The sequence below is a fragment of the Magnolia sinica genome, chromosome 18 (assembly GCF_029962835.1).
Source record: "Magnolia sinica isolate HGM2019 chromosome 18, MsV1, whole genome shotgun sequence".
NCBI lineage: Eukaryota > Viridiplantae > Streptophyta > Magnoliopsida > Magnoliales > Magnoliaceae > Magnolia > Magnolia sinica.
Window position 1 is genome coordinate 30,592,811 of NC_080590.1, and position 72,089 is coordinate 30,664,899.

General features: G+C 40.0%; 3 protein-coding genes across 4 annotated transcripts; 2 read left to right on the plus strand and 1 right to left on the minus strand.

Moving 5' to 3' along the window:
* Positions 1-9,802: 9,802 nt before the first annotated feature.
* On the plus strand, positions 9,803-37,309 carry LOC131232851 (uncharacterized). Its single transcript, XM_058229345.1, has 8 exons — positions 9,803-10,061; positions 10,169-10,190; positions 27,488-27,544; positions 27,635-27,716; positions 36,123-36,218; positions 36,490-36,614; positions 36,700-36,718; positions 36,809-37,309. The coding sequence occupies exons 1-8, from the start codon at positions 9,962-9,964 to the stop codon at positions 37,058-37,060; spliced, it is 753 nt and encodes a 250-aa protein (XP_058085328.1). The 5' UTR covers positions 9,803-9,961; the 3' UTR covers positions 37,061-37,309.
* A 3,152-nt stretch (positions 37,310-40,461) lies between these two features.
* Positions 40,462-51,564, minus strand: LOC131233315 (homeobox protein knotted-1-like 7). Of its 2 annotated transcripts, XM_058229979.1 has the most exons (6): positions 51,024-51,564; positions 50,124-50,244; positions 44,012-44,199; positions 41,772-41,903; positions 40,743-40,885; positions 40,462-40,656 (listed from the first exon to the last, which is right to left on the minus strand). In XM_058229979.1, exons 1-5 carry the CDS (start codon positions 51,324-51,326, stop codon positions 40,748-40,750), a joined length of 882 nt encoding a protein of 293 aa, XP_058085962.1. In that variant the 5' UTR covers positions 51,327-51,564; the 3' UTR covers positions 40,462-40,656; positions 40,743-40,747. The 2 variants fall into 2 exon arrangements, with proteins under 2 accessions (XP_058085962.1, XP_058085961.1); XM_058229978.1 differs by having other exon boundaries at positions 40,462-40,885; positions 51,024-51,563.
* A 7,438-nt stretch (positions 51,565-59,002) lies between these two features.
* On the plus strand, positions 59,003-59,928 carry LOC131232334 (uncharacterized). Its single transcript, XM_058228568.1, has 2 exons — positions 59,003-59,465; positions 59,609-59,928. The coding sequence occupies exons 1-2, from the start codon at positions 59,003-59,005 to the stop codon at positions 59,926-59,928; spliced, it is 783 nt and encodes a 260-aa protein (XP_058084551.1).
* The last annotated feature ends 12,161 nt before the right edge of the window (positions 59,929-72,089 follow it).

The following is a 72,089-nucleotide window of genomic DNA, read 5'->3' on the forward strand; positions in this document are numbered from 1 at the left end:
TCTTATTTTTCATCTCAAGCCTTAATAAGAATTCGCCAAATAGATGGACGGTTTGGATATAACACAAACCTCGTAATGGGACCCACAAAAGCAATGGGATTCCATTAAAAAAAAAAAAACCGGCTAGGCATCCCTTTTTTTTAAAAAAAAAAATTATTTTACAAGGAGAACATTTTCTCCCTTACATTTTTCTCTAATACATAATTATATAAATATGTATATATAAGTATATAAAAATATTTTTCTATCTTTTAATTCATTTCTTCCTCTATTCATTTAACAAGCATATCTCCTAAACTAGAATGAGTTAATGTACCAAATATGATTTTAGGGTAGGAGAAGCTAATTTAGCCAACCAACCTAGTTATTTTTCAAGATTCCATCAGGTCGATGGTCAAAAATCCATTTCATTCACTTTGCGGTCAATATCATTCACTTTGCAGTAAATTTCATTAATTTCGCAATCAATTCCATGGATTTCACGGTGAATTCCGACGAATTCCATTCACTTCATGGTCAATTCCATGCATTTCAAGGTCAATTCCCTTCACTTCATAGTTATTTCCATGCATTTCATGGTCAATTCGCTTCACTTCACAGTCAATTCCATGCATTTCACGGTCAGTTCCCTTTACTTCATAGTCATTTCATGGTCAATTCCCTTCACTTCACAGTCAATTTCATGCATTTCACGGTTAATTCCCTTTACTTCACGATCAATTCAATGCATTTAATGGTCAATTTGCTTCACTTCATGGTCATTTCCATGCATTTCACAATCAATTCGCTTCACTTCACGGTCAATTCCATGTATTTCACGGTCAATTCCCTTTACTTCACAGTCAATTCCCTTCACTTCGTGGTCAATTCCATTCATTTCACGGTCAATTCTCTTTACTTCACGGTCAATTCAATGCATTTCATGGTCAATTCGCTTCACTTCACGTCATTTCCACGCATTTCACGGTCAATTCGCTTCACTTCACGGTCAATTCCATGCATTTCACGGTCAATTCCCTTTACTTCATAGTCATTTCAATGCATTTCACGGTCAATTCCCTTCACTTCACAGTTAATTCCCTTTACTTCACGGTCAATTCAATGCATTTTATGGTCAATTCACTTCACTTCACGGTCATTTCTATGCATTTCACGGTTAATTCGCTTCACTTCACGGTCAATTCTGAAAGTGCCCTGATTTGTCAATTAGTGTAAGCGTTGAGTCAGCAAGACAAAGGAGCCCTATAGGAAGATTGTTCAAGCGTCTGCCTCAACAGGATGTGTGCCCGAACTCGCCAAAGGTAAACCTTAGCCTCACATCCCATGTCCCAAAACACCAGGTATATAAAACCCTTAAAATAGAATAGAACATCCTAGGGTTTTTGGTAAGAAAACTAATTTACAAAATCAGGAAAATCCTTAAGTTTTCTGCCTTTGTCAATTTATCAACTCTAGGTTTGATGAGATCGAACCCTGTTATCGATGTCCTCGACACTCACTTGATATTATTGAATTGAGGACTTCAGATGTCCAGCAACTACAAAAAACTCTGGACTGAATTATCGATTCGATGTCCTCGACACTCACTCAATATTATTGAATTGAGGACTTCAGATGTCCAGCAACTACAAAGAACTCTGGACTAAATTATTAATAAATCGATAGACTGTTCGATATCATCGACTTTAAATCTCGAGTCCATCGAGCCGACTTGATAAAATCGACATCTGCTCAGTTGTGTCCAATATACTGCTAAGGCAAAACATGTGATTCTCAATATATCGAAGGGATCCTCGATATCCTTGAAATTCAAATCTCGATGATATTGGTAGGCCTTCGATGATATTGGATTGAGACACAAATCTATCCAGCAAGTTTTCAGGTTAAAATTTTCATGTATCGAGGATCACTTGATAAAATTGATATTCAAATACTGATCATATCGAGGCGTGGTCAATGTCATCAAAATAGGACATAAACTGTCCAGCAAGCTTATAGGAAAATTCCTTGAAATTATTGATGAATCGACACCAACATCGATATCATCGATCTTCAAATTTCGATGATATCGAGTGATGCTCGATCATATCTTCTACCTGTTAAGTTTCAAAGGCAAGTGCTCTCACATTTTCAAATGTCGAGGAATCGAACCCTGTGTCGATGAAATCGGAGTTCGAAATCCGATGACATCGATGTAAGTTCGATTCCCTCGACCAGTTGGCAAAAAGTTTCAAAATCGTTTGACAGGTTAAGTTCATACCATCGAGCGGACAATTGATGCAATCAAGAGTATACGCTCAATGATATCGACCCTGCTTGATGATATCGAACTCTGTCAAAAATATGACTGTTTTATATTTGTTGGAACCTTTTACCTATTTAATGAGAGCTTGCCTTTGGTTGTTGGTAGAGAAAATAAAGAGTACTTTTGAGTGTTTAAACCCAGATCATTTACCCTAAGCCTTTTCTCTCATGAGAGTTCATCCTCCAATCCACCCTCATCATTGACATTCAATAGAGTGGATTGGGAAATGAACTTCTGCATTTAAGGATCCTACAGCTACCATCTCAATGAAAAATCATTAAGCTAGGATGCCTTAAATGCATAGATGATTGAAATCGCTCTATCTCCTTTGTAGGAAAACATTTAATAGAGTAGGATTCCATCATAACCTTGACCCAACCGTAGCCTTACCTTGGTACATCATCTGAGTTGCGGTTCAAGGGAGCTGAAGAGTCATCATCATCAAAGGAAGAGATCTTCATCATCGTGCTTAATGGGGCTCATATACTTATCTGTAAGTCATTAGAGTCTAGAGAACCCTTGTGATCATTCCTTTTGTAGGATTGGGTCAAAGGACTTCTTACCCCTTTCAAGTCCCTATGGGAGGCCTCTGACGGGCGCATACGTGGGGGTGTTGTGTGTTGACCCTTGCTCTGTGGAGAGCATAAACTTAGGTCCTTGTTTAGGTCCTTAACTTGTATGGTCACTTGGGTGTTGTGTGTTGACCCTTGCTCATGAGAGCATAAACTGGTAGGTTCCTTGTGTGGATCATTAGCCTGTGTGGTTTAAAACTTGGGTGCAGTGTGTTGACCCTTGCTCCTGTGTGAGGCATAAACTTGTGTCGTGGAGACACGTTAGAGTCAGCCTAGAGTAGGTTGTACTGGTTTGAGGTGAACCTGATTTGAAACCTCCGTTAGTGAGATCTGGTACACTCAAGGTTTAAGTGCATCCACTGGAAGTAGAGTAGACACGTAGTCGAACCACTATAAAAACGATTGTGTTTGAGATTGCCATTTACTTCTTCTGCTTATGTGATTCCTCTGAATGTTCTCCTATTGGATGAACACATGACTATCTGGAACTGAGTAGAATCACACCTCACACACAGTCACATCTATCATGAACTATGTTATGCATCTTGTTTATCCTTTATATAGTTTTGTGATTGGATCCTCTATTTTGGCTTGGAAGCCATTAGAGTTATTCTGAAGAAATCCTGATACTTGCATATTTATTTAGGATAGGGTTGATAGAATTTAAATTATCATAAAATATTAAAAAGTCTTATTCACCCCATGTCTAGGACATCTTGGCAAATTCCCACTTCAACTAAAGCGGTCATTACCGCAATTTCAAATTCCATGCATTTCACGGTCAATTCCCTTTACTTCACGGTCATTTCAATGCGTTTCACGATCAATTCCCTTTACTTCATGGTCAATTCCATGCATTTCATGGTCAATTTCCTTGACTTCACAGTCAATTCGCTTCACTTCACGGTCAATTAGCTTCACTTCACGGTCATTTCCATGCATTTCATGGTTAATTCGCTTCACTTCACGGTCATTCCATGGATTTCACGGTCAATTCCCTTCACTTCACGGTCAATTCCATGCATTTCACGGTAAATTCCTTTCACTTCACGGTCAATTATATGCATTTCACGGTCAATCCCGGCGATTCCCCTTCACTTCACGGTAAATTCCCTTCACTTCACGGTCAATCTCATGCATTTCACGGTCAATCCCGACGATTCCCCTTCACTTCAGGGTCAATTTTATGCATTTCACGGTCAATTCCCTTTACTTCACGGTCAATTCCATGCATTTCACGGTAAATTCCCTTCACTTCACGGTCAATTCCATGCATTTCATGGTCAATCTCGGCGATTCCCCTTCACTTCACGGTCAATTCCATGCATTTCACGGTCAATTTCCTTCCCTTCATGCTCAATTCCTTGCATTTCACGGTCAATTCCCTTCATTTGACGGTTAATTCCATGCATTTTACGATCAATTCCAGCGATTCCCCTTCACTTCATGGTCATTTCTATTCATTTCACGGTCAATCTCCTTCATTTCATGGTCATTTCCATGCATTTCATGGTCAATTCCCTTTACTTCACGGTCATTTCCATGCGTTTCACGGTCAATTCCCTTTACTTCACAGTCAATTTCATGCCTTTCACGGTCAAATCCCTTCACTTCACGGTCAATTCCCTTCACTTCACAGTCATTTCCATGCATTTCACGATCAATTCCCTTTACTTCATGGTCATTTCCATGCATTTCACGGTCAATTCTCTTTACTTCACGGTCAATTACATGCCTTTCACGATCAAATCCCTTCACTTCACTGCCAATTCCCTTCACTTCATAGTCATTTCCATGCATTTCATGGAATTCAATATGATCTTATAAGTGAAAAAATTGTCTAGAATTTTCAGTCGATTGCATGGACCTTGAATTCGATATTATCGAATGTCAGTCGATTACATAGATCCTGAATTTCTTCAAAACAAAACCTATAATTTTGAAGGGCTCTTCGATGTCGTCGAAAACTACTTGATGTTATCATGAGTGAGTCTCTTCATTAACTAACGAATGTTATCATAACTAAATCAGTTTCGTCTAGCAATTTATGCATGGAAAATTTACTGAATTTTCTGATATATCGAATCCGCTTCGATATGCTATTCTTCGATATATTAAATGGAATTAGATATATCGAAAAAGACCCAAAATTGTCTAGAGAGTTTTTGTTCATTTAAAACGAATTTTCGATGATATCGAGTGACCTTCGATATATCGAAGGACGGTTCGATATCACTCAAAGTTTACTCGATTACAAAGACCTTGAATTTATTGATGATGTCAAAGGTAAAATTATCAAGTGCTCTTCGATGTTATCGAAGACTACTCGATAATATCGAGCTTAAGTTATCGATAACATCAAAGTCTATTCGATGTTATCATACTAAACCATTCATTGCATTTTACGATATATCGAAACCTCTTCGATATGATATTCTTCGAAGTATCGAATGCTATTCGATATATCGGAAAAAATCCAAAACTGTCCACAGACCTTATGTTCATTTAAAATAAATTTTCGATGATATCAAGTGACCTTCGAGATATCGAAGTACAGTTCGATATCACTCAAAGTTTACTCGATTGCAAATACCTCGAAAAACTAACAAACCTTTTGTCCCGACCGTTGGACTTCCTTCAATATATCGATATATCGAGTGACCTTCGATATATTGAAGAAAAGAGTGTATTTATAGCACGACGCGTCCACTTCACTTCATTTCCTACTTTCTCTGCGACACATCCACCCCCAGACAACTTTTCACAAGTCGAAAATGTTAGTGCTTTATCAATTTCACTCCATTCACTCCCTTACACTTAAATACACGTCCGAACTCTTCTCTGTCATCCCTATTCATTCTTTTCACCTATTTTTCTTCATTGAATCTCCATAGGGATGACATAGATGAGTTCAAATGTGTATATGAGTGTAAGGGAGTGAATGGAGTGAAATGCATGGAATTGACGGTGAAGTGAAGGGAATTGACTGTGAAATGCACGAAATTGACCGTGAAGTGAAGGGAATTGACCATGAAATGAATTAAATTGACCATGAAGTGAAGGGGAATCGCCGAAATTAACCGTGAAATGCATGGAATTGACCCTGAAATGAAGGGAATTGACCATGAAATGCACAGAAATGACTGTGAAGTGAAGAGAATTGACCGTGAAATGCATTGAATTGACCGTGAAGTGAAGGAAGTTGACCGTGAAATGCATGGAATTGACCGTGAAATGAATTGAGTTGATTGTGAAGTGAAGGGAAATTGTCGGAATTGATCGTAAAATGCATGGAATTGACCGTGAAGTGAAGGGGAATCGCCGGAATTGACCGTGAAATGAAGGGAATTGACCGTAAAGTGAAGGGAATTGACCATGAAATGCACAGAAATAACCGTGAAGTGAAGGGAATTCACTATGAAATGAAATGAAATGACCGTGAAGTGAAGGAGAATCGCCGGAATTGACCATGAATGCATGAAAATGACCGTGAAGTGAAGGGAATTGACCGTGAAATGCATTAAATTAACCGTGAAGTGAAGGAAATTGACCGTGAAATGCATGGAATTGACCGTGAAGCGAAGCGAATTGACCGTGAAATGAATTGAGTTGACCATGAAGTGAAAGGGAATTGCCAGAATTGACCGTGAAATGCATGGAATTGACCACAAAGTGAAGGGGAATTGCTGAAATTGACCTTGAAATGAAGGGAATTGACCGTGAAGTGCACGGAATTAACCATGAAGTGAAGGGAATTGACCGTGAAATGAATTAAATTGACCGTGAAGTGCAGGGGAATCACCGAATTTGACCGTGAAATGCACGGAATTGACCATGAAGTGAAGGGAATTGACCGTGAAATGAATTAAATTGACCGTGAAGTGCAGGAGAATCACTGAATTTGATCGTGAAATGCATGGAATTGATTGTGAAGTGAAGGGAATTGACCATGAAATGAATTGAATTGACTGTGAAGTGAAGGGAATTGACTGTGAAATGAATTGAATTGAATGTGAAGTGAAGGAAAATCGCTGGAATTGACCGTGAAATGCATGCAATTGACCATGAAATGAAGGGAATTGACCATGAAGTGAAGGGAATTGACCGTGAAATGAATTGAATTAACCGTGAAATGCATGGAATTGACCGTGAAGTGAAGGGAATTGACCGTGAAATGAATTGAATTGACCGTGAAGTAAAGGGGAATCACCGAAATTGACCGTGAAGTGAAGGGAATTGACCATGAAATGAATTGAATAGACCGTGAAGTGAAGGGAATTAATCGCGAAATGAATTGAATTGACCGTGAAGTGAAGGGGAATCGCCGGAATTGACCGTGAAATGCATGGAACTGACAGTGAAATGAAGGGAATTGACCATGAAGTGATTGAAATTGACCGCGAAGTGAATGAAATTGACCACGAAGTTGAAATTCACCATGAACTGATTGAAATTGACCATGAAGTGAATGAAATTAAACGTGAAGTGAATGAAATGAATGAAATTGACCGTGAAATGAATTAAATTGACCGGGAAGTGAAGAGAATTGACCGTGAAATGAATTGAATTAACCGTGAAGTGAAGAGAAATCGCCAGAATTGATCATGAAATGTATGGAATTGACAGTGAAATGAAGGGAATTTACCATGAAGTGAAGGGAATTGACCATGAAATAAAATGAATTGACCGTGAAGTGAAGGGAAATTGGCGGAATTGACCGTGAAATGAAGGGAATTGACCGTGAAGTGAAGGGAATTGACCGTGAAATGCATGGAATTGACTGTGAAATGAATTGAATTGACTGTAAAGTGAAGGGAAATCGCCGAAATTGACCATGAAATGAAGGGAATTGATCGTGAAGTGAAGGGAATTGATCGTTAAATGAAATAAATTGACCATGAAGTGAAGGGGAATCACCGAAATTGACCGTGAAATGTATGGAATTGACTGTGAAGTGAAGGGAATTAACCGTGAAATGAATTGAATTAACTGTGAAGTGAAGGGAATCGACCATGAAATGAATTGAATTGACCGGGAAGTGAAGAGGAATCGTCGGAATTGACTGTGAAATGCATGGAATTGATCATGAAATGAAGGGAATTGACTGTGAAGTGATTGAAATTAACCGCGAAGTGAATGAAATTGACCACGAAGTTAATGAAATTCACCACGAAGTGAAAGAAATTGACTGTGAAGTGAATGAAATGAATTGAATTGACCGTGAAGTAAAGGGAATTGAACGTGAAATGAATTGAATTGACCGTGAAGTGAAGGGGAATCACTGTAATTGACCGTGAAATACATGGAATTGACTGTGAAGTGAAGGGAATTGACCGTGAAGTGAAGGGAATTGACCGTGAAATGAATTGAATTGACCGCGAAGTGAAGGGGAATCGACAGAATTAATCGTGAACTGCATGAAATTGACTGTGAAATGAAGGAAATTGATTATGAAGTGATTGAAATTGATTGTGAAGTGAATGAAATTGACCATGAAGTTAATGAAATTCACCGCGAACTGATTGAAATTGACCGCGAAGTGAATGAAATTGACCGCGAACTGATTGAAATTGACCACGAAGTGAATGAAATGGATTTTCGACCATTGACCTGATGGAATCTATGAAAATGACCAGGTTGGTTGTCTAAAGTAGCTTCTCCTACCCCAAAATCATAAATGGTATGTCATGTAATTAATTTTGGTTTAGAAGATATTCTTTTAAATGAATAAAGAAATAAATGAAACAAAGGAGGGAAATTTTTTTTATATGCTTATATATACATATTTATATAAATATGTATTAGAGAAAAATGTAGGTAGAATAAATTTCTCCATGTATATATATAAAAAAAATCGCATAGATTGCCATGACACTATAGTTATTGCTACGGTTATAATCCGTAGCCATAGGGACCTTCGATACCCTTCGATATGTATCGAAAATTGAAAGATTTTTGAGGCAAACTTGCTAGAGAGTTCTGGATCTTTTTTGATCATATCGAAAGACTTTCTATACATATCGAAATACATATCGAAGGGCATATGGAAAAGGCAGCAGCTACGGTTATAATCCGTAGCCATCGAGAGACCAAGCTTTGAAAAAGCAGGGGCATTTTCGACATGTGAAAAACTGTCCGCACAGCTGGGGCTTATTCTTGGAAGCTAAAATTAAGTGGGCTTAAAAAGGTCCGTGGCCATAAATGGGTCATAAATGGGTCGTACAGTTGGAAATTTCTCTTATATGAATCTAGAACAACAAAAGAAAATTTCAAAGGCAAGCATTCAGCTCCGAAAATCAAAGGCTAGGATCATCACCCGCCCGTGACCATTGAGTTAATAGCTTCTATGCCGCCGTTACAATAACATGGACGGTTCAAATCACTGGAATTATCTCGGCGCGTGGGCCACAGTGGCTGGCCATACGCTGGTTCGTATGTCGCGACGGGCAAAACAAGCTGTACAAATGATTCTCGGGTGGAGTTCCAAGCTTATTCTCTGCATAGAAAAACTTCAGTACTCTGGTAGCGCATGATGGATGATACGCAGGCACTGAGAGATTTCTCATACAGTGCATAAGTTGCACAAACGTAATTCAAAATAAACCGTAGAGATTATGATCTCAATTTAGATGCATCAAGAACCAAACATTATTCTTATTTAATCATCTGATAATTGGATTAGTTGATATATATTGGACGGTCTAAACGAAAGATACCAAGTTTCCATTTCAACAAACAAGTGTCCAAGAATCAAAGGTTGAGATTATTCGACCAACATGATTTTGATAATATAACTTATGTTCTACAGTTTATTCGGTTTTGCTTGAGTTATATATTGCACGTGTACAATTTCTGAGTGCATGTGTATCAAGTGTCATATGCAGCCGGAGTATCAAATAGTTCCCTCTTCTACGCAAATCACAGTCTGGCGGAGAAGACAAGCATTTCCCATCTTTCAACGTCCTTTCTCCGAAACTCTTCTCGTTTCTCGTCAATACATCTTCTTCTCCTCTTTGAACTCTCTCTCTCTCTCTCTCTCTCTCTCTCTCTCTCTCTGTGATTGGATCTGTGGTTTTTGCGAGCGATGGCGTCGCAGGAGTATCTAGACAAGATGCAGCTCCGTCAGAACTTCCGGAATCTATGGCATACAAGTCTCATGGACACCATTCAAGCCGATTTTCCATGTAACATTTCTCGGAAAATCCCCTTTCCTTTCCTTTTCTTTTCTTTTCCTTTCTTCTTCTGAGATCTATAACTGAAATCGTCTTCTCGATTTTTCGAATCTTTGCAGATTGCTGCTTTGCATTTTGGTGGTAAATAGTCTCGTGCTTTTACTTACTTTGGTCGTTTGGTTCGCTTCGGGTTGGGATCTGACTCTTCATCATCTTCTTCTTCTTCTTAATCTTAATTAATTAGAAAGATGATATTTTGATTTGCATAATACCACATTTTTCATTTTGGGAATTGAAATGTACGATTACAATTCCCAAAATAGAAAAAGATTGTATGAAAATCAAATTTGTGATGGGTGCATAGTCATGATTCTAGTCAATTTTCTTAGATTTAGTTGTTTTTTCATCTGATGGTATGGCCTTGATGAATTTTACTGAGTTGACTCATCGTGTTGACTTTGAGATTGTTTCGGATTTTTGTTTATTTTTTTATGTCGTTGATGCTAGAATGATGAATGAGATGGAAAGAATGGACATCTGGATAGAAAATTTTCCATATAATTTCTTTTTAAATTTATTTATTTATTTATTTGACTGTCAGTTTGTCTCTAGACGCTTTTTCGAATGTAGTGACAATGTTTACTTGATCTTGCTCTGCTTTTCGACATTGGTTACTGCATTGTAAGAACCAAAGCAAAGGATGATGGTAAATGTATCCTGCAATTCACAGCCTGACTGTATGTATAGTTTTCTTGGGTTCTTAGTTTGTACAATTATTGGGGCCGATGGCTTCAAGGATCAAAGCTGTCAATGGGTCCTGCTGTCAGGAAAAGGAAATACAAACCACTTATCAAAACCACCAACCACAATTTAAATACTCGGGAAAAATCTACTGGATTCAACTTGATCAGATTCTATGAAGACTCTAGAAGAAGTCGATTTGGTAATCACTAGTTTGAGACTATAAGACAAAAAAGAAAAAAACTAAAAGAAAAAGAAACTTGGATCAATTTATTAGAAGTTAGGAAAAAAAAAAAAAAACTCATTAGAACTCAACTTTTATTTTATTTTATTTTATTTACACTCAGACCCTCACACCCACACATACCACATGGGTATTCGAACCCATGACCTCAGTGTTGAAACCCACAGGGTCTACCACTGAGCCATGAGTAAGGACCCCATTAGAACTCAACTTGAATTGCCAAGAATCTACAATATTTACGTCTTATTATATTTTAAATATTATTTATTACCATAAAAACTCGAAAAAATTGAAAAAACTCCAGTGTTAACTGAATTTATTCGACTCGATAGACATTGGATTTGAGTTTTTATTTTTATTTTTTTAAAGATCTTTTTACAAGCACTGGCAATGGTAATTTTCTTAGGGCATTGAATATACCTCAAAATGACACTTTATGCCTTAAAAATTCATTGAAGTCAAGGTTATGAAAGTCTCGCCATTTCGTTTTGAATTGTATGATTTTGAACTTGCGATTGAATTATGTGGGAAATGATTTAAATCTCATGCTTGAATCCTTTTCTTGAAAATCCTAATTGAATCTTACAATATATATATATGGAAAAGGTTCTATGCAGTCAAGCTCATGGGTCCCATGAGGTCGAGCTGTGTGGGCCCCACCATGATGCGTGTCGAACATCTACCCCATCAGTCAGATGCACCATTCCATGGTGGGCCTAGGGCTTAAAAATCAAGTCAATCTATGACTTGTGTGGGCCACACCACAGACAAAAGTTGAGAAGGGTTACCCTCCATTAAAACATTCATAATCATTTGTTGGTCCCATTGAGATGTGGTTCACAAATCCAGCCCATCCATTATGTGTGTCCCACTTGGGTGAGGGGTCTGACCAAGTTTCAGACGCATCCAAATTTCAGGTGGGCCCCACCAAGTGCTTTTATATGTTTTAGGCATGTCTTCACATGATTTTAGATGGTATAGCCCACCTGAGTTCTGTATATGGCTGATTTTTGGGATCTCCCATAATTTAAAGGGGACCCATCAAATGCGCGGTGTTAATGTTTGACATACATCATGGTGGGGCCCACACAGCTCGACCTCATGGGAAGTTCCCATGAGCTCGACCACATAGAACCTTTTCCCTATATATATATATTCCGTGAATTCTATGATTCACAGGTTGATACCTTTGAAATCTTTCTAATCTTGTGTTCCATAAAAAAAAGGTCATGTTTCAAGTGGAATAATGACCTTAAAAAGGGATTTGACTTTTTTTTTTTTTCCGTTGTTGTTTTACTTTTTAATTTCTTCACGATAGTTTCAATTCCAAATAATGTTTCTCTCACTTGCATTAAGCATTTGTGGGAGGTCCTTTTTGAGTTTTATGCTTTTCCAAAACAAAAAACTGTAAAGTTTCTTTTGTATAAAGAGAGAATGACAAGAGAAGTTGAGATAATTTGAGAACATTGTCCATGTATACTAAAAAATGAAACTTTGGTGTAATATAGCTTGGTTCAAGGAAGACATCGACAACAATAGCTTCAAGGAAGACATCGACAACAATAGCTTCAAGGAAGACATCGACAACAATAGTAGTACCAATGTTTTTTGTATCGATATCGTGTGATGTATCACACCCTTGGGATATGGATACATATTGGTTATTGCATGGGACATCAATTGTATCATGTAATGTATCGTTGTTGTTGGGAAACATTGGGAAATTGGTCGAATTTTTCAATGAAACTTCAAGGATTGTTAAAAAAGACATCTATACACACTTAGAAATAAAAACATCACACAAAACAAGTGCACAAAAAATGTTTCCTTTATATGGGGTCCTAATATATGTGTTGTTTGACTAAACTGATGCAAGTATATTCAAAGTCGGTTCATATAATTTATAAACGTAAGAAGACATGTATGGAAACACAAGCAATACATTAAAAAACAAAAGAAGAAGTAGAAAACTAGAAATATACATTTGAATAAAGTGTGGTTGTGGCTCAGACCCACATAGAGTTACGCGGTGGTTCAAAACCAATCTCCATATCAACGAAGTTGAGCATAGTATTGCTGTATTTTTTTTTTGAAAGGTAAGAATATTATTAGAGAAAAACAAAGAAAACACAACAAGCAACAAAAAAACACAAAAAAAAAAGGGGCTAGAAGAAGATAAAACAAAGCCAAACCTAGGCAGCCGAACCCCAAGCCCTATGGATTAGAAGAAAACAAAAATCAAGGAGCCCAATCTCTAAAGAAAGCAAGGACCCTCGAGAAGACCCTCGCCTGCAAAATCGCCTTGTTTCTAAAACAACGATTCTTCCTTTCTGCCCATAAAGCCCAAAGCACCGCAAGAAGAATAACCCACCATTGTCTTTTACTGATCGTGCCTCCCGGTTCCTCGTGCCAATTGCAAAGAAGGTCCTCCATGGATCTTGGCATAGCCCAAGCTACTCCCGAAAGATGCAAGACACTCCACCAAATATCAGAGTGAAAGGGCAATGGATAAACCGCCTGAAGACAAAGCAGACAAGTGTTTGGGAGAATCATTCCTCTCTTGCGTAAGTTATCTATCGTTAGAACTCTATTCTGCTCCACTAGCCAATTGAAAGCTGCCACCTTAGGTGGCACCTTGTAAGACTATAAAGAAGCTATAAAATCCCTAAATAATGAATTTTGGGGTACATTTTTTTTTTTCTTTGAAACCTGCTATATATAGGACTTGCTATAAAGAAAATTTTCTAAATTTGGATCAACCTCTTCTTGTAGAGACAATCCACCTCAATGATAAATCAAACTTATATTTGAAAATATACCGTTGGACCACTATATCGATTACTATCTACTTGATGAAGTACATGATGCCTATTTTGTTTATTCGCTCATGATTGAATTGCATGTTATATGTATGTTTCCTTATATATAAATATTGTCAGTGGAACAAGTGATTAGGATCCTAAGAGAGGAAAAATGGATTGAGCATTTAAAATCCTCTCATGCACTCCTCTTTTCAACAAACCTCTCAAGTAAATAACTTTTCCTCTCCTTATTCCAAATACATGCTTTGTTGAGTGGTAAGAAGACTTACCAAAGGAATATAGGTCAAAAGATCGAACCCCATAGTTAGAGCTGTCCATCGGTCCGAGTTGGATTGGATTGGGTCCAACTTGAATCAGTCTGAAATCTACATGGCCTGATCCGAACTCGATCCGATTCGGGACCGAGTCTGGGTCATCTGACTCGAACCGATCCTAACCACTGCTGGCCTGAACCGATCTAAGTTCGACTCGGTCAGGAAAACCGAGTTAGATCGGATTAGGCAAGGTTCAGATCGGTCCATTTTAGACGAGAAAGAACAACTATCAGATTAATTACAAAAAGAACAACTACTAGACTGATTACAAAAAGAACTAGTATTAGACAGAAAAAACAAGTATCAGACACTCACAAGCATCCTTATCCCTAATGTTCCCTGTGGTGTGGTCCACCTGAGTATCAGATCGGCCCAATTGGATTCACAAACCCGACTATCCGACCTGTCTGAAATGATGGACGGTGTAGTTGGCAGCGGCCATGGCTGGTCGACGAGTCACTCTCCTAAAATAAATAAATAAATAAATAAATAAATGAGTCTGAGTGGCCGAGTGGGTCCTCCTACTTGATAAACGAGTCTGAATGGCTGGATCAGGATCGGGAGTGGCCGACGTTTGGGTAGAGATAAGAGGGTTTTGGGGAATTTAGGGTTCGGCACGTTCAGGTGCGACTGTGCGGGTAGAGAGGGACGGGTAGGGTAAAAACTTAATGTGGGTGTGTGTATATATATGTATATATATATATATATATATATATATATATATATATATATATATATATACATACAGGTGAGGGGTAAAATAGTAAATTATTAGTTATTAATACTTCCGGTCCGGTTCGAATTGGATCGGTCCGGTCCGAATTGACATTGACCCAAACCCGATCCAATTAATGGTCGGATCTGCCTAATCCTGCTCGAACCCGACCGATCTAGGCCGTTGGTTTGGTTTGAATCGGGTCGGATCCACCGGATCGGGTCTAACATGCCAAGCTCTACCCATAGTGTGCAAAATTATAGTTTTTCCAAAACTCTTGCCATAAAAAGTTTTCACTTTCCTTGTATATCCGAAATCCAATCAATTATTAAGATTGGGTGAAAAATCTACACTATATACTAAAAATAATATAATCAGACCACCCCACCCCCCCCCCCCAACACACACACCCCTCACGCTGATTTTCCCTTATGGCTTATATGAGGAGTTCACGCTCCTATGGGGAGGGGTGGGACAAGAGAGAGCGACCCCCCACACACACACACACACCCCTCACGCTGATTCTCCCTTATGGCTTATATGAGGAGTTCACGCTCCTATGGGGAGGGGTGGGACGAGAGAGAGAGAGAGAGAGAGAGAGAGAGAGAGAGAGTAATGCCTCGGGTTAAGGGACATAACTATAGGTAGAACTTTAAACATTCACTAATCATACATTCCCATATTCAATCACAATTAATACCAAAACTGGATAAACTTAATTTAAATAATAAAATTCATTGTTTTTTAACTTCAATCACTCAATCTCAAGAACTTAAAGTAATTCCAAAATAAAGAAAGTTGTCTAACTCCCATAAAATCCCAGCTCAATTGGAGCAAATCATCCATGCTATATGTGTCGTCGAGCCAACTCCGGAGAACTTCTACTTGCTCTTCAGTTTGCAATTTTATCAATTGAATGGTACGAGCTATCTATAGCCTGGTGAGATAGTTTTGAATACAAGAATATATAATAACAAAAGAAAATAAAATGACATTATATAGAGAGATTTTTGCAAGGACTACTGATGCATGCTCAATTTTCACAAGTTAAATATACTTATCACTATGAATTTTAGAGTCAATTCCTCTTCAATTGGCCAAAATTCTCCATTCATCACTATCACTCCATAAAAGTCACTCATCTCTCATCACTTAGAGAAAGTCACTCATCACTTAGAGAAAGTCACTCATCACTCGTCCCATTGGACCTCTAGAGGGTAGTGACTACCTATTGGATTCTAAGGGAAAAACCCTAAGTTGTACCACTAGGAACAGGGATTCTTAACCTTGGGGACCCCTCAGTTTCCTTCTATTTCCATTCACTCATCATCACTCATAATTTCTCATCACTCAGAATCAGCCTCGCTTTCACTCGTTTGGAACTTGTATGGATGCAAAATGTTTAAATTATCGGCGATATTATCGAATTATCGCCAATAATATTGGTGTCGCTGCATCGACGACACAGAGACCTCAATTTTTTGTTTCTCTACAGAATATTGACGAAATTTTCGTTATTGTCGATAATTTGGATTCTCACCAAGAATATCGACTGTAGCCTTGTGTAAATACGTAAAAATTGAAAAAAAAAAAGTAAAAAAAAATGAGCTTTGATTTCAGTAATACCTGGTTGATCGGAACTCGGAAGAAGAGAATCTGGCATCGATCGATAGTTCCCTCTTTGATAGAGGCAAGAAAAATCTCAAAATTTCCTTTTCTTCTTTCGATTGGAAGATTGATGTCGCAAGTTGGATGATTTTGATGAAAAAATTGGGATTTTGCGGGATTTCTTCCCAATTTGGGTTGGATTTAGGGTTTTGAAACCCTTAGTCAAAAATCCCCCCTTTTGAGATGGGACAGTTTTCAATGCAAATGAAATCCCCCTTTCTTTGGCGAAATTCCCTCTCCTGCAAACGATTTTTTTTAAAGCTTTGAAGGGTTGTGTACTGATATACTTAATACACTTTATCGTATTGAGTAAACTCTCTTGGGCACACCTTGAATGTATATGGTTTATCCACGCCGTCCATCCGTTTTTCCAACTCATTTTAGGGGTTAAGCCCAAAATTGAAGCGTATCAGAAGCTTAGGTGGACCACACCACAAGAAACAGTGAGAATAATGATTTCCACCGTTGAAATCTTCCTAGGGCCCATAGTTATGTTTATTTGTCATCAAACCTTTTCGTAAGGATACAAAGGTAAGGATGAAGGGATAACACAAATATCAGCTTGATTCAAAATTTTTGTGGGCCCCAAGGAGTTTCAATGGTTGACATTCAATACACGTTGTTTCCGGTGCTGTGGTCCACCTAAGCTTCTGATATGCTAAACTCTTGGTGTGTTTTCATACAATTTCCTTCTAGAAAGGATGAACGGTTTGGATAAGACATCAAAATCACGGTGGCCCCACAAAATATACTCAATACGCTCTTAGATACTTAGTATGCAATCCGTTTCCTTATTAAGGGAAGTGGATTAGGTCTTACGTGGGTAATACTTTATTGGGTGTTACCCTTAACGTGTGGGGCCCACCTTGATGCGTTTTTTGTATATTCACACTGTCCATCAGTTTTTACAGATCGTTTTATGAACCCATGCGAAATCTTAAGTAGATCCAAATCTGAAGGCTCCTAAGAAGTTTTCAATGGCAAACGTTCAGTCCTCACTGCTTTTTGTGGTATGGTCCACTTGAGATTCAAATCTGACTCATTTTTTGGACAATGCCCTAAAATGATCTTGTGAAATGAATGGTCAGTGTGGATATAACACATGCATCATCTGTGGCCCACAGAACTTGGTGATGTCAACACACCAAGGAGGTTGGTGGTGTGGCACACCACGCAATCTGTCTCTGATTTTGGAGTGCGACCTTGGAACCAGCGATGTGGGTGGGACCCCTACCATAGGGCCCACCTCAAAGCATGCGTTGTATATTCATGTGGTCCATCTGTTTTTCTAGATTAAATTGGGGTGTGATCCCAAAAATGAAGCAGATATAAATTTCATGTAGACCACAACACAGGAAACAGTGGTTATTGGCCATTAAAAACATTTTATGGGCCACAAAAGTTTTGGATCAAACAAATATTTGTTTTTTTTTCATCCATGTTTGTCTGACCTTATCAATAGGTTGGATGGTCAACAAACATTACAGTCGACCCCAGGAAGTTTTTAATGGTGGACATTCAACGACCACTGTTTGCTATGGTATGGTCCACCTGAAATCGTTTCTTCTTTATTTTTGGGACGCCGCCCTAATTTAAGTTGGAAAAATAGATGGACGGCATGGATATACAATGCATGCATCAAGGTGGGCCCTACGGTTAGGGTCCCACCCACATTGCTGGTTTCGGGGTTACACCCAAGTCACACTCGGTTTTGAGGGATTTTGGGGCACGACTTTAATGGATCCGCGGATCCACTGAGGTGGGTGGGAGATCTCTGACCTTGGGGACCACCGTGATGTATGTGCCTTATATCCATTCTGCCCCTATGTTTTGAAAGCTCATTTTAGGGCATGCTCCAAAAAATAAGCATATCCAAATAGCAAGTGGACCATAATACGGGAAACAGTGGTAATTGACTAATAAAACTTCTCATGGGCCACAAAAATTTTGGATTAAGCTAATGTTTGTGTGGTCTCTTCATCTAGGTCTTTGTGACCTTATCAATAGATTGGATGACAAATAAACATTCCGGTGGACCCCATGAAGTTTTCAATGGTGGGGATTTAATCATGATTATTTGTTTCCTGTGGTATGGTCCACTTAAGATTTAGATCTTGTTCATTTTTCGGATCATGCCTTAAAAGGAGCTTTCATATATGATGGACGGTGTGGATATAAGGCACATACATCACAGTGGGTCCCACAGTTATGTAATGCATTTTTTCTTTCTTCTTTTTTTGCAATTTTTTAATTCCTAAATATGCAAATATGTGTATTTAGGGGCATGTCATGAAGTTTCACTAAAAAATTCCACTGTTTCCCTCATGTTTTCCCATTTTCCCCCAAATTTCCTGTTATTAGCAATATTATTGGTGATAACGATATTATATCTTTATCTTCGGCCAGCGAAACTTGTAGCGACATTGACAACTCGAACACTGTGTATGCAATATCATTCATTTCCAAGCTTTCCAAAAATAACATCGTATCAAGAAGGAACTTTCTAAATGAGAAATCTCTTCGTATGCAAAACAGTTATAAAATGCAATGTATCTTGGATTTAGAACCACTTGTCAAAATATTTCTACATATGTATAGCGTATGTCCCTTTTTATATTTGGAATATTGCTCGCGATTCTCTACCTTTTTTATCCTTTCTGTCCTTAAGACTCCGCTTAGGGAGGTGACCCTTCTCGTAGCAGTTTCGGTTCTCCATTACTATTCACGTTACCACCACTCTTTCTATCCCCCCCCCCCCCCCCCCCCTCCTTTACGTCTCACGTCCCACCCCTCCCCATAGGAGCGTGAACTCCTTGTATAAACCCCAAGGGAGAATTAACATGAGGTGTGTGTGGTAAGCTTGAGGTGTGATTATACTATTTTTAGTATATAGTGTAGAGTTTTCACCCAATTTTAGCAATTGATTGGATTCCGGGTATACAAGAAAAGTAAAGACTTTAGGGCAAAAGTTTTGGATAAAATATAATTTTGTATACTATAGGGTTTGATCCTTCGACTTGTACTCCTCGCGTAAGTCTTCTTACTACTCAACCAAGAATGCATTTGTGGAGTGAAAAACTTATTTACCCAATGGATTTGTTGGAAAGAGAAGTTCATTAGAGGATTTTGAACGCTCAATCGATTTATCTTCTCTTAAGATCTTAATCACTTGTTCCACTGACAATGTGTGTATGTGTGTGTGTAGAAACATCCGTACAACATGCAATTTCAATTATGTGTGAATAAACAAAAATAGAAATTATGTCCTTTTATCAAGTAGATAGTAGTCGACATAGTGGTCCAAAGGTATATTTTTAAATCTAAGTTGATTTATCACAGAGGTGGATCGTCTCTACAAGAAAAGGTTGATCCAAAATTATAAAGTTCTCTTTATAGTAGGTCTTACATATAACAGGTTTTGAAAAAAAATATTTTACCCCCAAAATTCATTATTAAGGGGTATTACAATTGTTGCTCCACAAACCAACAATACCATCCTTAGGTCATGGTAGAATGATACTAGTGAAGATACTATCTAACATAACGCTGGTACTCATCCTCTCCGATTCAGCCCATCGTCCTCCAAATCCCAAAATTAGAGTGTATGTGGCGATGATTTAATCAAACACTCCTTATGCTGAAATAGGGGCCAAATGACCATTGATTAAAGGGGTTTGGATGCATTTTTTCTTTTGATTTTTCTGCTGTTAGACTTGGTGATGCAGGACAATTAACCCCTTGCTCTAAAAGCTCAAACTAATAGAGCATGGTGAATTAATCCCTTTATCTCATAGCCTAGGCCCTACACTGCATGGATTAGGACCTTCGCTGAACTCCCCTCGTGGGCCCTACATCACATGGGTACCACCTCACATGAGCCACTCGCCTCACACGGGCTGTCCACCCTGAGTGTGTCCCTGCATCCCACAGGCTACCCCACTCGAGCCTGGTGTGAAAATGCCCTTGCATTAATCACCCTCGGTGAGGAGTCTCGAACACAAGATATCCCGCTCTGATACCACTTTGATATATGAGACTTAACCACTTGCTCTAAAAGCTCAAACTGATAGAGCATGGCGAATTAGTCCCTTTATCTCATAGCCCAGGCCCCACATCGCATGGGTACCGCCTCACATGAGCCACCTGCCTCACACAGGCCGCCCACCCTGAGTGTATCCCTGCATCCCACAAGCTACCCCACTTAAACCCGGTGTGAAAATGCCCCTGCATTACTTGGACTTCCCACACGTTCATGAGATATCGACATATATCGTTGATACGAAATTTTTTTAGTAAGGGACTGGTTGCGATATCTGCGATACCATGCAATGGGAAAATTTTTAGATACTATTTGTGCGTTTTGCATTGCATAAGTGGGATACATGATATGTCATAGGATATATCGGCCAATATCGTCGATGCTGAAAACATTGAGTAGTATCAAAGATGACTATGTTGATGTTCTTACTTGATGTTTGCACATTAGACATTGTATCATTTATGGATTTCTTTTTTGATTTATGATCTGATATGTATGGGTGGAACAAACTGAGAACTTTCTATATTGCTGTTTAGTAGTTTCTATTTAAATTATGTGTGTGGATAGAAAGTATATGCTTAACTAACATCCTAATTTTTTTTACTTGTACTTATTTTGTTAATGTTCTAATTGATCTGAATCATAGTTTGAAAATCCAAAAACTTGACTCCAGACTCGATTGGGTTGGGCTGAGTTAAGATTCACCCAAAAACTCGAAAGTAAAATTTCAATAATTTATAATAATTTTGAGTATAAAAGTATGTGTAATGAAATGCATAAGCCATGGTTTAAGAACTTGGTGAGTCGACTCGGAATTAGCTGGGTGGTCGACTCTGATTAGTATTAAAATGAGTCATGTCTTATTTGACTCAGGTCTATACAATAACTGGCTGCATTTGCCTAAGCTTGCCTGGGTTTTGTACAACTCAATGTATCAACGGAGTTGGTAAAAATTTGAAGTTGGGATTTCGGCCTCCAATACATGACATAGGAAAAAAGTTCCTTACCCCTAAATAAAGCATGTTGAATGTCTGAATGTTGTATTAGATATATCATATATAGATATCCAAAATCTGCATTTCAAAAAGTAAATTTTAAAAAAATTACATTAGTCCATCCATCTCTATCATCTCCATCACAAAATCTAGATCACTGTTAGAATGATTGGAACCTTTGATTTAGTGGACCACACATCAGTGGCATACAATCAACCTTAGCGATCAAATTGTTGATCTGATGAGCCCTGCCATGGATAGGGGATGCCAACTCTACAGCGAGGCCACCAGTGGGAGTTCCATTCAAAAGATTTTGGAGCAAAAAACCACATATACTGGTGGTCTATATCAACGAAACATGGGCTTCATTTCAACAAAATGGGCCCGTAGGGACCTATTCATATCCCAATCATGATGAAGCTACTGTTACTGAGATTTTCGTATTTTTGAGATAGCATCAAATCTTTAATGATTTGTCTCTCTCTTATTTATTTATTAATATAAAGGCTAATTTATTTTTCCTATTGTTATTAATTATTTAATTGAACTTAGTCAAAATTTAAGAGACTAGGCCAGATTACCTGGATGACTTGCTTGACTATTGACTCGTTGGTTGACTGAGCCATGTCTAAGTTCTTGGTTTTCAAATAACAGCATAAATTAATAAAAATATGAAAACCTGGGAAAAACTCTAGTTGACTTCATTGAGTTTTTTACTCATCTTGAAAAACTTAATAAAAAAAAGGGAAGGAAAAAAGACAAAAAAGAAGAAAAATCAGCAGGAAAAAGTTCTCATTGAGTCAATTTGTAATCCAATTGAGTTGATTCAATTGGTTGACTTTTGAGCAAATGGGTTTTTAACTATGATCTGAAAAGCAACCTAAATAGCTAAGTCATGGCATATGTTCATATGTTGTTAAAAGCTCTTTGTTAGATGGCTGTGGCAAATAAATTTCACACTTGAAATTTCACACTTGATAACCTCAAAAAAAAAGAAAAAGAAAAAAAGAAAAAAAAAGGGCCCTCCGAACATATGTTTCCCCTGTTGGGAACAAGAAGAATCAAATGACTGTCTTTTGCTGGATTGATGGTCCAGTGTATTTTGTGATTCTTTGCTGGCCTGATTGAGATTTTACGGTTTTCCCAATTATGTTGTGGACCTCTTTGAAGTTTGTGAGGTGGTTTCGTTCAAAGTTCATGGTAGAGTGCTTTAGAGAAAGCTTCCTTATGCTATCTATGGAGTTATATGAAAAGAACGGAAGAAGATATGCGTGCACGCGTGCGTGTGCAAATACATATACATTACATACATACACATACATCACACACACACACACACACACACACACACACACACACACACGGGGGAAATGGTCCTATGAGGTCGACCTCATGGGAGCGTCCCATGAGATCGAGCTCTATGGGCCCCACCGTGATGTGTGATGGACATCCATCCCATCAATCAGATGCACCCTTCCATGGTGAGCCATGGGCCTAAAAATCAGGCCAATCCATGACTTAGGTGGGCCACACCACAGACAGCAATTGAGAGTGGAATCCCATCCATTGAAACCTTCTTGATTGTATATAGGGCCTAGTGAGATGTGGTTTAGACATCCAGCCCATCCATTGCGTGTGTCTCACTTGGATGAGGGGTCACACCAAATTTTAGGCCATTCTAAAACTCAGTGAAACTTCAGGAGATGCTAAAATACACATATTTGCATTTTTAGGAATAAAAAATTGCAAAAAGAATGCACAAATAACAAATTTCCATTTACTGGGGGGCTTAAAAGCATGTGTTGTTATAAGAAATCAGTTCAACCATCCGATCAATCCCATCTATCCATCCAACTATCCTACATTCCATCCAAACATCCATTGGTATTTCAGAATATTGACATCATGCGATACTTTGCCGAGAAATCGTTGACAATTGAAAAGGAGACAAAAGAATGTGGTCTCGATATCGCCCATGTCGCATTAATGAGAATATCGTTAACAATTTGATCACAGCGTACAACCATATGCCCATAAAAAAAATTGAAATGGAATTTTTTTAATAAACAGATTTTGATGATATCGATACATTGGTGATATTTTCGAAATATCACTGATACATGGGCGATACAAGTGACACCAGGAATTTACACAGTTGAAAATATTGGCGATACATTGGAGATACCGATACATTGACAATACAAGCGACACATGGAATTTACATTGTCAAAAATATTGGTGATACATTGGCGAATATTTAGTGATACATTGTCAATGCGTAGAATTTTTTATACTACCAGTGTTATCGGTATCGCTGAGCTAGAGATAGAGATAATATTGGGGATAAGGATTTAAATGGTTCATGGCGGCTGTGCCTGCTGGTGGGTCTTTGGGCGATTTGGGAGGAAAGAAACGGAAGATGTTTCCGTAATGTTAGTCATAGTGTTGACTGGGTTGTAGGGAGATCTTGGGGCTTTGTCCGTGAGTGGGGTTAATGTATCTTGGGCTGAAGGGGCTTGTTGTTTGGAGTTGGCTGGTTGTTTTTGTTTCTTGTATTCTTTGCCACGTGTTGGCCTCTTTTCAATAAAATTTCCGTAACTAATTAAAAAATCAAAAAAAAAAAAAGAGAAAAAAAAATGAAAGAAAGAAGAAAAAAAAAAGGAAAAGAAAACTAGGATGAGGCAAAGTTGTTGAGGGCTTCAAAATATTCTTCTGATTGGCTATTGTGTCTATTAGAAAGCATGGTTGGATTTTGACATGGGTTGGGTTGGCTGGTTGTTTTTGTTTCTTGTATTCTTTGCCACCTGTTGGTGACTTTTAAATAAAATTTATCTAACTTCTTGAAAAAAAGAAAAAGAAAAGAAAAGTTGGATGAGGCAGAGTTGTTGAGGACTTCAGTATTCTTCTGATTGGCTACCGTGTCTATCAGAAAGCATGGTTGGATTCTGACATGGGTTGGGTTGGTTGAGGGACATAATGTACTTGAGAACAAAAATAATAGAAGCTAGTTCATTTTCTTCTTCTTCTGTTAATTATTATTCTCTTGTAATTTCTTATACATGGCACTTACATTAGAATACTTAAGCTGTTTCTGTTTTGTTATATTTTTTTACCATTACGAGCGTATCTGGGGACTAGGGTTAGCATTTTTGTGCCTAATGTTTCTAATGGGAATATGCAACTTGTGTGCTCTTTTGCTGCTGCTGATGCTGTGCAAGCTACTACTATAATTTTGGAATTCCTATCCACATTATTTCTGTTACTCTAGGAACCAACCATGAGTTTTGAATGCAACGCATGTGCCATTGAAAGAGGCAAAATTGTCATGGATGGTGAATCGTGTTGTTTACTTTGGCATTTCTAAGTAAATGGAGGAAAGCTTACTCAGCTTACATAAAAAAAAAGAAAAAAAGAAAAATCTGAGCAAAGAAATTTAGATCTTCTTCAGCTAGCTGAATGCCCAATTTTCACTCTTCTGAATGTATATCTTTTACCCCAATACCTCTTCAAAGCAATGAGTAACCTTGTGTAGATTGTTGACCTCATAAATGGGATGGTGTCATCATGAACTGAAGATGAGAGATCTGAAAGTCTGCATTAAACAACCAACCCCCCTGGCCTGACCCAGCATCCTACTATGATCCTCAACCACACTTCCACAAAAAGAAAGGGGGAGAGAGGGACCCCTTGCTTAAGACCTCGTTATCCCTCGAAAGAAACCTTTAAGAGATCCATTCACCAAGGTAAAAAAAAGTTGATCTCATACATTTCGTCATTCAATTCTTTCATCGCTCCCTAAAGCCCATCCTTCTGAGCATGTTGTAACAAATTTCTAGTCCATGTGATCGGAAGATTTTTTCATGCCAAACTTGCATATTATGCGTGGTCTCTCATCCTGTACCTAGAGTTAGCGCATTCACAAGTGATTAGAGCACCATCCAGAATATGTCTATCATACAAATTCCCTTGAGCCTTTGGAATAATCCACCAAGAACCTTGTGTCACCTGGATGCAAAAACTTTTCCAAGATCTTGTATGGGATTTCAACTAAAGTTATAAGCCAATTTTTTTGGAGACCTTCCACCCCCTTCCTTAGGGACCAAAGGAATGAAAGACGCACCAATGTCCTTAGAGAATTTGCCCCTCTCGTAAACTCTGGAATGAAAACCATCATGTTTCATGTTGCCTTTTACATCATCCTAGAATACATGATAGAATGTGATTGCGTACCCACAAGAAGACCTTCATTTACAACCGATTGACTCCGCACTCCATAATTTTGACTCTGGACTAGCTACTAAAAGAGAAAGAGGAGCCCTCCTCCCTTGCATCCTGGTGTGCCTTTCCGACTGTCCCCTGGATGGTTGTAATCAACTTCTGAAGATAGCCTGAGAAGTTCCCTCTTCCCTCATGCCGGACTTGTTACCCCATTGTTGACCTTATCACCTTCTTCTAGGAGACGATACAGGGCTGCCATGTCTCCTCCATTGCTGTTGAAAGAGAGACCCACTGCTCTAACTACAAGCTGTATAATATTGCTGACCCACTGATCAATGCTGGCCTCTGTATGGCTGCTTGGGAATCTGCATATTCGCTGAATGGAAGTAGCAGATTCCTGAGTTCCCATTGTCATTAGAAGTAATAGGTATGGAACTCATTGCTAATGTGAATAGCTCCGCTTATGTTGTTCCCCACCAGAATCCAGCCTCTGCATGGCTAAAGGCTCTACCGCTATTGGACTGCCCCCATTCAAGAAACTAGTTGCCTTAGATCCCATAAGACAGGTATAGAAATTAGTGCAGGCAAATGAGATACCAAGTCTATTCTACTCATAGAGAAGCGTCAGATTCAACGACAATACTATATTCTTATAAGCATAAATAAAAACAATAAAAGTCTAATGCAGGGGCATTTTCACACCGGGCTCGAGTGGGGTGGCTTGTGGGATGCAAGGGCACACTCGGGGTGGGTGGCCCATGTGAGGCGGGCGGCTCGTGTGAAGCAGAACCCACGTGAAGTGGGGCCCACGAGGGTGGTTCGGCCGAGGTCCTAACCCATGGGATGTGGGGCCTGAGCTATGAGATAAAGGGATTGATTCGCCATGCTCTATTAGTTTGAGCTTTTAGTGCAGCTTGTTAATTGTCTTGCATCAAAGTCTCAATAGATAACAATAATCCACCACTCCATGGTTCGAAACCTAAAAGGACCTGACTCAATTGATTAGATTTTAATGCAACTTGCCTCTACCGAGCCAAACTTGGACTTCCTTGGCTTGGCTCAACCAGATAATGGTCTACTTGGGCTCAAACCATAATTCACTTTGGCAAGTCCAAGATATGCCCAATCCTGATTGGGGGATTGGGGTTGCCATGGGATGTGCTATATCAGATCAGGTTGTGCACTACTCATTTCAGTTGATTATTTGACATGCCAAGCTTATGGATAGCAATATTGCCAATTCAGAGTCTTAATCAATATCTAAAATCTTTGCTTTTTTTTCTTAAAGCTGCATCTAGTACAATCATGATGCTATTTTTGGCTGTAAAGATCACAAAATTCTTGCATTTTTTCATGATATTTTTTGCTGAAAATATCATGAAAAGATCTTTGGAGTTGAATAGCTTGATTTTGATTTTGTAGGTAAACATGCCAAGCTTATGGATGGCCATATTTCCAATTCAGAGTCTTAATAAATTTCTAATTCCTTTACGCGTTTTATTATTATTATTTTTTCCCTGAAAGCGGCATCTACTACAATCACAACGCTATTTTTGGCTGAAAAGATTACAAATTTCTGCATTTTTTTTTCCCTGGTCTGATGCATGAAATGATTTTTATTTGATTGCGAAGGATATTCTTTCTTCATGGTCTCCTATCTAACACTCACTATTTCATTGTAGTGCGCCATGTGCATCATACCTACTCAGGAAACGAGCTCTTTATAATGATATGTCCAGGTAATTGCCATTTTACTTTTTTCCCTTCTGCATTTCAGTTTATGAAAATTTGAGGGGCTTTTGTCATATTTTTGTTTGTTGTTATTTTAGGTATGTATGTTGTGCCGGGTACCTGCCATGCAGCGGTAGGTGTGGAGAAAGTCGATGTCCTGAATTTTGTCTTGGCACTGAGGTATTAAATCTTATTTGATTTCTCGCTTTCTGCAATTTTAGCTATGATATATACAAATGGAAAGGTGTTGATCAAGTTTTCTGTCTTAGCTTAATATGCGGATTGGGTTTCTAATTGCCTAGTATCATGTTAAAGAAGGTTGATTTCCTTAAAATATATCAAGTGAGTGTCATGTTAAAGAAGGATGATTTCCTTTAAAAAAATGAAGTGTTTATGTAGATTGCATGTACATACAAACTTATATTATAAATATGTAATAGGGAGACTTTAATATTTGTGGTATAAAAATATTGATTATTTGAAATATTAATCAACTTAAAGTAATTTTAATTTACAGAAATAACAAAATCATATTGATTGCTATTCTAACCTATATTATTGTTTTCTCTCTTTATAATTAGTCTAGAATGTCAGGAGGAAGTCCTGATGTCTGTTGACAATATTGATGGCCAACTGAAGGGAATAGACATGCGTCCATCTGTAATTATTGTAATCATGTGTCGAGGGGTGGAGTTCCCAGTTGCAGGAGCATTTGGCAGGTATCATAATTTAGCAAACTATCCTAACATTCCGAAGGAGTTGAGAGTGCAGATGAAGCGCTACAGTAAGTTGTTGTAAGCAGATAGGAGTGGAAAGCACATAAAAGGGAGATCGTTGAAGAATTGCCCCATCCTGTATGGGGACTTGGTACTGTGGATGAGAACCTAAATTACGATGAGGACAGCCTGAGATATATACCCTAATGACTGTGTGACAGAGTGGGACACTGTGTCGCATAACTAGGTTGTTTTTGATCCTATGCAGACAACATTTGATAGGGAGAAAATTCAACAATTTGAGGAATCTAGGCCTGTGTTTGAGGGGTCTAGATGCGAGGGTAGTGGCATTAGTAGGGGGCGGTGGGACTTTAGGGGCTGCGACATCAAGGCCTGTTATATGTTGTACCTAGAGCACATGGATGCCGGATCCACCCATGGATCCATCATTGTACAAGGATTAGGGTGAAAAGCAGAAGCGATTGAAGGATATTTAGAGTGGACAGAATATGAGAGAGAGGATGAGTTTGTCTATTTTGAAGTTCTTCATGTACAACCGCCACAAATGCAGCATCTAGTCCACATTCTAGAAATATGATTGGTAAAGGGCAACATGGAGTGAAGTTCAAATGTTACATTAGATTACGAGGCATTACTTGGGGGAGTAAGTTAGGACTGGAATCCGTTGGGGGACACATATAGGGTTACATTTTTTGTGTGATGGATGGACTGTGCCTATTTGATTGTCAACAATCAATTTCATGGTATATTGCTGAGCGCTGACAGTATAAGTCCATCAATGCGTTAAATAAGTTTAAGGAAGCATACAATATGTAGGGTGGAGTAAAAGAATGTCATTCAGATTGTCACAAGTAATGGTAGTGCATTTGTTAAGGTTCGGGATGACTTGATGAGGAAGTACAACCCTTGCTGGACTCCATGTGCAATTCACTGCATTGATTTAATGCTCCAGTCAAACTAAGGGAAAGGGAAACTGTGAGGAGTGTGATTGAAGGCGGGAAGATTGTGGAAAACTTCATCTATAATCACACTTGGTTGTTGTTGTAAGAGATGCAAAAAATGTGTTAAGGGGACATTGTTCGGCCAAGGGGTACATGGTTCCTTACAAACTTCATTGCATTGGAGAGCTTGCATAAGCATATGAGAGCATGCTGAAAGACCTAGTCACCTTTGCTGAGTGGGTGAATTGGTATAAGACTGTAATCATATGGGAAAGATGGCTGAGGAGATAGTTTTGAGCAACACATTCTGGGATAAGACTCAAGATGTGGTTGTTATTCGAGAACCCATTTGGAGAGTTCTGGGGGTTGTAGACAATGAGATTGCCCTTGTCAGGAGATGGATCTCTTTGATGGTTGAGACTGCTGCTCTATCATGATGAATGTGTTTTTCCTTGGCATTCAACGTCACATTAACACTTGTAGAGTTGTCTTCTATTTCTCGTAGCACATTTGTGCTGATTAGACAATGTTGCAGTTGTGAAGACAAGAACTAGTTCCATGGCCTTTTTTATTTTATTTTCCATCAATCATTTGGTTCTAGCTTTCGATATTTGGGCCATTTTGTTGTTTCTCTTCATTTTATCCACAGGGAGCAGTAAGTTTTGAAATGGCGGCATGCTTTAATATGTAATAGCAAATCATAAGCTTAATGAGATTAGCCTTGACCGACTTTACACAAATCTAGATGTACATATGGATATTTTTTAGATGCTGTGAGCATTTGCAGGGTTAGTTTCCTGTTACATAACAATGTTGCAGCTAAATAGCCTGTATTTTGGAAAAGTCATGACCTCGTTATACAAGTTCACTGCAAAGTGTTCTATAATGTAGTGTTTTACTCGATGAATTTCATTTATGTTTAAGATTTTATAGAGTTATGATTTGAGAGTTATCCATTCAGTGCACCATACACAGACACTCATTTTTGTGACTTCCTACAAAAATCGGACATGTGGAAAGCTGTCTACTATCCCAGCCATTCTTTGTGTGTCCCACCATGGGCATGGATCATGGTAGTAATTATCTCTCTGATCCAACTACATAATAACATCTGACTGGTTACCTTTAAATGTTCGGGAGAGAAGGTTGGTGATGTTTAGCATTGAACAGGTAAAGGTCTACCAATTGGATTGATATGATTGTTTAATACTGTGCAGCACAATGGTCCATCCATTGCAGCACACCTGTTGAACATCTTGCTCAGATTGTGGACAATTGTGTCACATGTCCAATTTTAGCTCAGCTCACAAGGCAAGTAAATTGCTGTGCTGTGCTCCTGTTCTTAGGAGTATCTTAAGTGCCATGACAACATGGATTCTGATCCAATTGTCTCAAGCAGATTGTAACTGTTTTCTGACATGATAGTTCATCATTCCCAGTGATGGTCCATTATTATGAATTGGTGATGTGGATCAATCTGATGATGGCATGTCTTGAAGTAAACTTTATATGCTGATGTCCTATATGCAGATCCAATAAACAACTATGGAGATTTCTAAAAGATGAGAAGATATCTTTTACAGAGATGGATTAGTCTTCATAATTCCCAGTGACATGGACGCTACTATGATGGTCCATTGTTATGAATTGGTGATGTGGATCAATCTGATGACGACATGTCTTGAAGTAAACTTTATATGCTGATGTCCTATATGCAAATCTAATAAACAACTATGGAGATTCCTAAAAGATGGGAAGATATCTTTTACAGAGGTGGATTAGTCAACGTTGGTTTGAGAAAATTCTAATTGTACCATTTTCTTTTAATCACAATCTGAAATTAGGTTTTTGTTCTCCCTTTGAAATTTGTTTTGAAAAAAATCAGCATTTTCTTATTCTCAAGGTTTCTTGAACAGTCCTTTCGACTCTTGGGCTAGAACGATTCTGTCATGTTCAATCTTGTGCTGGAGTCTATTTTACCTGATTTTGTCCAAGTGAAATTCTTATTCCATCTCTAACCAGAGACGTATAGGTGCCGGTTGATAAACTGAAAAATAAGCTCTGAAAATTAATTACGTGTTGAAAACTAATTTTGAAATAATTTTAGGGATATTTTAGTCAAAAGTGAAAATAAATTTTAATGCACCACCCTTTCAGCATTCAGCCTTCTGCATTAAGTGAAGGGAGGGGGCCGAAAAAAGACCCATATTTTCAGTGAAAACCTTTCGGCATTCAGCCTTCCGCATTAAGTGAAGGGAGGGGGCCGAAAAAAGACCCATATTTTCAGTGAAAATAAATTTAAGCACTTGATAACTTGACTTGCCAAATGATCTAAATTAGTGAAAATCACTGAAAATATCAAATTTCAGTGATAAGTGTTGAACATAAGTTTTATCTAATGGTCTCATAGTCTGATAGGTGGACCGTATAAATTCTAGCTGAAGTCCTTGCCTCTAGGTTCCATAAGGTTCTGGGAAATGTCAGATCCAGAGTGCAAGGGGCCTTTACACATGGGAGACAAATGCTCAATGGTATTCTCATTGCTCATGAATGCATTGCTTCTAGATACAAGGAGAAGAAGGGAATCATTTGTAAGTTGGATCTAGGAAAGGCGAATGATCACGTGGACTGGAAATTTCTCAACTACATGTGACAATGGATAGAATGTGTAAAATGGAGGAGATGGATTTGGAAATTGTCTTATCGATTAGGTATTCAATTCCAGTTAATGGATCTCCTGAAGGAATTTTCAAGCGATTGAGAGGTCTTTGGTTAGGAGATCGAGTATCACCCCCTTCTTGTTTGTGGCGGCGGCAAAAGATCTAAGCAGAATGATGGATAAAGTGTCACAAGCGGCCTAATTAATGGGTTTAAGGTGGAAAATGCATCCTTCTAAATATCTCACCTACAATTCATAGATGATACTCTCTTGTTTTATGATGTGGAAGCTTTGCAGGTGGATAACTTTCAGAAAGTTATTTGATGCTTTGAGTTAGTATTGAGTCTCATGATCAACATCCATAGAAGAGATTTTGGGGATTAGAATAGAAGAGGAGGAAGTCGAGTCTTACAGGAAAGTTTGGGTGCAAGGTTGGAAAGCTTACTTGTCTTACCTGGGACTTCCTCTTTCCATTGGGAAGCTGGCCAAAAACTTATGGGATAAAGTTGTTGAGATAATAAAAAGGAAGCTTGATAAAGGAATCCATGTTCTATCCCTTAAAGGTAGACACCTTGATAAAAGAAGCCATGTTCAATATGCCTTTGTATTTCATGTCACTATTCCAGTGTTTGGCTAAGAACTCTTAGCAGACTTGAAAGAATCAGACGGGACTTTTTGTGGAAAGGTACGGACAACAAGCATAAATTTCATTTGTTGAAATGGAGCAAAGTTTGCAAGCCTTTGGGCTGTTTGGATTTGGCCAAAGTTGTGTCCCAACCAATAGTAATGGACAATCGTAAATGTCAACAGTTTGCCAAATCCCCCATGCACGGGAACCAATGCACATTTGGACAAGTATTTATGGGCATGTGACTGTAGCAGACAGGTGGAACTACTTGTGAAGAACACTTTATCATTTCCATGCACATGAGGATCATATTTATTTGTGCTCATGTGTGACATGTGTCAATGTGCCACGTTTGCGACTGTCCAAGTTCAAGCATCCTACATGTTCATGTGTGCCACCATCAATCTTCAAGCATAAAAAGGTGGCATGTGTCACATGTGCAAATACACATGTATGTGTGCCACCAAACAAATTTTAGTTTCCCCACATGTGGAACAATCTATTATCTATCCAGTCCATAATCCAGGGTGTTTGACAAACACGGGGTGAAACAACTAGCCAACAACAACAGGTCCATGACCAGCTAACCTTGACAACATGCCATGGATTGCTAGTTGCAACACAACTTTGCCCAAATCCAAACAGGTCCATTGCATGAAGGTGGAGCATGAATTAGAGACCTTTACTATGTGAATCAAGCTTTGCTGTGTAAATGGCTTTGGGAATTTGGAACGGAGAGCGAGAATCTATGGAAACAGGTTGGAGGCTGGTATATAAGAGGCTGGGCTATTTAACGAGCCTCGGGGGCTTAGAAGGCTGTAGTTAGGACTGTTTTTGGCTTTAAGAGAGGCAATGTCGTGGTTGGCGATGGATCCTGAATCCCGTTTTTGGAGGGTATTTGGTGAGCTTCTTACCCCCCACATGCCATAGGAATCTAACGGAAGAGGAATCGAAAGAGATGATGCTTAGCTTGTTGGCTGGATCGCTTGTTGGGGATGTGCCCTGAAAAACTAATATTTGGTTGCTCATAGACCCAGCTATACATTGACTTGGATATGATTTGATCTTTAATCATTCGTATGGTTTAGTTTATGTGTGGAACATGTTCGTCATCTTTATGGGTTTGTGAGGTTTTACCCCCCGAGTCTTGGAGACTCTTGAGGTTGGACGCGATGACCATTGGCCAAGGGAGAGTTTTGGTCCATTGATCTCGGTGTCTTGGGCATGACTATGAAGGTACTTAGGCATACCTTTGCTCATATGTCATCTTATATGAGGGGATTGACTTGGTGTCAGAATGGACGGTCTCCACCATCGGGCTTGACTTGGTGTCAATGTGCCTTCTCCTTAACCCCACGTAAGTGTTTCTGTGCACCATAGATGGTTCCCTAGCTTGGGAACATTGGTCACTTATATTTGTAGGATTGGCTGCAAGCTTGCAACTTATCTACTATAAGGCCTATCATGTCAGACCAGATTTATGCTTGCAGTTTGCACTGGTTTTGTCATATACTTAAGACCCGAGGATGTGTGGGCTGAGATGGCTTGATTGATGGTCCCTTGGCTCACTTTACAAGGCCATTGCATGATTACTAGAAGTGGGTGATGTTGGGGATAATTAATCAAGTTCATTGAGGTACACATGATCCAAATGGGAACCACTTTGTTTGCCCAGGACACTAGATTATTGGGCTGATCTTGAGGTTTGAATCATCCATAAGGTGTTTTAATTTCTGATCAACACCTATGGTTTCCGTAGGCTTTCAACTGTTAACTTTTGAGTTTTAACTATTGATTTGTTTTCAATCAATCTCAATGGAGATTCAATGGCTAAGATATGTTGATCTAGACCTTGGGGTGGCATGGGAGTTACCTAAGTTTGGTGACCACCAATAGTGGAAGGAAATAGATGGTTAGTGTGCATGGATCAGCAAGGTGGACAGACTTCCTTTATAGTAGGGTATGCGGAAATCCTATGGGGTGACAATGTACTGAAACTATTGTGTATGCATGAAACCTTGATCTCCTCATATGATCCTACTGCAAGAGGGAGAGAGAGTGAAAAGCCTTGGACGTCCCATATGAGAGAGGAGAGAGTGGAAAGAGAGAAAGGGGACACAGAAGAGTGGGCGCCCTCACCCTTAAACCTCCACACGTCCACACACCCAAGTTTGGGGTCCACTTCCATGATGTCTCTGGTCAACCCTTGGCCCCTACTAGAGGATCTGTCATGGTTCATTGGACTCCTAAGCCTGCAATAGATTGGGGAAGGACTCTGCGTCGAGAGATCAAAAAGGGCAAAAATGGGCAGGCTTCTTTCATAGGATATGTAGAAATCCTGTGGGGTGACAGTGCACTGAAACTATTGTGTATGCCTGAAACCTTAATATCCTCCTTACATGATCCTATTGAGAGAGAGAGACCTTCGATGTCCAGTATGAGAGAGGAGAGAGTGGAAAGAGAGAAAAGGGACAGACAGAAGAGTGGGCATCCCTACCCTTAAAGCTCCACAAGTCCACACACCAAGTGTGGGGTCCACTTCTCTAACATCTCTAGTCAACCCTTGGCCCCTACTAGAGGATCTGTCACGGTTTCTTGGATTCCTAAACCTGCAATAGATTGGCGAAAGACTCTCTTTGAGAGATCGAAAAGGGCAAAAATGGGTGGGTTTTCTTCCATGCATAGGTATGAGTATATAAATGTATTTTTCTTGTATTTGAGACATGACATGATCATGGACGGAGATCCATTAATGGGGCCTTTAAAAAAAAAAAAAAAATTCTCTACCACCTTGTTTCATGAAAAAGTCCAACATCATTTCATTCAAGACAAGAGTGAGATGGGTGGTTGTGGAGGCCAGAGAAATCAGGCAGAGGGATTCTTATGATAGATAACCTTTAGAAAAGGAACATGATTATCCCAAATGCTTGCATCATCTCTCTTCAAGATGCAGAATCAACTGATCATTTATTTATGCATAGTGAATTCGCTAGACACGTTGTACGAAAGAGTTCTTGGGTGATGCTGGCATCGATTGTGTCCCTGTTCTTGCCTTGGCATGCAGGTGGAGTTGGAAGTAGAATGAAAATTGTGCATCTCTTCATTTCAGCAGTTTTGTGGTTTATTTGGAAGGAATGAAATGAAAAATGTGTCTGAAATACCCCACAGCTCCTGGATGAGGTCTTTAGGAAGGCTAAAATGGATGTTTTTGAGTGGGCTTCGTCCCTGAAGCAGGCAGTTTGAGGGATCTACATATGTATCTTTTGATTATTTTGGTCCTCTTCTGTATAATTTCATGGCTTTGATGTTTCTCTTTGCCTTTCTTTTTAATATCATTCCTTTGCCTTTCAATAAAGGAAAAAGGTTGGAACACTTAATTTAACAAAGTTTATTCCAATTCTACATAAAGCATATCCTACCATAAAGCGGTGCTAAATGATGTTGTTGAGGCAATACTATCATCGAAGAAATAATGGATAACCATTCTCCCAAAGGAAACCTGTTGCAAATTTGATAATTAGAAAAATAAGTAGCACCCTGACTAGAACATGCAGTCTGTATGAAATTGGACATATTCTGCATTTCTATTTATTGATCATACTTTTCTTTGTCTGTGTTCAGGTCCTTCTATGCTTTGGAAATTCAGTCGCCTCAACCCGTTTTCTTTTGCAAGATGAGTTCAATATACAGACAACACAGTGTGATAACTGCATCATTGTACTCTCTCTCTCTCTCTCTCTCCAGTTGTCTCAACCCGTTTTCTTTTGCAAGATGAGTTCAATATACAGACAACACTGATAACTGCATCATTGTACTCTCTCTCTCTCTCTCTCTCTCTCTCTCTCTCTCTCTCTCAGTTGAAAGGGAACTAGTTTTTATCTGTTTGGTTGACTTAATTTTCTTTGTTTATGAATTGGCGGTTGAAAGTGAACTAGTTTTTATCTGCTTGGTTAACTTATTGTTCTTTGTTTATGAATATGTATTGTAGGGATTCATGTTCTGCCTGCAACAAATTGCTTGTATTTTTTCAATTGTTGCAATGATTGTCGGAAGTGATGAAATTCAACAAGCTTCCCAGTTGCTGTCCTGTTTGGCCGATGCTGTCTATTGCTCGTGAGTCCTACTGTCCCTACCCACTGTCCTCAGTCCAGCAGTTGCAAAATCTTTCACTGATTCTATTGCCTGCTTTGCTTTGCAGGGTCTGTGCATGCATGCAGGTAAGCAATAATCACGTTACATGCATATTAATGTCTCTAGTATCCACATCTTGTTGAATTGATTGATGTTATTGTGGTGGGATATTGCAGACACAGCACAAGATTGAAATGGATAAAAGAGATGGCATGTTTGGCCCACCAGTGATGGCAGTGCCCCCAATTCAGCAGATGTCTCGTATAGATCAGCCTCTTCCCCCTGCAGTTGGATATCCACCTCAACCATCATATGGGCAGCCTTATGGCTATCCACCTCCGGCTCAGGCCCAGGGCTACCCTCCGGCAGGTTACCCTCCAGCAGGTTACCCTCCATCGGGGTACCCTCCAGCAGGTTATCCTAGGTGATATCCATCATCAATGCATCACTGAATACAAGAACAATTGGTTTGAAGGTTTTGATGTGCATTTGGACCTTCCGGATGATCCTTGTTATAGTCATGATATATTTTTTTTCTTGCATTTCTTTGGCAAGCTGGTTTGTTGTGTCCATGTGAAGCAATGGTTCTATAGATACTGTGGATGCTATGAATGCGTGCAGCTATTAGTGGGAGATCCCATTTTCAGTGTAGATAAGCAAACTCATTGAAGTTTATTTATGTTCTAGATTCAGTTTATTATGTTCTAAATTCAGTTTTTTTTTTGGCTGTTCTACCATGTCCTAAAAAAAGGTTCAAGTATTGAACTGAACGTAGGCGAAGCACATGCATTGGGGGGGGGGGATGTTTCTCTGACTCGTCCTGGATGAAAATAGCTACTGAATATCTTTGTATTGAAAATAGCTACTAGTCATGGAGCCTACTTGATATGAGTGCTAAGGGAAGCACAATCATTTATCCTTTAATTAGTATTGGGAGTCAATTTCATAGTGGATTGAAATGTTATGGGTTTTATGCAGTTTATGGTCAAACGCCTGTGCAGTTCGTGGTGATCCATCCATCTATTCATCAAGCAATCAATCAATCATCAATCATCACATCCTTATTCCAACTATTTGGGGCCAGGTGTATGAATCCTATTTCGTCTGTCAATACCATCCTCTGAACAAGCCTTCATATCCTTTCTTACCACCTGGATCAAGTCCTTTTTAGATCTTTTACCCGTCCTGTTTTCAGCCCCTTCAATCTTAATCAATGTTAATCTCATAAACCCAAATCCTTTGTTTTCTCCCATTCTCTTTTCAGTCCCTTCAATCTTAACCAATGTTCCCCTCCTTACGAGAGCAGTCTCTTGTCCTTTATTATGTGCCAGAAAAACATCTGTATCCAATCCATCATTCTCTTATTGGGATACTGCGCTTAGGCTGTTTTGATTGGCTTCATTCTTAGTTTTTCCCTTTCCGTCTTCCCAAACATCCGTCTTCACATCCTCATATGGAAAATACTCCATCTTTGCTCTATATTGCCTCCGTTTGAATTCTTTGTTCCACATAAGATAGCCTTTTGAATAGCTATCTCAAAGTAACCTCCCCCCCCTTTTTTTTGTAAGCATGTAGTGAGCACACAAGGCTCTAGGGGTGAGGCTACGCCTCATCCACCAAGCTCCAGTTATATTGAAAATGTTGATGACAACATTTCCATTTGGAATTTTGAGGTGTACTGACTTTTACTAACGTAAATAAGATCTTTTATAATAAAAACCACCCTTTTTCTATAGCGGGTTCTTAGTTGCTAGAGGACATGCAAAACTCACCAAAGCTGATAGCTTAGGTGTTGGGCCTTTACCTGGATTATCATAGAACTCCAAAAGTAAATCCCCATGAAGAAAACGAAGAAGAAACGACAGTTTGAGTGTTGTTGTAGGCTTGTATCTTGGGTGACGTGGATATGCAGGGACCAAGAGCTTATTGTTGTAGAGTTATCAACCCCCCATTGCTAATGCACTTCTATTAGTTTTTCTCCTCCTTTTTAGGCGTAGGAGACCGTTGCAGAGTTGATTCTCATAGGCTCAGGGTACACCATTGGAGGTGATGAGGACCACTTTTGCATGCTATTCCCTCTCTAGGTGAACCGTTGTAATTGACTGTTGTAGGAAGTGTGTTGTTGACAGGCTGTCAAGGGGGCTGTGTCTCAGTTAGTAAAGAGAGACGGGCCAAATTTAGAAGTTGGCAAGAAAGAGCTTTGAGTAGCTATGAATTTCGCTAGAAGACTTGAGAAAATTATGCAAGAAATATGTCAATGAAAAACTCCAACGGGATCAAATGCTGAGTGTGTTTTGGGAACATATACCTACTATTGATCCAATTCTCATACAAAATCGTATGGTGTTTTTCAATAATGAAATAAGCAGTGAGAGCTCTATTTTGGTGGGCATTGACTGAAATATTTGATTTTTGTTCAGTTTTCTTCATTCATGGTTGCATTTATTATGTGGACATCACTTGTATACTTTTGATCCTCTGGGTTGACCAGATCAAGTGGCATGCGGTTTGAAACTATTCATAGCAGGTTAGGGGGTATCTCCCATCCAGTGGTGCCCATCTGATCAACGGTCTGGATTGAGAACACTTGGGAGTATCCTTGTGTGTGTTCCTTTGCATCCGTAAACTGCTTCTTGGAAAAAAATAAAAAAAAACGAGGGAGAATTTGAACCCAACCATTCATGTTTCAGTTTGTACAAGTGGGACATCTCTGTTTCAATCTGACTATTGCATAATCCACTCTGCATTGGGCCAGCTAGCTTGTTAGTACCTTAGTGTTGAAATGAGGTTATCTTCACTCAATCTACCACTTGAGCTATGGGTCAGCGTCTGCACAACAAGTAGGCCTAGAAGACCAGACTTCTGTGTTTGGAAAGATGCATTTTATTGCATCAACGCAATGATTATGCCTTTGCAACACCAATTAGGAAATACTTTGGTATTTTGATCACAAAATGAATCATGCATTTGGTGGATGCTTGAATTGTAATCAACAGATTGGATCATACACATGATGTTCCTCAACTATATCCATTCACACCTAGAGTGTCGGGCTCATATGAATGGACGACATAGATGAAACATATATATCAACGTGAAATTACATTGTATCTCACAATTTTGTTAGGGCTGAAAGATCAAATATCTAGATTAATTCAATCCTTCCCAAATGGCTACTTAATGTGAGTTGTACACCCGCACATGCCAATGTGGCACACTTGTACAAGAATCAAAAGCAGGGCTTCTTCTTTTTTAGACACACCTGCACCACATACATGCATACCCACGTGTGCACACACACACCCCATATGGGCACTCGAGCCCATGATCTTAGTGTTGAAACAGAGTCTGTATCTATATAACTGAGCCATGGAGCCAGACTTTCAGCTGAATATTCCTAGCCAAATAATCAGTCCATAGTTCAGGTGGCCAATCATACAGATAAGATGAACTATTTGAGAAGGATCACCAATGGTCCATGTTCAAAGTACACTGTGCGGTGCCTACCTGATTTGTACCGAGAAGACCATGTGTTGAACATCCCCAATCTGGTACGGATGACATTACACACGTGTTTGTTCAATTAGTTAATGCAAAGTCCCATTCAAATCATGCACAGAAGCCATAGATGCTGACTCGTCCGAGTCAGATGCAACTAATCTGAGTTGACTCAGACTCAGTCGGGGTCGAATCTGGTTTGGTACCATCAGCACCCATCAGACTTGGACGTCTCATCCTCCTTACTCAAGTGAGTCATGACTCGACTCAAGACCGTATCCGATTCTTAAATCCATGAAATTATCATTTCAATAACTGCATTACACTCCAATAATCAAACATTTCATGCTTTCTGTAATCTAAATTCCAATACTAAAAAATGTTTATACAGAAACCCCAGTAGTTATTTCAACGTAAGTAAGTAAGATTGATTGTATACTACATTTTCTGTATTTTAGTGGAAATTCCATCTTGGAGCCATGGTCATGTTCATGGCTCTTTCTGTGGCATCAGAGATGTTGGGGACCTGAATCAATGTGTCCATGTAAGTATTTGACATTCATTACATGCATCATGTGTATGTATTTGTAGTAATGGATGGACGAGACGAACCCGATCTACTTCTTGCGTCTAGACTTTAACGATGTTGATGATGAGTTGCTGTGCCAGTTTCTCTTCCTTTGGTTGATGAACCAGTTGTTTATCTGTTTGAGCTGCAATCCTGTCTCTTCGACGAGCTTCGCCTTATCATCTTCCTGTTATAAAAAAAGAAAAGAAAAAAAGAACATGTTGGAAGCGCAATGGAATTCATGTGGGCCCTCCTACGATCACAATGAATTGCCAGCCGGGAGGAGTCCGCCGCCGGCCGTGCCATCATGATCAGATGATCACAACCAATAAGGGCCTTAATTATTCTTATTGTCCATATTGCATGCCCTTAATTGCATGACTGTGAGAATTCAATTCTGGTTATTTTGAAGTTAGGTGCTATATAGGGTGGATTCCTCCTACCCATTGGTCTTTGTGGGCCGTAGGTGGGCCCACACTTAAAATCTGGATGCTGCATAACTTGAAAATGTAGTGCAAAACTCAAGGTTGATGTTTAAGTTATAAATGTTCTCAACCTGTACTTGTGGCACACATGTACAAGATCTGGACCGTTCGTTTTTATGGACTTTGCCATGGATGGGTAGGTAACCCCACATCGATTGGACAGATTTTGATGATTGCATGCAATTCCAACTGACGGTTAATATTTAATGAGACGAAGTCCTTCAGTAGGTGGCTATGATAATACAAGCAGGTATGAAGTTTGGCTATGAGGCATCTATCCCACTAGATGAATGGTCCAAATCTCATACTTGTGTGTCATATGTATCAAGAATGAGTAATTGATCCAAGATATTGCTCATCAGACAGGACCCACCATTCAGATGCCTTGTTCAAACGTCAGGCCTGCACAATCATCAAGTCTGGGTATGATGCTGAGATTGGCCTTATTTTTAAGAGAAGGCATCAAGTCAATAGGATCCACCTGATGAGCGGTTTGGATTTTACAGACATGTGCTGTGAAGACATAGGTGCTTGAATTTATTTAGAATTCATCTAAAGAGAGTTATAAAAGTAGATGCAGGTGCATACTGTTGGGTAGGGCCATTTTGCATGTTCTTTCCACCAGTTCTTCAAAACAGAAGTGGTGTCTCCGGGCAACTTCCCTGCCCTTCTCTTTCTCAGTATTTCCTCCCTCACATCTTCTATTCTTGATCTGAATCCCTGCATTGCACAAAAAAATGTGTGGTTCAGATCCATGATCATGCATGGACACCCATCTCAACATGGACTTGAGACTCGTTGACTTGTATCTACTTATTTATCAAGGATTCCATCTCCACATACGTAAAAAAATTACATATAAGAGATCTGGACCATTCTTCCTGCAGCTGGGTCATATGCTAAGAATCACAGAAATTGGTTGATTCTAGTAGCTGATTTGAGGAGTTTTTCCCATCAAATATCAACCGTTGGTTGGACTTTATTTTTCCAACTGTCTATTTCTAATCACTGGAAATATTACAATGGGTGGCTGGAGTCCAACTAGTGTAATTTTGGATAGGTACCAATAAATGCATAGCTCGGATCTTGTACATTTGTACCTGGAGATGAGAGAACTTGATACCACTGGATTTTTATTTTTATTTTTTCTACTCACTAGGTATGTATACTCCTTTAGTTTTTGTTTCATCTCTCTCTCTCTCTCTCTCTCTCTCTCTCTCTCTCTCTATCTCTCTGAAGAGATCGATATTCATCAGTCTAGATTCCATGATCGACTCATCTTCCTGGCTGGCATGTGGCACTTACGTAGATGGAGCATATTTCTAAAATCACCCTGATCAAGTTCTACATATAATGGTTAAATGACTCAATGACTCTGACCGACTCGTTCGGTTCCACGTTGAGTGGTGACACAATGGAGTTAGGTGTGAATTGACCCAATTCGCCCCAGTTGAGGTGATATTTTTGGACTCGGATTACGTCCAATCAAGTGCGCATTGCCACAACAAGTGTAATATTTTTGGTGCATGGTTTAGATCCCTTTTTAAATTATTTATTTATTTATTTTTTATTTTTTTTACACAAGCACACACAACCCACACACTCACGCTAGTGGAATTTCACCACCTGTGGATACGCGAACCCTTGACCAGGTGTTGAAACTCCTGAGAGTCTACTACCCAAGCAAGAGTAAGGATCCATTTAGATCCGTTTGAGCCATGGTGTAATTAGAGAGTGGATTAATTAGCGTCTAATCAGGGGTTTGATCTAATGCTGTCTAAGATTCTAGCCATAATATTGATTGAGTGCACCTAACATATAATTGTACACATGACATATATATGGTGTACACATGGTGATAATTGATTTAATTTGGATCAAGGTAGTAATTATGCATTGTATAACTTTCTCTATTTAAAAGAGACAAAATTAGCTACTATAAGAAAAGCCATATCCACTTATGGTAAAATGATTGTTGTTTGCATATAGGTGTGTGGATGTCTTGAAGAGGCAAAAGAATATTTCTCTAAGAAAGATATAAAAATACTATGCATTCTAGACATTATATTCCGAAATATAAGGACATTCCAAAATCAAGTTCATTCAAGCTTTGCACTTTTATCTTTATCCTCTTTCAGTTGTCCTTTTGAAAATGTTTTTATGAGGTATATTAGTGCCAACACTTGAAGATTTATTCAATACTTACCGATGCAAATCTTTGTGTTGAAATATGGACCTATTAGTTCATTGTATCGTTAAGACAATTTATCATTTGTACATTATATAAGTAAAGACCTATACCAACAAATTCAATATTTTCATTTTAAATTTCTTCATTTCCTTCAATGTGTACTGCTTCCTCTTGTGATGCTAGAGTCTTCAAATAATGTTAACCATCTAGTTGATTATTATCAAATAAATGGTTGAAAAATAAGACGGGGCTGTCTAAATTCCTAGGGCAAAATAAGATGGTTACTATTATCTTTTCAAGTTAACTTTTGGGTTATGCTCCATCCACAATTAGGTGAGCGACTTAGACGAACTGGATTTTCGTACGCCATTCGTACTGTAGAAGAGTCACCACCATTTAAAAAAATGCTGGAGAATTATGACATGAATCTAGCCCTATGTACTCTTAGTTGCATTACACTAACCATTTTTAGCTGGTTTTACTTGCTTTCTTGATTCTTCTCAAAGCAATGGTGCGATTTTGGAATTCCCAATCAAAACCTAATTCCATTTTATCTTGCATCCAGTTGTGGCCAATCTTTCGTTAAAACCAATGCATCAAGAGCTACTACTTGCTAGTTATGAGCTGAAAACATCACCTGTTTTAATTCAATCTTCAATTCTTGCCTAACTCTTTCCATTAAAGACCTCTCAGATTCGGTTGGAAGGAGTGGGCCAAATCCCATCATATCTTGTCCATCTGCACTGTTATCTAAAGAGCAATCCATCTGATATCCATCTTCATCATCTGACATTGTTGCACCTGTTCCTTCCCCAAGTGGTACTCCTGAAGCATCACCATAAATTGAGAGAAATACATAATTGCATTGAAAAGAAAAGAAAAGGAAAAAAAAAAAAACTTACAGGGTGTCTTGTTGTTGTTTTTCTTTTAAATATTTTTATATATTTCTCAATATTATAGTAATTCTCTAATTTTTTTTTCAAAAGACAAGTTTGGTTCACAATTTTTGGTGCATTTTACATTACCTAGGAACTCTATTCTTTGGCTTTTCCTCTAAAAAAAAAAGTGTCCTATTTCTAGTTGGGGAACGAAAAGCCTAAGAAATCAATACAAAATTTTAGACTTTCCTAAGCTTCAGGTTTTTATTTATTTTTGTGAAAGATGAAGATTTATGAAGAGCAACAAAGGCAAACAAAAAAAAAAAAAAAAAAAGCAGGAAAAACAAACGAGCATGAATTGGAAGCACCGCTCCTTAATAAAGGAAAATACTTTTCTCATGGTGGATCCCACAGTACCACTCTTATTCTTGAAGCATTAACCATTCCTTTCAATCCATACACACCAAAGAACGGCCAACAGAGCTAGACGCCATTCCCTCCTTTGATAAGAAGGGTCCCCTACATGCCAAGCCAGCTGGAAAAAATACTCCATAGAAGCGGGCATCGCCCAAGCCATCTTAAAAGCTTAGAAGATGCAGTCCCACACACCCAAGGTGCAGGGGCAGTGGAGAAAGAGATGCACCATGGATTCCTTGTCTTTCTTGTAAAGTAGGCAGATATTGGGAAGAATCATCCCTTGCCAACATAAATTATCTACAATTAGAATCTTATTTCTTCCCACGAGCCACACGAATGCTGCTACCTTTGGAGGGGCTTGATAACACCAAAAATTGTATTTCTGGTGTTTCTGCCAAATAGAACTTAATAATTCTTCAAGAAATACTAGATGTAGGGAAAAGCAAACCCGAATTCAGATCACACAAGATTAAACAAACATAAATAAGCAATCATAAAACACAAATGATTTTACGTGGAAAAACCTTTACAGGAAAAAACCACGCCATAAAAGTGACAACAAATCACTATGAAAACAAAAATACAACATATGGAATCACTTACAATAATTGAAAAACCTTCGTTTTCACTTTTCCTAAGCTCTCAAAAATATTTAGCCCTCCATAGAATAGCTTAGGTTTTCTCAGTATTCTCTTAATCTTGCAATTACACCCATATATAGTGTCACACCTTGAATAGGAAACAATTTTCATAGTTCTGTAAATCCGCGTGCTTCTGTCGATAGGATTGATAACCATTAAAGGCTCTTCGATGGGATCAAAGCCACCTTCGATCATATCGATTTTGACTCAAAAATAATCTAGTGAGCAATTGAAATAAATCGAAATTTTCTCAATGGGATCAACGACTGCTCGATGGGAACAACAGATCCAGTTATTGACAAATTTAAGTCATTTGATAACACTGGGAGTCTATGTTACGTAGGAAACATAAAATCTAAAGGATGAATTCTCTAATAACCTAATAGGTTTGAAATATTTGCTAGCTTATATGCATTTTTTTTTCTACACACGCACATACACCCCACACACTAACGCTAGTGGAATTTCACCACCTATGGGTACTCGAACCCTTGACCGGAAGTTGAAACTCCTGAGAGTCTACCACCCGAGCAAGGGTAAGGACCCTCTTAACTTATATGCTGCAAATGTATATAGCATTTGAAGCAAATATCAGCTAACCTATCATGGCTGCTCCATAAATTGATTAACCCAAGGTTCAAAATATATCACATCATATTGGAAATGCACATATAAAAACAATTATTTTCATTGATATTCTTATCATTGATTTCATTACTCAGAAGGTCTTGTACCATCTTGTGATCGCTTCTCGTAAATTCCTATATATATTGATATGATAGAGGTTTGCTAGAGTACATCTTAATGTATTTCAATATGATATGTCTGGACTTTAGCCTTTGGATCTGGGTTAGGCTTCAATAATGCATACAATTTATATTGTGTGCCACATTGGAAAATTTCAATTCTCCTCTCATCATTCCACTCTTTCATTTAAATATGTAGGATCTTCTTAAAATTTAAATAATTAAAGGCCTCAAATATTATAATCTTATAGTTTTTTTTGGTACACACCCCCATCCATGGTGAGGCCAATCGTATAAATGGTTTAATTCATTAAATGGATCCCAATTCAATGGCTAGTCCTGATGTATCCTATTGCTAGAAGTTGGTGTGTATTGTAGCAAACCTTGATATGGTATTGATGCATTAAGCATTGATTTGACATTAACCCTTTTATTGGAGCTTCATTTTGGAAAAAAGATGATCATGAGGCTTTGATTTATAACTCTCCATTTTCTTTTTATGGAAGTGTAGAATGGTTAGGATAGCCCAACTAGTTGTGATTAATGTTGCCCATCCAAGGTAAAGCCTACTTGATGATTAGTTTGGGTAGCCGTATACATTTTCAATGTGTTCCGGATTCAAAGTCACTTATAATTTATGTGAAAAAAGCGAGAATGGCCACCATCTATAAACACCATAATTTTAAGTACTTGTCCGATGATAATAAAAGTTTAGTCTCGAATAGGTTGCTTATTTGAGTGTCCTTACACCCCAGTGGTAGACTTTCAACACGAGGTCATGGGTTTGACTACCCATTTTGGTGAAATCCAACCATGGTGGTGTGAATGGGTGGGTATGTAAATTATTTATTTATTTATTTATTTATTTTTTTTTGTTTTAAAAGAAAAGAAAAAAACTTGCTTAGATGAAGCTCATCTCAATCTTGTTTGTGAAATCATCCTGTTCTAGCTAGCCTAGTTGTTTTTAGGGTTAAGGGTTTAGGATTATGTGTGCATTGAAAACTTAACAAATGTAATATATATGCACGTGATCCTACAAGATATATAATGGCATATATAGTGTATACATACTACTTTAAAATATATTATGACATATGTAATATATATGGAGCTCAATGATATATAGTAGTACATAAGATACATGCGTTGCATGTACAACTTTACTTATTTCACACGAAAGATGAAAGTTGAATATGATATGTTTACTGGGCCTGTAAAACAGATGGTGGCAGCTATGGGAGATTGGTACATGGAGCATGTGTACCTTAACATGAGTAAGCATGTCTATACTTATTTTAAGAATAAAAAGATTCTATAACTTTTAAAAAATTTGGACGACTATTTATGGCTTATTTTAAGTTTTGCCCAAACTAATAGCAGAAAAACCATGGATAAGAGCCTTACTTCTAATTAATAAATTTCTTGATATGGCAAAGATATATCAATATCTCAATAAATGTGGACGACCATCCATGAAGTCATCCCTTAGAAAGGCGTGTCCAGCATGCGCCCCTCTAATCTCCACCGCTCACCTCGTGCACACTGCACGGTGGAGATTGAGTCCTTAGGTTGGTTACCTATTCAAAATTTTCTCCCACAGGTTAATTTTTTACTAGTTATACGGTTGATGGGCTGATTGCTGACAGACATGGGTCACTTGCCATGTACGGCTCAGCTTAAACATTCCCTGGCCTAGAAAAATCAGGCCCGTCCAGTAGCAATATGGACCTTATTGTATTAATATTGGATGGTTGAAAGAATAGATCAAGGCCCTTATATAGTTTTCACGTGTGGCCCACTTGATCAGCATAAGGGCGTTATTTTTTGGCCATAGAATTTTCACTCTTGATGAATGGCCAGGGAACATAATCTATGCCATTGATCTGAAATATTATGAATGGACCGTCACACTTGCAATCATCCATTCAAAGGCGCTGATGGATCTGATTTTATAAAACTTTCAGGATGAATGTGGCCCACCAATGAATGGACTCCAACAAGCAATCGTTCACCACCATTTCTTAAATTGCAGTTTCTCATCCACAGTATATATGGCATGCATAAACGAGAATCAAGACCATCCAAATCACAGGCACCATTCTGGATAGAACAGAACGAGAGATGGTACTGATTGAACAATTCTAACCGTCTATTAAATCGATGGTTACAAATATAATGGTTAGTGGTCCAGATTCAATGAATGGAATCATATGGTTAAGATTGATCAATACTGTGAATTTTGGATTGTGGTACGTCCAGAGTGGGACCAGCATTTTGCATGGTCCACATCCATTGCATGTATGCGACTTGGGTGGGACACCACAACTTAAATATTGGTGAAAAACTATCACTGTAGTCCTTCGCTTGACGCTGAATAGCTCCTTGTCGTTTTCTTGTGTGCTTTTGATATGTACACCACTTTTCGAACTTCTCATATTCCGAAGTATACTTTTTTCCTACTATTTAGGATCAAAAGTAGAGAAATGGGTGTATGCATGAAAAAGTGTGGGTGTAAATATCAATATCCTTTCCAGTCTTCGATTCCATCTTTTACGATATTGAGTCTGGCTCTGACTATTCTAAAAGGAGGTTTGCTCCAATACATCCCGATGTATTAGATTACAATACGTCGGGTTTTTATTCTTTGAATCTGGGCCATCTTCCAATGATCCAAACCGTTTATATGACAAGTATGAATTTTTATTCAGGAAATACATGAAATAAAAGCATCAATTGGATTATTTCTACCCATTAATATTTGGCTTTTTTTTCATTGAAGATGAACGGTCAAGATAACATTTATATAATTAATGACTTCAAAAATTCAATCTTGGAATTTGTTTCTTGATATCCTTCATGCAAGTAGACCCTATCAAATGAACGGTCGGTATCATTGAAAAAGGCCCAAATCCAACGAGTAGAGCCGCGTTGCTTGTAATTGTTACAACGAGTGATGTATTCGAGCTACCGTGAAATCTTGGATAAGCAAATGAGGCAAATGTATCTACGGATGGTGTTTGCATCTCTCCATCTTACTTCCCATCACTACCTACCTAACCAACCTTCCTCTCCTAACTAATAGAAAAACTATTCTAGTGGGTCCCACTTCCACCCACCTCCATGTCCTAAGAACCCCTGGATTATTACCTTGATGGTACTGTAGTCCACCACCATCTTGAAAATGTTGGTGGCTCATCTCCTTACACGAGTCATACATCTACTGCTCCTATTCAGACCATCCAAATTGTGGACCACACTTTCAATGGAGGGTCGTCCGAATTTCATACTAATCGAGCTATCTGAACCCTCCAATTGGTGCCCATCAAAAGGATGGTTTTAAAAAATGGCTGATCCAAGTTCAACTACAAGAAATCAGATGGCTATTATCATCTGGTAAATGTCTTTTTTAGGTCATACTCCACCATCCCAAATCAGCTAAAGTGGTTTGGCTGGTAAGGATTTCCCTCCTACTACGCTTGCACCTTCTCGCTATCTCGGACCGGAATCCTCAACAACAAAGTTCTGTGGGCCCACCATGTGTCTTTTGACATCCACTCCGTCCATCAGGTTCAATACTCGGTTCTAGTTTGTGGGGACAAAATTCAGCCTGACCCAAAACTCAAGGGGGCCACATCACAGGAAAAATTCAGATGAGATGCCTACCATAGGTTTATATCTGGGGCCATCATAATGTGTATACTTCATCCAACCCATTCATCAGGTCTGAATCACTAGGATGAAGGGAAATAAAGCAATCAATCTGATCCTAATCTCAAATGGCCTATCTGTGGGAAGTTGAGTTTTTAGTCGTAATTTAACATTTTCCTAGTGGCGTGGCCCATCTGAGTATCATATCACATTGAAATTTTGGATTTACGGTTAAAATAGTGATTATCACCTGATGGACGCAGTAGATTTCATACATACAACATTATGGGACGCATAGAGCTTGAGTGTTGCACCCGCTGCGTGCAACAGGTGTTGTAGATGACGGTTTCAAATCAAACGGTGGAAAAGACAAGAAAGGCAAGAAAAGCCAAAAGATGAGCAGAGAGAGGGAAACGTACCTGTGAGAGCATGGAAAGACTGTTCAATCTCACGGCAGGCCATGACAGCTTCAACAGCATGCACTCGCACGTGCTGCTGTAACTGCTCTTTGAAAGAACACAACAATACCATATATTGTGCCTGCAAAAACATTATAAAAATGACATTTACAACCCCATATTTTTGTACCTACACCCTCATGCAACTCACCATTATCATTTTCATAGGTATTTTATCAAGATTGAAATTAAATAGGGACTCAAATTTACACCACCCTATTGTTAGATAAATACTTTTTTCTTCTACTTTCAGCAATACAACAGTAAAAGGCTACACTATTCTATTCCGAAAGTAGAAAAAAAGGGTGTGTCTATCAATCAGTGTGGGTGCAGATGTCAATTCCACATACACAGAGGGGCTCACATCCAGTCAGTTGGACGATAAGTTACCATCCACGTGTGTACGACATCCAACCCGTCCAATAGGTTGGGCCCACCATGAGGATCCTCTTCTACAAAAATCATCCCCATCCACTTATCAGGCCGGCCACAACAGAGAAAATAATGTATAGACAGTGATAAATACTAAAATACAAATGTGGACCTCCTGATGATTGGATGGGGCTGTTTTCTGCAAAAGGTGATCCCCATAGAGGTGCAAACCTATCGGATGGGTTGGATGTCAAACTATATATGTGTGTGTGTGTGTGATTTTTTCACACCTTTTCTTCTTTTGGTATTAAAACAACATGATTTGTACTGTTGTAATTACAAAATTAGAAAATAAAGGTGTATGCATCAACAGGAGAGGGTGTAAATATCAGCTCTTTGATGAAATCGCTGTGCAATGAGAGAGAGAGAGAGAGAGAGAGAGAGAGAGAGAGAGAGAGAGAGAGAGATGTGTGGTTAGGATTTTCTTACGAGGAATTCATCAAGATCTTGTTTCTCTTCGGGAGAGGTGACTCGGTGTTGGTGGTAAGATTGATAAGAACGTAGAAGGTGGTGGGACTGCGCTAGCTGTGCGTCGATCAGAGGGAGATGGTCGATCGGCGTTGCAACACGTAGACACCCGACGTGGGCTGATAGTAGTTGCTCGTAGAGAGGGTGGCTAACGATCTGGGCCTTTGTCAGCCGTTCATGCTCGGCTGAGATCTCTTGGATTGGCCTCAACATGGACCCACTGACGATATCCATACCCATACCAACGCTTTGGTCTTGTTGCATTTTTACTTCTTTTGCTATCTATGCTTTGATGGAATATAGATAGAGATCATAGAGAAACATGAAGAGAAATGAAAATCCTACCTCTCTATTTCGTTCTATGGTAGTGTTTGGATGCCACGAAATGTTATTTTCTCAATATTCCAGAGAGGTTTCTATTGGGATCTGAAGCAGATATGGATTTTTGTTTGGTGGGGTTTGATTGGTAGCTTCTCATGGAGGAAAGATCAAATGAGAGAGAGAGAGGGTCTTGCTCTTGGGTTTATATAAGAAGGAAATATAATTCTCTTTCCCTATGTCGCGATGCATGTTCTTGGCATGTGTTTCCCAAATGGACCCCACATGTTGAAATGTTATGATTATCAGAACCGTACATGTTCTGGATTCTATTCTATGGAAGCCACTATAGGAAAACTGTGATGAACGGATGAATCCAACAATCAGTATCCGTAAACGAATTTTGAACATTAAATTTAAGATTTATTAGTAGCCGAATTCAACTTAAGAAATTGAAGGTCAGGATGATCACTGAAGCTTGATTATTGCGTAATTTATACTTTACAGAATTAAAGAAAAGATGAACGGTTTAAATAATCTGACCATCACAGCACATGGACATCAACAGGTACGACACACATGAGGTTTCGTAAGTCGCGACGGAGGGAAGACTATATGGAAATAAACAAAAGGTGGATGGATGGAGTGCGAGATAAACAATCGAATCATTGCAAGCAAAGCAATCGACAGCCTCTCTCTTGGAAAAATGTGGAACATGTGTAATATCGGAACTTTCTATCAGGTGGTATATAATGATTAGATATTTTTTGGCCTGTGCTATTTCACTCACCATGTGGACCCCAGTGATAGATAAGATGATGGCTGGATTAAAAAAAAATAATGTTTGGGATGTCTGTTTCTTTTGTAGCTGATGGAGATAGGACTATCAACAGGCCGGGTTCACTTGGGTCCTAGAGATCTTAGACATGGGCTAATCTGATTTGGGCCTCGTTGGTATGGCCACTTTCAGGTCTAGGTCTAGTTTTTTTTAGCATATGGAGCTGAATCTAGGTCTTTAGACGTTGGTTTTAAGTTTAGTTGAGGTATTACACATTAAATAAGGAGTTTTACATGGATGGCTGGCCCATTTAAATAGATGGATTAGGGGACACGCAAGTGTGCTACTTGGCACACGTGTGGTGCAGATGAGCTCTCTAACATGTGCATGGCTCATTAAATCGTGTTATGTTGTTAGAGGTATTGATAATATTTAATATATACTACTATTACCATTAAAATTAACTGGACTTGACCTGAACAACTTTAATCAGGCCCAACATCTTGGACCTGACCCAAATCTGATTAGACCCTGTTTTTAATTAGGTCCAAGATGGTGGAAGCGAGCCCAGCTGATTTATAAATATGTCTGAGGAATTAGACCTGGACCCATGCCTATCGGGTCAAGTCCATCAGGTACCTGCAGGTTCGGTTACTCTTTGACAGACCCACTTGTGACTTGAGAAATTATAATAGTGAGGTATTGTTTGAAAAATCGACAGGTTAACGAGAAACTTAGCCAAATTTCTTTTTTTGAAAGATAAATTTATATTAATAAGTAAAGAAAATAAAGAAATAAACAAAGAAGCCAAGGTAAAAGAAACAAGAAAAAGACACAGCTTTGAACCCCACCCGATGAGCGCTCAAAGCATCCATTCCTCTCCTTTGAAGATTATCTATGGTGAGTGTTATGGGTAGATCCGGGCCCCTAAAATTCCGAGGACCAACATCTCCTTAATCAAATCGGATACACAAGAGTCAATCTGAAACAATAAGTATTATTGAAGGGAAAGAAGATTCCCGGCTCAGTCACAGTTGAGCTTGCGCTCCGAGGCTGGTAGTTGATTCAGAGTGATCTAAGACCGGAACAGTTAGCATGAAGCTCAGACCGAAGGCTTTAGACCGTCCCGCTATCGTCCGACCAGAAACAGGTAACTCAGTCATTCACATTAGCGTCACTCATTGCGGGAATACTCGACTCGACATGACAGGTGCACCGTCCGCCTCAGAACTCAGAGGGGGGACCTCCTAAATATTCAACTGATAAGAAAAGCCAAGTCATGAGTCCAGGCCGGGGCTCGGCTTGAACTCGTGACGCGCCCCCCTTTCAACAACTCAATGGCGAAGACTCATGTGCGTATTGATCTAAGTTCGAGGCTCGGAGTCAGGGCTTCTTTGGCCTAGGATCCTGAGTCGAGGCCGAGGGAGGATGAGGACGCTCCATGTGCTAAACTAGGTAACTTCCTTAGGCGGACATGACCGATCGTTTCGGCCAAAGATATGCACGATACGCTACACGATCCCCGGATTATGGACTATATCTTCATGATCCCAGTATTCTAGTGATTGAGTAAATTGTGCCGAGATTAACGGACTCGAACCGTCCAATAGTCAGGTATAAATACAATGAGACTCCATTACTACAGGTACGCAACACCATGCACTCTCTTTCAACTCTCCAATTTAGACCTAGATTCCCTTGGCCTGATTTAGGCATCGGAGGGTCCCCTGCTTAGAACAGGGTCTCCTTTGCTCATTGTAAGTGTGTATGTTTAGGAGGATGAGGCGATTCGGAGTTTGCGAGTCGGAGTGGAGAGTCATTCAGATTTAGTCATCAACATTTTTGGCGACGCCTGTGGGAATATGATACGAACGATCAGGTTCCTATCCTTAAGCATAATGGCGAGAGGAAAGAAAAAGGTAGTATCTGTGGAACTGGAGCAAAATGAGTAGACCCGTTTCTCTTTGTTGCTTCATGCCGAATCAGCCTCGGGGCCTTCCTAGCATTCTCTCAATCGGGTAAGTAAGTATCGAGCTATGCAAAGCGAAATACAGGCCATGCGCGATAAGATTAACCAGATGAAGCAGCAAAAGGAGCCTCAACCACATCCTGTTCAGGAAAACACTGTTCCTGAGCCGATCGGTTCGGTCGTGGAAGCTCACTCCGTGCCGAGGAGTATGAGACACGAAGGACCTCAATGCCCTCGGGCACCAGTTTCGGTTTAGAATCCTCCCCCAACCCAAATTCGAGTTTCAGCTTGAAAGACAGTTACTCGAGCTCCGACAAATGCCTCGGTCACCTCGGCCCTGGCCCCTACTGATCTCCACCACGAGCTGGAACGAAGGAGGGGAAGGAGGACTCCCGAGATAGAAAACACATAGGAGATAGTAGCTGAGAATAAAGATGTAAGACCCGTGTCCTAATCCGTACTGTTCCGTTGGCTTCCGCGGTCCTTCCGGTCAAATTCTGGCAACCTTCACACCGTATCCGGAGTTTGCGCACGATCCTGAGCCAGGTCCCGCGCACCGACGTCGGCTTGATCCGAAAGTTATATCATAGCGACCGCGTCGTCGCCGCGGTTCCAACGCCGTGACTTGCGCACCGAACCGATACCCAGGCAAGAAGATGCCGATCTGCGTTTATTCCGAAGAAACACCGCGCGTTGCGGATTTTGAGGGAATCTCTACAATTAGTCCCATCAATCAACCATTAATGCAAGCCTTACCTCAAGTATAACAACCCATCCCTCTTTCTCCTCAAAGTCAACTCTCTCTCTCTTCATCCATCCCTCTTTTACTCACTTTTCAAACCAACCTATGCTTCATTAATTACACCCATCACTCCATCACCTCATATCACTCCCATCCTCTCATTTTCTCTCTCATTTCTCAAATCTCTCCAAGCAACCCAAGCCTCTCACGTCCAACACTTCTCTCCCAAACCACAAGTGTGGTCCACCTTCTCATCTTCCATCTGCACCTCTCATCTCTCATCCACACCATCTAAACCCCATCAACCTCCATCAAAGTTGAAGCTAAGGAGCATTGGAGTCTAAGGGACCAAGAAGAAGGAAGATAAGGTGGGTGATTTTCCATTCTTTTAAATTTTAGGGCCCACTTGTTGGTGGGACCCATTTGGGTGTATGTGATTTAATCAAGAGGGCCCATAGTGGCGGGGTTCCTCTATCTCACCGTATGTCTCTCTCTCTCTATCTCTCTCTCTTTCTTTGTAATGGTGTGGATCCCATCAATATGTGTTACATCTACCCCGTCCATCTACATCAGACGGTGTGGCCCACTCTATTACAGGTGATGATCCACACCATCCACTGTTTGGATGGGCCCAATGCATTTCTTTTTCTCTATATGTTATATTTTATATAATATGTATAATATTATATGTATTATATATATAATATAAAATATATTTATTATTGTATATATGTCGGTGGGCCACATCCACGTGGGACCCACCACATTAATGAATTTATGCGTGCCGTCCAGCGTCCCTGGACGTTGGACGTTGGTGAATAGTTAAGTGTAAACTGACATGGGCTGTACTAACGAGCTAGCTAAGAGGAGGGAGTGGTGGGCCACTCATGCAGGCCCCACCTTGATGTATATATAAAATCCAAGCCGTCCATTTTGTTCCCCATCTCATTTTAGGCGTTGAGCCGAAAAATGAAGTTGATCCCCTTCCTTGGCGGGCCATACCATAGGAAACAAGTTTCCTACCTTTGATTTACTCCCTGATGCTCCTGTATATTTGAAACAGCCCAATATTGGACTCTATGGGTTTGTATCGAGCCACAGGGACTAATGGCTGGTGTGGATCTTACTGAAGCGGGCCCCGCCTGGGAAAAACCATAGAAAAACAACTTTTCAAAAAAAAAAAAACAAACAGAAGCAGCAGCTGCTGCCGCCACTGACAACAGGTGCAGGCGCTGCCTGCGCTGGACGTCCTGACGGACAGACGGGCTGGGCTCACGGCCCCCAGCTGTGGCCCCACCTTGGTGCGTTGCGACCATCAACACCGTGCATTTGATGGGTCCCCATGGACCAGCCGTCCATCCCAAGAATCAGATTTATTCGGAACTCATGTGGGCCACACCATTTAAAATCGTGTGAAGACATGCCTAAATATATAAAATCACTTACTGGGGCCTACCTGAGTTTTGAACGTTGCTGAAACTTGGTTTGTACCGTCAGTTAGGTGGGACTCACACAATGAATGGGCTGGATTTGTGAACCACATTTCGGTGGGCCCCACATCCACCCTAGGTCCTGGTGACCTTATAAACAGGTTGGACGTCAAACGAACATCACGGTGGGCTGCCTGCCCACGTAGGTTGGGTGGCAAATAAACATTACGGTGGGCCCCTCCCTGGCTGCATGGCCCTGTGAACGGGTTGGGCGTAGATAAACATTTCAGTGGGCCCCTGGTCCACACGACCTATCAACAGATTGTATGGAAAACAAACATTACAGTGGGCCCATTTTGTATGAAAAATAAATATTACAGTGGGCCCTACCAGGCCCACGTGACCTTATGGATAGATTGGATGATAAATAAAAACTACAGTGGGCTCTACCCTGGTCCACATGACCCTATGAACAGTTGGTTGGAAAATAAACATTATAATGGGCCCTAAGTTGGGTGAAAAATAAACATTATAATGGGCCCTAAGTTGGGTGAAAAATAAACATTATAATGGGCCCTAAGTTGGGTGAAAAATAAACATTATATTGGGCCCTAGGCTGGGTGGAGAATAAGCATTATGGTGAGTCCTACTTAGGACCCACCTATGTATGTATTGTAAACCACGCCCTCTATTAGTGTGGGCTCCATCATGATGTATGTGTTTCATCCAACTGTCCAACTGTTTTGGAGATAATTTAAGGCCCATTTTATGAGGCCCATTGTAATGTATACAAGGCCCACTGGTGTAGCCCACTTGAGGAATGCAAGGCCCATGTGACTAGACCCATCTTGATGCATTTGTGGCCCGTTATTGAGGCCCACCTTGATATGTATCTGTGAGACCCATGTATGAGGCCATTTGATGTATTAGAGGCCCATGGGTCGAGGCCCAATAGGATGAACATAATGTCCCTTGTAGTGTGACTCCACCATAGCATATGTATTGACACTTATAACGGGCCACGCCTTGGGAGCAATTCTGGTTTGACGTCCACATTAATAATGTTGGTTAAATGTCCACATTATAACTCTCCCCAAGGCCCACTGATAGGCCCATACTTGTGGTAAGTAGGCCGTCTAAGCCCATCTCCGCTATACACAGAGCTCATCTCTTTATACATGTTTAGTATAGATCCATGATTTATGATCATCCGCATCATATGTATGCCTGATGTGAGGAGTGACCGATCATATCCGATGCCTTCGGGCGGACTGCTTATGGGCTCCCTGATAGGCGGAGTTGCCTCATATAAGTGTATGGTACATGCAGGATTGTTGCATGACTGATAGTGTGACTCATGCACTTGCATTTGTGTGATTGTAGTTACTGTATGCCCTAGCGACATCAGGGCCATAGCCTTCACAGACACATCGTGGATGGCTGGGTTGGATACCGAAAATGTTTGGTTCTAGCATATGGGCGCCATAGACGTCCCTGGGTGAAAATCTCTAAACCCGATGGTACTAGAGGATGACTCCAACGTCGAGACCGAGTGGATATATGAGCGCACGAGGGTCGAATACCAGGAGGCCGCGTCTCCCACTGTGTCGTGGTCGGTTGGAAAGGAGTGTGGCCTTACTCGCCCGAGGGTAGGGGGCAATACTAGGCTGAGTTTGACCAGCTTGCGAATCGGTCCGCTATCGACGTGCCGGATAGGTATTGGCAGACTATTGGCCAGGCGGATAGTGAGGTTTCTTACGCTCACTTGGACTGTGCGGCTAGGAGAGCGACAGTGCCATTTGGAGTGTATTGAACCCCGGTGATTATCCAGAATGAGAACTGTACTGATACATGATGAGGATTGGCATGCTTGAGTTGCATCTTGCATCGCATGGCTGTGTTATGGCCGATAACATTCATATCTTGCACCGCATAGCCTTGGTACGGCTGATTGCATTCATGTGCTCATCACCGTGATTCTGCATTACTCTGACCATGCATTTTGAACACGCTTATATTGCGCACATACTTACACCACCCTCTAAGCTTTCTATAAGCTTATGCACGATTGATGCGTTTAGGTGACGCCAGGACACAGTCGCAGCCATAGTCTCGCTGTAGTTGGAGCGTGCAGCCAAGCTTCTGGAGTTTTATTTCTTTTGTTACATTGTATTTCCCCTTTCTGTCGCATTGTACTAAAAAGTTTTTGATCATAGTGGATTTTGTGGTGGTGTTCTTGTGGTTATTATTGTGGGTTATGCTTTTGTTATGCTCATTATGAATCAGACTGATGATTTGAAACCCTTCTTGCAGTATCCCAGGATCGGAACCTGGTGAATGGGTGCCGGGATCCGAGAATGGGGTTCTACGGAGGCTGTCGATGCCAGATTCGGCGATCGGGAATTTTGTGAGCCCGGTTTTCGAGTTCGGGGCGTGACAAAAGATCCTTGGGAAACACGGTTTGCGGAGCTCAACAACAAAATTCTGACACTAGAAAAGAAGCAGTAGCCGTCATCAGTTCCCGCCATCATTTAGGCGATGATGGAAGAGACCCAACCTCCCTTCACCTCGGTAATCATGAGCGAGGTAATGCCAAAGAGGTTCCGGATACCTCTAGTCATCCAATACTCTGGGTCTGGTGACCCATCTGAGCACGTAGAAGCTTATCGTTTGTAGATGTAAATCCAGACAATAACAGACGCGATGATGTGCAGAGGGTTCTCGATCACACTCATAGGATCCACTCAGAGTTGGTACTGTCAACTCAAGCCTAATTCCATTGGTTCCTTCGCGGAGCTTAGCCAATTATTCCTTACCCAGTTTATAAGTGGTAAGAAGAGTCGGAAGCCGAATACTCACCTGTTCACCTTCAAACAAGATCCTAAAGAGTCACTGAAAGACTACATCACTAGCTTCAATGAGGAAGCGTTACAAGTGGAAGACTACGATGATAAGATGACACTCTCTGCCGTGTTCGGGGGTCTAAAAGAGGAAAAGTTCACCTTCTCTATTGGGAAGAATCCGCCAAAGACGTTAGCTGACCTCATCGCCAGAGCTCAGAAGTATACTAACGCCGAAGAATTCTCCAATGCCCGCAAGAATGTTCAAGTGACAGAGCCGACTGGTAAGGGGAAGAGACCAAGGAACGAAGAATTCCAGCCATCCAGTAAGGGACCAGATGATTGCACCCCTCGCAATCGTCGCTCGAGCAGAAAACCAGAGGAAAAATTTTATTCCACACTCCCCTCAACACATCTACCAAGCAGATTTTGCTGGACATCAAAGGACACAAACTTCTAAATTGGCCAGTGTGTATGAAGGTCGACCCCGATCATCGAGACAGGTGCAAGTACTGTCGCTTTCATCGGGTTCACGGCCACAACATAGCTGATTGCGTGGATCTCAAGGATGAGATCGAGACCCTTATTCATAAGGGACATCTACGTCGATACGCCAAGGGAGAAAGAACCACTCAAAAAGAAGAGCGAGAACAAGAACAGCCAAACAACCCCCCGAAGAGCCAACCGAAATCCGCACCATCTTTGGTAGCTTATCTAATAGAGGAGACTCAAATCGGGCTCGAAAAGCCTACTCTCGAAAGTCTGATCCGGAGCATTACGTCCACTTGACCAAGCGGCCTAGCAAGGAACTCCGGGTCAGCCCGTGTAGTTTGACCTTCACGGAAGACGATGCGCACGGAATCCAGCACCAGCACAACAACACCCTAGTGGTTACTATGACCATAGTAAACCATAAGGTGTACCGCATCTTGGTCGACACCGAAGCTCGGCCGACGTAATCTACTCTGAAGCCTTTGAAAGAATGGGGATTCCAAGGTCACGTCTCAGACTTGTGAAGACCCCCTTGCACAGCTTTGCCGGAGAAAAGGTAATCTCCGAAGGAGCCATCTCCCTCCCCGTAACCGCGAGAGAAGGACAACATCAAGTCACCCTCATGGTGGACTTCCTTGTTGTCAATGTGCCATCAGTGCACAACGTCATTCTGGGCAGGCCTTCCCTCAATGCAACGAGAGTAGTTGTTTCCACCTATCATTTGATGATGAAGTTCCCCGTCGAGGGTGGAACAAGATACCTCCGAGACGATCAGCGCGAAGCTCAGAAATGCTATGCTATAACAGTGAAGAAAGGGTCCGTGAAGCAAGCACTCACCTTCCATATCCTAGATCTCAGAGGACCGGTGGAAGACTCATCTGTGGAAGACTTGGAGAGAGGCAGACCCGAGTAAGACGATTCAACTCGGAACATCGTTGAACCCTGAACAACGGTCTGAAATGATGAACTTCTTACGGCAACATAGAGACGTCTTTGCGTGGTCGCATGGAGACATGCCAGGGATCTCCTCGGATGTTATGGTCCACAGGCTGAATGTGGACCCGGATCACAAAACCGTGAAGCAGAAGAGGAGACCATTCAATGTCGAGCGATACGAAGCCATAGCCGATGAAGTCTCCATTCTGCTCGACGCCGGCTTCATAGAGGAAGTACACTATCCTGACTGGATCACAAACGTGGTCCTTGTCAAGAAAGCCAACGAGAAATGGCTGTCAAGGAGATACAATGCCTCACTGGGCGAGTAGCAGTGCTCGGACGGTTTATATCTAGGGCTATAGACAAATGTCTCCCCTTCTTTCAACAGTTGAAGGGTCATAAGAAGGCAGAATGGACTTCAGAATGCGAACAGGCCTTCCAGCAACTGAAACTGTATTTAGGTTCACCCCCCTACTGTCTAAACCCGAAGAGGGTGAGCCCCTGTTCTTATATCTTGTAGTCTCGTCCTCAGTGGTCAGCTCGGTCCTGATCAGAGAAGTAGGGAGCAAGCAGCATCTCGTATACTATGTGAGTAAAGCCATGGTGCCAGCTAAGACAAGATATCCTGCTTTGGAGAAGCTAGCGCTCAGTCTCGTCGTTTCGGCTCGGAGTTTACGTCTGTACTTCCAAGCTCATTCCATCATCGTCTTAACCGACTCTCACCTCAAGCAAATCCTTTAGAGGCCCGAAGTGTCGGGTTGATTAACCAAGTGGGCCATCGAACTTGGGGCATTCGACATTCAGTTCCGACCGAGGACAACAATCAAAAGCCAAGCCGTGACCGACTTTATTGCAGAATTCACCACTCCAATTGAAGGAACGATCAGTGCCGAAGTCGAAATGACTCCCTCGCCTGTTCCCCCAAGTGATCAAAAAACGGAATGTGAACCAGGATGTATTCTCTATGTAGACGGGTCATCTAATGCCAAACTTGCCGGAGCAGGGATTGTTCTGGTCACACCTGATTCCACACCCATCTAATATGCGATCCGACTTTTGCTCTTCCTTGGACAGCGTTTATTTGGTCGTATGGGAAAACTATATATTTATAGCATAAATATAGTTTATGCTATGAATGTATCAACAAAAAATGAAACTATATATTTATGCTATGAATCATGAGTGTAGTCTTTACAATGCTTTTAAGATTTTAAATTTTCTTTCATGTTTTTGTCAATTACTGTCCTTAATTGGATTTTTCATCCTTTTATTTTCATATTAATATTATTATTTACTCTTCTCCTTTTTTCAAATCATTATCTTCTCCATCTTTAAACGTACAAAACTTCTACCTTACAGCATTCATAGCCAGAGGTGAAAGAACTGAGATTCAATACAAAACTGCAATGGTTCTTTGAATGTATTTATTGTCTTGCCAGTTAGGTTCCTATGGCTTAAAAGTCACAAATTATTAGATCGATGTCAGTCATCCAATTATATGAGATTTTATTGTTGGTTGTGAATTATTTTTCTCATTATTTTGAATGGTGTTAGTTGGTAGGACTCAATGGAGATTCTAATACATTGCCCTTCTCTTTAAGAAACAAATTTCACCCATTCAATAATAAAATGGTGCACGCATCCACTCTAAACACATTTCACCCATTCAATAATAATAGACTTCGTGTCCACTCTGTACTATTGATATTATTGTTAATCTACTTGGTTTTTTTTTTTTTTTTTTTGGTTTTAGATAATTGGACAGTATATATACTATTTTTCTAAATTTTATTAAAGGGGCAAGGCTTTAGTGGATCCAGGAAACCACCTACCTCGGTTGTTCCAGGACTATGAGGCCCAAAAGTATGTGTTTTATATCCATGCCATTCATCTGTTTTTCCAGCTAAAAATGAAGCAGATCCAAATCTTAGATGGACCACACCACATGAAATAGGGGTGATTGAACTCCCACCATTAAAAACTTATTGGGAGACATGAAAGTTTTAGATCAAGCCGATATTTGTGTTTTCCCTTCTTCCGGTTTCCGTGACATTACCAACTGGTTGGATTGGCAAATAAATATTATGGGGGGCCTTAAGAAGTTTTTAGTGGTGTGCCTTCAATCATAACTTTTTCTTGTGGTGTGGTCCACTTCGGATTTGAATGGGAAGTGGATTGCATAGTGTGCCACACACCATTGATCTCAAAGGTGTGTTGATGTCATCAAGTTTCGTAGACCTCCCAATAATGTGTTATATCTACACGGTTCATCCGTTTTTTAAAGATACTTTTAAGGCATAATTTTAAAAATGATGTAAATCCAAAGCTCAAGTAAGCCCCATGGCAAAAAGAGTGGGAATTGAACAACTACCATTAAAACTTCTTGGAGCAACAAAAGTTTTCAATCAAGTTGGTATTTGGGCTTTTCCTTTATGTAAGCGAAAGTGACTTTATAAACTGGTTGGATGGCAAATAAGCATCACGGTGAGCCCTAAGAAAGTTTCAATAGCAGGCGTCATTGTCCAAAATGTTTTTTTATAGGATAATCTACTTGACTTTTGAATCTGCATCATTTTTTAACTCATGCCCTACAATGATCTCTTAAAATTGATAAACGGCATGGATATAACACATACATCATGGTGAGGCCCACAGAACTTGGTGCATACCACCCAATCCGCTTCCATTTGGATCAACTTCGCTTTTGGGCTCATGCCCTAAACTGAGGTGTAAAAACGAATGGATGGCATAGATATAAAATACATACAACATGATGGGCCCCACATACCGGATCCACAGAAGCGGCGTCCTAATTAAAGATCCATTGAACCTAATTAAAATTTACAAGACTAGGCCGAGTCACAGCCACGTCAATGCACTGACTAGTGTCCAAGTCTCCACTCATATTTGTGGTATAAGTGGCTTGTACTATGCATTTTACACTGCCGTCTGCACGTATTATGCAAGTGGCTTGTATGTACATGAATCCAAACCACCCAAATTGCGGTACAATCACCTCTGTTTGTCCATTAAAATGGAAATTCATGAGAGGTTCAAACTGACATAGAATATAAATTAATTTGACGGTGAGGATTATCAAATCAATATTATTTTCATGATCGGAGGGTTCGGATCGAGATAAATGCATGACAAGAGTAGATTGGTAGTGTGCGTGTGTTTGATAAACCATAATCCGGCAGAGTATGGTATAAATTCCTCACTAACTCTAACCTGATTTCGAATCCGGGATTAGATTTTCCGACTTTCTATTGTTTGGGGCTAACCTGACTTCGGCTACTGGCTGCTCAAGTGCACTCGCGCACTTGAATTTTGCAAGGTTCACACGTGTACACGTGACACTCATACGGAGGATATCATCCATACAGGCCCATCGTGTATAAGATCCAGTCCAGGCCTAAAGTCAGGCCTGTCCGGTCAATTAGTAGGCCATACGTATATTGAGTGTCGATTTTTGGTCAATCTCTTTAACGATCCGTTTTTATTGTACGTGTACGGTCCAACTAATGAGTGGACGGTTTGTGGCCAGGCATCTTGAGAATGAAGTCCAAAAATGAGTGGCTTGGATCTCATGAACATGCTAGAAACGACTTCTAGCAAAGTATACTCGCGCGAATGCGCTTAGAAGGGTTCTATCGTGAATGGTGGAAAGTCATACCCATTGGGAGCTGTGACTGTACTCGTTCACGAGATCCATGCCGTTCATTAGGTAGAGTGCAGTGTCGGCAAGTCGTGGCCACAGCTCAGATGGTCTCACCGTTCTACCTTATTTCTGATCGATTGAAGCAAAGTTAATAAATTATTATTTTTTTAAAAAGGGACACGTGGCATTATACGTGGTATAGAGCTCTCTGAATAAAATTTATAAGAAATTTAAGTACCGAATTATAGTTGACACCGATTTAGAGAGAGAAAGACGTGTGACCAGAAAAATACTATATCAGAGAGAAATAGATGCTTGGAACACGATGGAGAGGCAGAATGCGGCCCAAATGAATAAATTGTGATGGAAGGAAATAGAGTTCAGTTGAGAAATGATAAACAATTATAAAAGAAAAATGTAATAAAAAATTATTTTAGAGAAAAGCTTTTCAACTATGATAACGCAGGAATAAGAAAGACATTTCAACTACGAATTATTTTAGAGAAAAGCTTTTCAACTATGATAACGTAGGAATAAGAAAGACTTTTCAACTCCGGTGTCCACTCGAATAATAATAGAAATATTTAGAAGAATAAGCGGTGTGTCAATAATCTATAAATAGGATAGAAAATCTACAAAGCAGGAAACGAACACAATAGAATTTAATGCCAAACAAATTTATCAATTTATTTTGTCTTATCGTAGGAGTAGCGATAATTCAGTAGTGGTAATTCTTAGCTATAGGTCTTAGTTGTAATTTAAATCTACGCTCATATATTGGATTTATGTTTTGTCCAATATCACGTAGTTCTTTCAAGAGACACATTCTTCCAATTGCTCCTAACAATCGATTATAAGTTTTTCATTTTGCATGATTACACTTGTATTCTAAAAAGTCATTTCTTGGAGAAGGCAAAGCGTAAGTCATCCTCAGAGTAAGAACCCCACCCTCCGACAATCATCTGATCATTACAAAATTTTGCGAGTGACCAAGTAAGTAATTGATCTTCTCATAATCCGATCATATATATTTACGTTGGAGGTATCTGCTTATTTCAACACTTGGGGTTGAAAGCTGTCTAGTTTGGATCAAGCCTCTATATTGATTCTGGTACACCTGTGCATTCACACACGTAATAGAAAACAAACCGGAGAAAGAGCACCAACAATTTTTTGCACACCAGGTGGGACTCAATTAAGAAGTATACTTACCAGTGCGGTAATTTTCCAGAATCATGAGTCGAATGGATAGTTGTAATAGTTTAGCAATTGCCACTAATGTTGTTATAACTAACGAGCCTCCTGTTCAGGAAGAAGAGTTGTAATTTCAACAGGTGTCCGAGCAAGTAAATCAACCACCTATTCTGGTGCATGTTCCACCGAACCCGAATAGACTATCAACATCTCGAGTTGAACCTCTCGAGATTATGTTAGCCGTGATAGTTGATTTGTAAAGGGAAATTCAGCACATTGTAGAATTATTGCGAATTCAAGCTGAACAGTTACGAGCTCAGACTGAAACCTTTAATAGGTGGATGGTTGGCGATACTAAGGGTATGAATCGGTTGGTGGCTTTGTTTGCCGAAAATGAACCCGTTGCACCTCAGCAACAGGTCAATAATATTTTTATTAAGAATCTTACACCTGTACCACCAGCCCAGCTAGTGCCACAGACATTTCCTTTATGGCGAAATATAACACATGTTCCTATCCCTGGTCTAATCCAAGGCATGTGAAATTCACCACCACTGGTAAATCTCAGGCGTCTTGAACATGAGAATAGAAACTTAATTCCTGAAGCCGGGAATCAATGGATACCTGGATAGTAGAAGGTCGACTTTAGGTTATTTGTTTGTGTTAGCGGGTGGAGCAATGAGTTGGATGTTGAAGCTTCAGTTTGTGGTGGCTCTTTCCACTACCGAAGCTGAGTATATGACAGTGATGGAGGCATTCAAGGAATGTGTTTGGTTAAGAGGAATGATAAATTAGTTGGGGCTTCAGCAAGAGGTTGCGCCGGTGAATTATGATAGTAAAAGTGCTATCAATTTGACTAAAAATTTTGTTTATCACTCACGTACTAAACATATTGATCTTCATCACCATTTTATCTAACAAGTGCTTGAGGAAGGAGGCGTTACTCTGGAGAAGAATCACACGAGCGTGAATCCAGCGAACATGCTCACTAAGGTGGTTCCCTTAAAGAAGTTCAAATTTTGTGTAACTTCTTTGAGCTTGGCAAAGGCATAAAAGGAAGACGAAGGATGCACGAGAAGTAATGGTTGAGTTATGATGCATGGAGAAATTAGAGAAGAGGATAAGAAGATACAAAGAATGAAGATTGAAGGCATGGTGGAGATTGTTATTGATGTCTCAAATCTTTTCAGCACACTACCAAAAAATAGGGCAAAGGTTACGGACTGTGGAAGTATTTTCCTACAGATATAATCCATAGCTATATTACTACAGATTTAAACTATAGATAAAAGCTACTACCCCACTAGAGACTCATGGTCCTATATTGCGTAATAGGGTTTGTTGATGCCATTAACAAACAATTTAATGCCATCAAGAGCTGTGCGATGCCATCAACAGTTGCTCAATGCCATCGAAAAAATCCAAAAATCTCATGATTTGTTGTTGGACACTTTTAGTATCCTAGCCATCGACGAGTCATCGATGATATCAAAATCCCATCGAAGTGCTATCGAGAAAATTTGAAAAATTCATGTTTAGTCACTGGAACGGTTTGGTGATTTGTTCAATGACATTGAAGGGGTTTGATGTCATCGACAACCTACCGATGCAATCGAAGTCCCATCGAAGGTGTCATCGAACAATCACCTCCACCTATCTCCAGCCAAGAACGGGAAGGAGCTTTGAGTGGCCATCATGATGTATGGGTCTTATCTACACTATCCATCCCTTTTTTTTTGTATTGAGCAAATGAGCATCCACAGCTGGCCGTCGATAAGAAAATGAGCATCTGTAGCAGGTGGCGATACATGTATAATTAGAGTTGTACACAAGTCGAACCGAGTCAGGCTTGGCATAGCTTGGCTTGTCCAGTAACTAACCCCAGCTCGAACTCGACTTGGCTTAGTCCTCAAGCCTAACTGGCTAGCTTGGTTTGGTTCGGTTAGCAGCTCAGGCCTGTTCAAATCAATTTCGAGACTCTACGATATTTTCTCAAACACATAAAGTGTACCTTCAATTTCTCACAGAATGCAAAATAGTAACAATGCTTTACATGTATTTCATCAAACACTTGACGAGCAACATCAAAATTAAGATACGAGGAAAATGTATGCACCTGAAACATAGTGATTTATTTCATATTCATTCCTTCCTCACCACCATCCAATCCCTCAGTGAATGTATGCACCCAAAACAACACTTTGTTTAGTCATTTCATCGAACACTTGGCGACCAACATCAATATCAAAATAACTGAGTCACTGAGCCAATTCAATCTGAGTCGATTCAAGTTGAAGTTTTATCCGAGTTAAGTCGAACTCAGACAAAATTTAACTCAGCTCAAAATTTTTTAGAGCCTCACTTGATCCTATCCAATCTCAGCCTAAGAGAGCAAGCTGATCGAGCTAATCGACACGTGCATAGCTCAGGACCTACAACTATCTTTTATCTTTTTTCCGACGTCATGTTGGGATAGGTGCTGTGGGCCTCACATCCCTAGCCAGATGTAATGACCCTGGAAAATTTTGTGCTTATCTTTCCCTAAGTAGTTGTTTGTGGGGTAATTAGCGCTATACTTGATTGCTTGTGAAATCTGCATCAATCACTTTAAATTCGATTTGCATGACTCAAAACCTGGAGATTAGTTAGCGCTATATTACTCTGAAATCTGGAATCCATCGCTAAATCCAGTTGTTCTGGGGATTTTTTGGAAGTTCTGGATCGGACCTGGACCGCGCGTCGAAAGTCCGATTGCGATGATCTTAGGCTGTTGCGGTCACCATATTGGGCTTGACCATCACCTCAAAAATTAAGTCCAGATGTTGTTCTGAGTCGATTTTTTTGAGTTCGGAGTGAAGAGTGTGAGAACGGTTGGAAATTTATTAAGCTTTTATGAAATCTGAGTCGTGTCGCTTGCACGATGATTTTAAGCTATCTAACCGTTGGATTTTGACCCAATTTCACCCTCTGATCAGGGAAGGTGGCCCAGGTATATCCTTATGCTTGTGGACCTGATCGAGATTCTGTGACCTTTGAATTGAGTGTGGTCCGCCACGACTGATCTGAAGAGCCGGTCGGTACGAAAACTCAGCCTGACCTAGATCAATGGTCAGAGAGCTTAAGTCCGACCTTTCGCGATATTTGGCCCACCAGAAGTGCTTTGTTGGATCGAGAGAGGCTTGCTTTGGTTATAACCTAAGTATACCTTGTCCCTGGGGTTATTTTCATCAATTTGAGGCCTATTTATAGTCCTTAAACCCTAGCTCTCTTTTCCATACGCATTTTCTCTAACCTAGCTTGGAGAGAGAGTGGAAAAGAGAGAGATAGTGAGAGAGAAGTTGGTGAATCATCTTGGATTCTTTCCTGTTCTTCTACATCCTTGAACCTTCACTTTGAATCGTTATTCTGACGATTCTGAGTTCATCTTTGGGTAAGTTAACCTAACCCTAATCTGTGTTAGAGCTTAGATTAGTCTTGGTGTTGTTGTATCTCATTTCTATCCTTGTTTTAGGATTTTCTATCGCCGTTGACGAAGACAACTCGTCTGAAATCAATTCGGTGTTCTTTTCTGGCTTAAGGTGCGGACTTTGAGTGTATAGGTTATGGTTTTCAAGGCTTTCAATGCCAGTGAATGATTTATTCTTGTTATGGATGAGATTTCACATGCCAAATGTTGTATTTACTTTGCGTTCCTTATATGCATGTGCTATATTGAGATTTGTGTATTTTATGTGTATGTATAAAGTACCGTATATGTATAAAATATGAACATGTGATTGCCATGATTATTTATCGTGTATGTATGCTAGATGTATGTGCGACAACTCCTTGGTAAAAGGAATTGTCCAAATGCTTGTATTTCAACATATGTCATATATGTTGTATTATGTATTCTAAGTGTTTGTAGAAATGTCTGAATGATTTAATGTGTGATATTTTAACCTAGTATGGGCGTTGAGAAGCGATTTTTAACTCTCCCACTAGTGTGTATGATTTCCTTCTTGCTAGTTACATTCCTTGTTATTTAATTTCAAGCATTACTTATGCTTACATTTATGTTAAGTTGATATTCTTCAAATGCTTGAGTACCACGTGATTTGAGTTGTTGTTCCTTTACTGTTCTACATTTAATATGAATATCTATTGTAGGGTAATGTGTTTGGGACTATGAATAGTCCAGGAAATCGATAATCTGCCTTAAGGTTGTGGCCGAGATCGCTTTCGCCACAAAGGACGTGATTAGACGAACCCGAGTCGTATTAGAGTTGTCGGCAGTGGTTTGGCCACACGGAGTGTTTGCGCACTCTATGTCATTCAATCCAACGTGCGCTCGTGCTAGTCGAGTTCGTCAAGTAACCCAATTATCTGATGTATGTTCACCATGTATGGACTCTACTGTTTGAATCTAGGGTGCCGAACTTACCAGTGAAATCCTATTAACCATGGTACTTGATCCGTTAAGACTCATGAGCCGGACATGGTGGTATGGGACACCGTGGTCGAGCTGTCGGCCTACGCTGGGGTGACGAGCCTCCCCGTAGTGACCAGTGAGCAACCAAACTCGTGAGCCGATTATGGTGGTATGGGACACTATATTCGTGCTGTCGGCCTACATTGATTGGTGACGAGCCCTTTGTAGTGACCTCGAGCATACCTGGATACCGCAATGAGGTGATGACCCGAACTGTGGTAATAAAGGTATGGAAGGCGTGCATTGATTGGTGACGAGCCCTTTGCAACGACCTACAACTACAAGATCGTATGAAATGTCTAGGATTGACGACCCTAGAATGGATCACTGTTTGGATGGTGATATGAGGAAGGTACTTTAGCTTCCCAATCCTGCTGTATGAAAAGGACTAATAACAACTTGGTAATCATATCCATGCACCGCATTTGCATGTGCTTTGTAGATGTGGCACACTTTGAGGTGGTGTCATGCGTAACGTAAGATGAAGACGCTGAGGGTGTACGCGTGAGGGCACGCATCATTTTGCATACATCCTTGCATTAACAAGAGTACTTAGGATTTGTTTAATTGTTTTGCTTTATCATTTCTGCTTGATTGAACTGATAACATGTTAACCAGTGCCTTATTGTTCCACTGAGTTGATCACTCACTCCCACGTTCTGGGGCGGTGTTAAACACCCACCAGACTCTGTCTTAGGTTCTGATGTTGCAGATGTGGATGCGACTTCTGAGGCAGAGCGGGAGATGGATGATGATGAGGCTGCTTTCTCTTATATGCAGTTTTCAGACGGGTTCTAGCGAGCTTGTTCTGATGCGCGGGATTTTGGGATTATTTTTGGGAAATTAAATGATGTAACTTGATACTTGTAATTTTGATAATAACACTTTCATTACGACCTGGTTTGTATATGTACTTCAGGGATTCACACTTGTACACATATATTTCTATAAGTCTTCCGCTTGCTTTATTCACTTATCCTTGAATTATATCTGCGTTTTGGCTTAATCTATTCCATGTTTTATGCACTAATACAGACAACATACATCCATCATTAAATATGTTGCATAAGTGATGTTTTGGAACTCGGGAGCTGAGTTATGCTCGACCCCCGAATTTCAGGGTGTTACACCAGATGAGGTGCTGTCTCTATCAAACCAATCCTCGATTTTCATGGGAATGAAATAAGTCAATCCAGCGGCTAATTACAGCCATAAAAAATAAATATTTTAATCAGTTTCTTTCCTGTATTTAAAACAGAAAAGTTTGATACTCTACCACACTATGATAGTTGATACACAGGTGTTAATAAGTTGTATACGTAGCATACAACTAACTCAAACTAAATGCGTGTGGATTAGGTACTACCTCCACCAAGACAGCTAGAGATGGACGGTCCTGTCAAGGGCTTTGGACGCCGCTATAATGTATATGCTTTATCCACACCGTTCATCCGTTCTGAAAAAATTACTTTAGATGATGTTTCCAAAAACAAGGCTGATCAAATGTTAGGTGGATCACAACATAGGAAATAGTGCACCAAAAACAGTGGGAATTGAATACCTACCGCTGAAAACCTACTGTGGGCTACAGAAGTTTTGGATCAAGCTAATATTTTTTTCCCCTTCATCCAGGTCTACGTGACCTTATGAACTGGTTGGATGACATCACGATGAGCCATGGGACCATTGTCACCCCTGCTTCCTGTGGTGTGGCCCACTAGAGCCTTTGATCTACCTCATTTTTGGGCTCATGGCCTAAAATGATCTTTCTAAATGAAAGAACAGCTTAGATAAAAGATATATATCAAGGTGGGCCCCACATAGCTCCTGACAGGACCATCCATCTCTAGCTGGTCCTAGCGGGGGTACCTAGAGTTGGGCATCGAGTCCAGTGGACCGAGTTAGGGCTGACCCGACTTTATCTAGTTTTGAAATAGGCCTAACCCAAACTCAAATCGACTCGATACCAAGTCGAACGCAAGCATGCTTAAATCGATCTGAATTCGGGTTTGAACTGGACTAAACCAGACCGAGTCTGACCCAGTAAAAAGTATGAGTTGGCACTGATTTGAATCCGATTCAAATTGAGAGAGAGAGAGAGAGAGAGAGAGAGAGAGAGAGGGGAGGGTGGTGATCGAGGTGGGTGGTTGCTGGGATTAGAAGAGGAGGATAAGGGAGGAAGATAGAGTTTGGGAT

What these genes read in the sequence shown, in the direction of transcription:
- LOC131232851 (XM_058229345.1), top strand. Translation starts at nt 9,962, where the DNA reads ATGGCGTCGCAGGAGTATCTAGACAAGATGCAGCTCCGTCAGAACTTC. An exon ending in CATTCAAGCCGATTTTCCAT is followed by an intron (nt 10,062 to 10,168) that starts GTAACATTTCTC and finishes GAATCTTTGCAG; the next exon opens with ATTGCTGCTTTGCATTTTGG. An exon ending in AATTTTGTCTTGGCACTGAG is followed by an intron (nt 27,717 to 36,122) that starts GTATTAAATCTT and finishes GTCTGTGTTCAG; the next exon opens with GTCCTTCTATGCTTTGGAAA.
- LOC131233315 (XM_058229979.1), bottom strand. Translation starts at nt 51,326, where the DNA reads ATGCAACAAGACCAAAGCGTTGGTATGGGTATGGATATCGTCAGTGGG. An exon ending in GTCTTTCCATGCTCTCACAG is followed by an intron (nt 44,200 to 50,123) that starts GTACGTTTCCCT and finishes GTGATGCTTCAG; the next exon opens with GAGTACCACTTGGGGAAGGA. An exon ending in TGAAGATTGAATTAAAACAG is followed by an intron (nt 41,904 to 44,011) that starts GTGATGTTTTCA and finishes TGTGCAATGCAG; the next exon opens with GGATTCAGATCAAGAATAGA.
- LOC131232334 (XM_058228568.1), top strand. Translation starts at nt 59,003, where the DNA reads ATGATGTGCAGAGGGTTCTCGATCACACTCATAGGATCCACTCAGAGT. An exon ending in CGAAGAATTCCAGCCATCCA is followed by an intron (nt 59,466 to 59,608) that starts GTAAGGGACCAG and finishes TAAATTGGCCAG; the next exon opens with TGTGTATGAAGGTCGACCCC.